This window comes from Heloderma suspectum, chromosome 8 (genome assembly GCF_057233095.1).
Source record: "Heloderma suspectum isolate Gila_16-S chromosome 8, 16-S_ref, whole genome shotgun sequence".
Lineage (NCBI taxonomy): Eukaryota > Metazoa > Chordata > Lepidosauria > Squamata > Helodermatidae > Heloderma > Heloderma suspectum.
Genome location: NC_139465.1, coordinates 25,128,056 through 25,197,766, shown reverse-complemented (window position 1 = coordinate 25,197,766; position 69,711 = coordinate 25,128,056). Strand labels below are relative to the sequence as shown.

General features: G+C 46.8%; 4 protein-coding genes across 13 annotated transcripts in view; 2 read left to right on the top strand and 2 right to left on the bottom strand.

The window, feature by feature from the left end:
• Positions 1-13,901: 13,901 nt before the first annotated feature.
• Positions 13,902-21,522, bottom strand: LOC146338961 (uncharacterized). Its single transcript, XM_084813193.1, has 6 exons — positions 21,307-21,522; positions 20,502-20,553; positions 19,701-19,888; positions 18,175-18,333; positions 15,073-15,177; positions 13,902-14,103 (listed from the first exon to the last, which is right to left on the bottom strand). Exons 1-6 carry the CDS (start codon positions 21,457-21,459, stop codon positions 13,984-13,986), a joined length of 777 nt encoding a protein of 258 aa, XP_084669319.1. The 5' UTR covers positions 21,460-21,522; the 3' UTR covers positions 13,902-13,983.
• Positions 21,523-22,266: 744 nt separating this feature from the next.
• On the bottom strand, positions 22,267-40,403 carry LOC146338960 (uncharacterized). Of its 4 annotated transcripts, none has more exons than XM_084813197.1 (7): positions 39,841-39,938; positions 36,875-37,096; positions 34,991-35,042; positions 33,760-33,938; positions 25,496-25,654; positions 23,434-23,538; positions 22,267-22,466 (listed from the first exon to the last, which is right to left on the bottom strand). In XM_084813197.1, the coding sequence occupies exons 2-7, from the start codon at positions 37,025-37,027 to the stop codon at positions 22,347-22,349; spliced, it is 768 nt and encodes a 255-aa protein (XP_084669323.1). In that variant the 5' UTR covers positions 37,028-37,096; positions 39,841-39,938; the 3' UTR covers positions 22,267-22,346. The 4 variants fall into 4 exon arrangements, with proteins under 4 accessions (XP_084669323.1, XP_084669321.1, XP_084669320.1 ...); XM_084813195.1 differs by lacking the exon at positions 39,841-39,938 and adding an exon at positions 40,301-40,403 and having other exon boundaries at positions 22,268-22,466; positions 33,751-33,938; XM_084813194.1 differs by having other exon boundaries at positions 22,268-22,466; positions 33,751-33,938.
• On the top strand, positions 40,119-64,655 carry LOC146338959 (uncharacterized). Of its 6 annotated transcripts, none has more exons than XM_084813201.1 (7): positions 40,119-40,275; positions 44,085-44,200; positions 58,365-58,416; positions 59,030-59,196; positions 60,445-60,835; positions 62,730-62,834; positions 63,827-64,655. In XM_084813201.1, the coding sequence occupies exons 5-7, from the start codon at positions 60,500-60,502 to the stop codon at positions 63,944-63,946; spliced, it is 561 nt and encodes a 186-aa protein (XP_084669327.1). In that variant the 5' UTR covers positions 40,119-40,275; positions 44,085-44,200; positions 58,365-58,416; positions 59,030-59,196; positions 60,445-60,499; the 3' UTR covers positions 63,947-64,655. The 6 variants fall into 6 exon arrangements, with proteins under 6 accessions (XP_084669327.1, XP_084669330.1, XP_084669326.1 ...); XM_084813204.1 differs by having other exon boundaries at positions 60,677-60,835; positions 63,827-64,028; XM_084813200.1 differs by lacking the exon at positions 44,085-44,200.
• Positions 64,656-69,493: 4,838 nt separating this feature from the next.
• The window catches only part of LOC146338958 (uncharacterized), a 7,250-nt gene continuing 7,032 nt past the window's right edge, over positions 69,494-69,711 (top strand). For both annotated transcript variants that reach the window (XM_084813191.1, XM_084813192.1), the window contains exon 1: positions 69,494-69,646. In XM_084813191.1, coding sequence (XP_084669317.1) covers positions 69,494-69,646 — 153 coding nt within the window. The remainder of the gene's footprint in view (positions 69,647-69,711) is intronic.

Here is a 69,711-nt window from a genome sequence, read left to right as displayed (position 1 = left end):
TATAATGTATCTGTGTAGGTGTAACTCCTATGAACTGGATGATGTAGTACCTTCAGGCTGGAGTCCTCACTCAGAGGAAGAGCTCAGAGAAAAAACAAAAAGAGTCAGCTTGTTATTGGGAAGCTTAAAGCTGGAGAACCGACCCATATTTATAGGCTCTTATCACCTTGTATAAGGTAAACTGAACTGATATTTGGGTATAGCAGGACTGTAAGTGGATAGGAATCATTTTTGTTCTCTGGGATTTGTTATAGTCATATTGTTATTGCAGGGCTGATTCCTTTATAAGCTGCAGATTATAAATTGTCTTGTGGTCTGGATTTAAAGTATGTACAAAGGGAGTACCAAGTGTCATCTTGTGGAACCAGAGACACATTGGGCCTGGCGCGCTGCAAAGTTGCAAGCAGGAATTCCATAATTTTGTTTGGACTCAGAAGGACTAATTGCTGCATTTGTTTGTATTGGCCCATTGTTCTATGTTTGTATCACTTTATTTCTTCAAAAGACATGTCTGTTCAGTTATGGCTTTTGTTTAGAAGTTTTATTCTAATTAAGCCCCATAAAACCCACATAGGTGGAGGCTATAGAGGGCTGAGGCCTAGCGTTGCTACTGTGTTGAAGGCCTGCTTTAGCCGTACTTGCGTAAGGACAGTTCTGAAAGGGAAGAGAGAGACTATTGTTTCTAATAGTTTTGGATGGGGTAAATTCAGAATAAAGTTCAGGTAAATTCAATTTTGATTGGTCTGGGAAACGCCAGGCTGTAATTGGCAGAGGGTTCTAGCTAGGCCGAGTAAGGTAGTTGGGAAATGGCAGGGAAAGAGTAGACAGGGATTCAGTTAGTCAACTGGGAGTGGAGAGGGAGAATCTGTTTGGTGTGATGTGTGAAGCAGGACTAGGAAAGGCTGAGAAGAAGGCAGAAGTGGAGGCCTGAATGCCAAGCAATTCCTTCTCTGTGTGATAACCATGCATAGTTGGTGACGATTAGGAGCAGGTGGCTATGCCGGGAGACTGCCTTAAGATCTTGCCGGAAGACGTTTACACAAGCAGACATTAAAAATCAGATAAACTGTCCAAGCAGCCAGTGGTACAACAGGAGGAGCTCGGGTGTCAGAGGAAAACAGCACCAAGAGCGGGACCTGGTTGTGGGGAGGAGTTTAAGGAACTTGGCCTGAGGTAAAAGAAGCCATTAAGAGGCTTGTTTTAGCAACAGTGTCTCTTGAGTCCTTAGGAAGTGTCAGCCAGTCTTCCTTTGAAACGCCTGTACTAGATGGTAGTTATTCCCGTATGTATAAAATATCCCTTTATTAAACTTGTTTAGTGGTTAATCTTGTCTCTAATGTTGGCGCCCATCTCACACCTAAGCCTCTCACAGCAAGCTACTCAGAGGCTTTTAAATGACTGGTGGCGGCAGAAAAGGGTCAGCTTGTGGAACTCTGACTTATAGAGGCAGAGAGTTCTGCGGCCCTGAAATATAAGCATTGGCCAGAAAATGTAAGAAAACCCATACATGGGATTCCCAGGTGAAAGAGCAATTTCCTCATACCTGAATTTCACAATACGTACCTTACTGCAGCGATACCCAATAACCTTCATCTTATCCCAAAGGAGCACGACTTCCACGGAGCCCCCAGCACTGGATGTATTGATAACGGCTGCCTTGCTGCAGCTCAGGCCCTTCTGGGGACTCCTCCGAGCTGCCATCTTCAACAGGGGCAGAAACGCCTTGGGGAGATACAGGCAGTGTGGTGAGGTCCACGAAATGCTGCTTTGCAACGACAACGACATCAAAGAAGACAGAGCCAGCGCTGGGTGCAGTAAGATGAGGATAGAAGCAAGGCTTGTACTTTCAGCAGCCGTGAAGCCATTACTGTGGGACTGCTGCTTTGAAAGGCTTTCCATGAGGTTTAGCGGCACAACAGTCACTACCTCTCAGACGTGTAGCAGAGCGGCGTTGCTGTGACAGGTAAAGGAATACGTGCATTTTGCTTGCTTGGCCATAAGCCATACCAAAACTAAAGTATCACTACAAAGCAATATTATAAAACAACACTTTTTGATAGAGGTGTACACTGACCGGAAGATTCAACTTGGACTCTGATTTGGTGCTTCAGAAAGTGGCCTGACTTGGCTCAGACTGATTTGGAGGTTGCCCGCTTCAACACGGATGCCAAACTTGACTCATAATTAAGAAATCCAAGGCTCTGTTCCTCCCATTGACTATCATGGAAATTTAAACAATGTCTATGACTTCTTCCTGTTTGTCCGGACTGGATGAAAATTGCAGGCGTAATAGCCCTTTAGGAGAGGATTAAACCTGCCAAAGTTCAGAAAAATATGTGCAGTGGTTTTTGTGTTATGCACGTTTATACTTTTTTAAAAAAATAATGTGATTTTGTTCTATTTCTTGGCAGAATTGGATGAAATTTGCAGGGATAGCTGCACCTTTTGAGGGAATGAGCTGGTCAAGGTTCAGATGAATGGGTGCACGGATCTTTGTGCAACAGCAGCTTTTACATTTTGAGGGTATTCAAAATAGGACATTCTTTTCCCCCTCTTCTGAAAATGCAGACAGCAGAGAGGTGGTCCAAAGTAAATAAAGTGCAAAGTTTCAGAAGGATCGGTGCACTGATTTGCGTGGAATGGCAACCCTAAAAAGATTGGGGTGGGGGGAGAGGGAGTGGTTTTCTTCCGCTTTCCTCCCCTGTATTTTTTGGGGCAATTCATACGAAAATGGTACGCATCATAGAGGTGTCCCCAAGCAAGAAAACTCCAAAGCGTCAGAAAGTTGGTTGCAGAGGCTAGACCGTTATCATGCTAGAAAATCTGTTTAAGGCCATTTTCATAGTGAAGTCTTGTGGCATTGAAAGAAGGGCTATCTCAAGGTCTCATCCTTGCCCTTCTCCAAACCACAATGATTGGAGAGCCCCTGGTGAAATGTGACCTATGATTAGAAGGTGGACATTTCAGAAGGTGGACCCCCTTCCCCACCAGCTCACCAGCTTTTAGAGAAAGAAAGCAAAATATGCTATTTTTGGAGATACACTGTCTGCCTTTCCAAACCGTAATGGTGAACAAAGCCTTGTCCAGGGTCTAGCTTTGGTTCTGCTCACTTCGGGGGGAAATCCACTTCACCTCAAGAAGCACCAGAAATGGAGAAACCTTCTCCATGAGAAGCAAGAGCTTACCTGGGTCACCTGTAGCGGCCCAGTAGCATTGATGGCATATTGAGCTGCCAAGTCCTTTGCGTTTTCTGACTCCAGGTTGTGTAGAATAAGAATGCCAGCACTGTTCATCAGGAGGGTCAGCGCATATTCTCCAACACACTTTTTCACTTCCTCCACAGCTGCCTTGATGCTCTTGAGATCAGTGACATCTGTAGAATGACAACATTCATTTCAAATACTTAGGAGCTTGAGGGGAAATGCCCAAAAAAGTAATGAAGAAAAGGCTCATTTTAAAATGGGCAGGCTGTGATTTCTAGAATTTCAGAAGGCCTGCAAGTCTATCTAGGCAAGAGAAGTTCTTCTTGGAGAACCTGCTTGTCACCTCAACCTGCCAGCTTCATTAGACAGTGTGGCAGCTACCTCCCCAGCTGGAGAAGCAGAACAAGGGCTGCTGAGGGGTGTGTCAGCAGGGAGTACAGAGAGATGGCAAATATTTTAAAATCAGCAACGTATCACTTTGCCAGAGAGTGGGATCAAAAGGAGGGCATTTGAAGTCCAAAAGACTTCGTTCTTTATGGAATCTGAGAGAACACAACACACAAAGCTTAGGCTACCACAACACATAGCCTAGCAGCTCATGGCTTTTGTAAGCCTTTCCATAGAGCTCTGTGCACAGGCACTTTACAGACTGGGTTGCACTGGTTCTTTGCATGGCACCTAGCCAAATATTTGGGGCTATTTCTGCAGTACAAACCTTGAGCCAATTCACCAACAGTCATAGAAGAAAGCTGACAGTAGCAAAGTGCAATGGAATACCTACCTAACTGCAGTACCACCAGATTCTGGTTGGGATGCCAGCTCCATTACCTCCTATTAAAAAGAATATTTTTCTGTTTGGATTAAACTGAAATTATGTTCCAGGAGAGGATACAACATCAAGCTGTACCATTAATGCTCCAACAAGGACTTGCACCCAGAAATTCCACAGGGGACAGACACCAGTTCTAGACTAACCCCCTCTTCTACAATATCAATGGAGTGAGCAGTGAACAATCTGAAAGCCCTCCAGAATTTCTCCCCCGCTGTGCCGTGCCATGTAGCCTCCTGCCTGCCTTGCAGCTGGATGTCCCTGTGCTCCACTCATGTCACTCCCCTCTCACTACAATATCCTTCTCTGCAACCACCAGATGGGTTTCACAGCTATGGTGTCGCTCTCCAGGACACAGGATAAGCCCTGACAGTCTCATTGTGTTTTATGCTCACCAGAGGTACAGTGAAGCAGGAACTAGCAGGTATGGTACCCTGGCAATTTCTCTACAGGTCCTCTAGCCAGAAATCGTGTGCGAATGGGACTGTTGGTCTCTCTCGCACAGTATTCCCTCTGCTCTGGCTAGCAGTGGCTCTCCAGAACCCTGGACAGACGTCTTTCCCAGTCCAGCTACCTACGATCCCTTCAACTGGAAATGGTACCTATTGGACCTGGGACCTTTGGCAGACACAGTGCTACAGACACTCCCCAAGCAAGAACCTGCTCTGTCGGACATGCTGATGTAGTTGCTGCCATAATAGCAGACTAACATGGTGATGCTTTCATGCCACATTACCGATTCTCACCTTGTTTCCTGGGTCATCCATCTGAAGGGCTGTAGCGAAGACCCACTGGGGTGGAGTTGGTAGCATCAGAAACTGCTTCACCAGACCTAGGCCAATTCCTGAATTGGATCCTGTCACCAGGACGCTGCAGATGGTGAAATCTGTCATTGCCATCCTCCTGGCGCTGCAGCTCCTGGCTCCTGCTCCCTGCTGGCTTGCTTGGAAGCATGTTTCAAAAGGCATCTTCTCATCACATGACACTATTATAAGAACTAGGCACCTGACACTAGATCTTCAGATAAGCTTCTGCTAGATATTGCACAACGTTGCCAATTCAAATCCTTACAGGGTGACCTTAAGCCACTCTCAGCTTATCTACTTTACAGGGTTGTTGCAAGGATTTAAAAAGCAAGGGGTGTCGGAGGAAAAACAAAACATGTAGATTGTCCTGAGCTAATTGGAAAAAGGGTGGGATCAAAATGTAATAAGCTAAACATACAGTGCTATTAGGGATTGTATTAATCCAGCCTTTTGAATGAAGTCTGCAAAAGTTACCAGCCTGCAAAAAGAATGTTGTAGCCTGCTGGAAGTTGGAAGAACAGGGATGGGGAGTTCCGCCCCCCTGCAGCACCCTGCTGCATTTCTGTGGGGGCAGGGAGGTGGGGGCAGCCCTCCCCAGGCAGCCCGCTGAGCTTCTAGCCTGGACGTGTTCGCCTGCATGCCATTACTTGTTGCCTCTGGTGACCAGGCAGTGCATACATGCAGGGCTGCACTTATTGGTCTTCAGTGTCCTATCACATTTCTCTCCCCTCCCACGCACGTAAGGGTATTATCAGGCAGTTTCTCTGGAACTTTGTGAAGAACTCAGGCACTTTATTAGTTTATTGGTGGCTATGTAGGCATCATAGGAAGCCCCATGGCATCTGGAGGCAAACCTCTCACCAGGGAACTCTGTGTCCTTCCCAGTCTAGAAAGGTACCATTAACCTCTTCAGAAAGCATGGAGAGCACATTCATGATTCCTCGCGTGCTCTCCTGCACACTCATCGTCTCCATCTGCTGAAAAAGAGCAAAGAACCACCGCTGCCAAGTCAAAGACCCACAAGTAGAAAAACAAGGGATATGTGCTGTCCGGGGGGGAGGGGGAGTACTTTATGACAACGGAATGAGAAGCTCATTGGACGATTACCCAGATTTTCATGGAATAGGTTTGGTCCATCAGGGACACCGAAGCAAGAAAAGCCGAGTGTAGCATTCCTTTAAAATCCATTTGAAAGGAACATACTTCTGGGTGCGGTGGGGGGAGTTGAACTGAACATCATCAGACTGGCAGGGACTGCTCAACCAATGAGAGAGGTTTGTTTCTAACCACTGTCCAGGCTCCCCCCTGCTACTACTACGTTATTATGAATGGAGGGCAACTTATTATCAATCTGAAGGCTCCCCCCAGCAACTACATTATTGCCCCCCTTTACCCCAATGTGCACACTTTTGCCTTGAGAAGCCAAAATCTCCCCTTTCTACCCCCTTCTCCTTCTCCCTGCTGTAAATGAGATGAGAAGCTCTGATGTCGATTACTGTAACTTTACAACAGAGAAATCACAGAACATCAAAGAAGCACAGCATCAAGATAACCATTGCACAAAGAAGCAAAAGAGCACATTAGGGTAAGATACTAAGGTTAACCTTCAACCCTTTAAATGCTTCTTCTTACTTCCAAGGAAACATGCACAGAAGGGGGGGGGTTGCTCTCGTTTGCTTTTCCTAGCAGGATCTTCCTTCACTTACGATGTATGAAATCTCTGCTGTCTGGGAAGAATTGCATGAAAAGTGATGAAGCTCTGTTTGCAGCTTGGGTGTCAGGCTAGGATCTTCCTTCCCCTTCGTAATCAAAACTTCAAAGAGACAAAGCTTCAGGCTAATAGGACTTTATTTTGCTAGAACCAAGCCTCTCTACAAATGCAGATTCAAGGAAGTGCTCCAACTGCCTCAGTCCCAAAACAACTAATCTGCAATCTCTAATCAGGGGACACAAACCAGAGAGTAGAGAAGTTGCTGACAGTTTTGCCTGTGAACCTCATCCCCCAAATCTGCTTTGCAGTGGTGCCCCTCCCGTAGGGTGGCTCCCTCCTACATTGGCTTCTAAGAGTGGCTGTCTTGGTGGAGCATCTGAGCCCCGTCCCTAACCTTTCCCACTTTGCTTTGCGACACACTCTAGCATTTCTCAAGTCATGCCCCTGCTCTTCCTCCTCCTCCTCAGAAACTTGAGTTCTCATGGTGGAGGGAGGGGGCAGCGACTCAGCCTGGACCATTTGCTTGACAAGGCCTCTGGAGGAATCTCTGCCAGCATCTTGGGGCTCTAGGGGAGGTCCTTCCCCCAGGCTCTGATCTAGCTGTTCCAATTCTGATTCAGAATCAGAGCTGTCAGAAATCTCAAAGGGCCTGAACTCATCCTTGATATCATAAGAACATAAGCAGAGTCATTCTAGATCAGACCAAGAGTCCATCTAGTCCAGCATTCTGCTCACACAGTGGTCAACCAGCTGTCAAGCAGGACACAAGCGCAACAGCACCCTCCCACCCATGTTCCCCAGCAACTGGTGTACATAGGCTCACTGCCTCTGGTACTGGAGATATCACATAGCCATCAAGAATAGTAGCCACTGATAGATTTTTCCTCCAGGAATTTGTCTAACACCCCTATAAAGCCATCCAAAATGGTGGCCATCAATACAACCTGTGGTAGTGAATGCCATAATTTATTTATAGTTTCACTATGCACTGTGTGAAGAAGTACTTCCTTGTATGTGTCCTGAATCTCCCACCAATCAGCTTCATGGGATGACCCCACTGGGTTCTAGTATTTTGAGAGAGGGAGAAAAATGTCTCCCTATCCACATTCTCCACACCATGCATAATTTTGTACACCTCTCTCATGTCTCCCCTTACCCTCCTTTTTTCCAAGCTAAACAATCCCAGCTATTGTAACCTTCTCTCATAGGGGAGGTGCTCCAACCCCTTGATCATTTGAGTTGCCCTTTTCTGCACTTTTTCCAGCTCTGCAATATCTTTTTTTTAGGTGTGCTGACCAGAACTGTACACAGTATTCCAAGTGTGGTTGCACACTTCCTTTTCGAATGATGCCTAACATGGAATTTACTTTTTTTACAGCAGCCGGACACTGGGTTGACATGTTCATTGAGCTGTCCACCACAACCCCAAGATCTGTTTCTTGGTCAGTCACTGCTAGCTCAGATCCCATCAGGTTATATTTGAAGTTGGAATTTTTTGCCCCAATGTGCGTCACTTTACCCTTGCTTACATTGAACCCCATTTGCCATTTAGATGCCCATTCTCCCAGTCTGAAGAGATCCTTTTGGAGCTGTTCACAATCCCTTTTTATTTTAACCACCCTAAATCATTTGGTGTCATCTGCAAACTTGGCCACTTCACTGCTCACTCCTAATTCCAGATCATTTATGATCTCCCTGGTCGCAGTCTCTCCACGAAAGGGGCTGCCCCAAAAACCCACCACTGCGTCCATGAACCACTGGTAATTCGCCAGCAAAGGGTCATTTGCAATGAGACAGGCTGAGGCCCATTTAGCCACCACTCCTGAAAGCAAGTTAATTATAAATGCCACATGTATCTGGTCCATCTGGAAATCGTCCAGCCTTAGGCACGTATACATTTCCGACTGGGTCCAGAAAATCAGAAACAGACCCTTGCCTCCATCACAGTTCTCCGGCAGTCCCACTGGGCATTTCCAACAGGTGGAATCAGAGGGGGGGAGCGGAGGGAGTGGCTGCCTGCAACGTGTTGACAGCCCCCGTTGGTTGATTCACCTGGTCGCAGAGCGCCTGGTTCCCTTGCGTCAGGCTGGCAAGTGCTTGTTCCACGATGCTTGCGGAGAGAGCTGTCAGGAAATTGAAGTGGTGAGATGGGGATTGGAGGGGACAAGTGTGGGGGAGAAAACTGTCGGCAAGCTGTCAGATTTTGATAATCCTTCCACTCTGCAGTCAACACCACAAAGACAAAAGGCTTCAGGTGAATAGGACTTTATATTGCTAGTGACTAGCCTCTCCACAAATGCAGATTAAAGGAAGCGCCCAGACTGCCTCAGGCCCTAAGCAACTAATCTGCGATCTGTAATCAGAGGAGACAACCAGATGGTGGAGAAGTGGCCGACAGTTTGCCACATGAACCACATGGCCAAAGTCACTTTGCAGTGATGCCCCTCCCTTTGGTCAGCTTGGCTTTGCGGCTTGCCCTAGTGTTTTTCAAGTCACGCCCCTCTTCCTCTTCGGAAACCTAGGTCATCCATCCAAAGCGCTGTAGCAAAGACCTACTGGGGTGGAGTTGGCAGTGGCAGAAACTGCTTCACCAGACCTAAACCAATTCCTGTATTGAATCCTGTCACCAGGGCCATGTTTTCATGACAACAGAAGGAGGAGCTAATGGAGGAGTACTGGATTTTTTTTAAAAGGAATCAGCTTTGCTGCTGTTTGGTCCATGCAGGGTGCCATGAGCAGGTTCTCTGCATCAGTAAAAATAGCTTACGGAACATATTTCCTGGTGGGGGTGGGGGTTGGAGTGAATGTCATCTGACTGGCAGGGGCTGCTCAACCAATAAGAGAGGCTTCCCTACCTCTCCCTCCCTTTCTCCTTTCCCCTGAAAGTCCAGATGCACCTGCATCTCAGGAGCAGGCCTTATTGAGCACAATGGGAGTTACTTCTGCGTAGACACACGTACACTTGTGCTGGAAAACAGGAGGAGAACACAAAGCCCCCATTTTAACCCGCACAATCTGCATAACGAAGGGTCGAAGTAGTTACTTCTTAAGGCAATAAACCAAACAAAGGAGAATCGGAACCTCGAGATTGTGCTTTACTGCACTTAGGAACTGGGCTTTAAAGTGTGCCATGTCAATTGAGGGGGATCTCTGTAAGTTATGATGTGGGCATTCAGAAGGAAAGCCTCATTGACCACAATGGGAGTTAGTTCTGAGGAGACACTAATGGGTTTGTTGTTGGAAAGAGAGCAGTAAATACAAAGACGGAAACCACCCCCATTTTATCCTGCAGGATCTCTATAACGAAGGGTTGAAGTAGTTTCTTCCTAAGGCAATAAACCAAACAAAGGAGAATCGGAGCCTCAAGATCACGGCTTTACCACACTTAGGGAATTGGGCTTTAAACTGTGCCATGTCAATTGTGGGGGATTTCTGTAAGTTCTGATGTGGGCATTCAGTGGGCATGCCTCATTCAGCACAATGGGAGTTACTTCTGAGGAGACACTAATTGGTTTGTGCAGGGACAGGAAACACACAGGAAACACCCCTTGACCGGGGTCACGGTGAAAGGTACAATCCTGGGCAAGGCTAGCATACCTGAGGTAAATGTGAGGGTGACGGCACACAGCAACTATACCGGGGAGAACCTGACTTAAGGAAAAGAATCAGACTATAAGCAGTCTCAGGAAATCTGCTTTTTCCTGCTATAAGCTCCAGGGTGACTGCTGGATGGCTACAACATCATGTATCCCTAACTAGGGATGTACGAAAGTCACTTACCTTTTTGACGAGGCGATTTGCGGTGGGGGGGAGGCGCACCGCACCTCCCCCTGAAATCCTTCTCCAGCCAGCTCCGCTTGTGGAGATTCCACAGAGGCACCGGCCAGGGCCACCCGTAGCCAGAAATCTGGCCGCTGGGCAGCCTTCCTTCCGGAAAAAAACAAACAAACCGCATATGCAAATGGCGGCGGCTACAGCGGCTGCCATTTGCGTTCCCTTTTTTTCTGCAGTTTTAGCCTACGTAAATATTTACGTAAGCTATTACAGCGGGGAAAAAAAGGGGAACGCAAGTAGCGTAGTGGGCACCATTTACGTTCCTTTTTTTCCCTGCTGTTTTAGCCTACGTAAATATTTACGTAAGATATTACGGCGAAAAAAAAAGGAACGCAAATAGTGCCCACTACGCTATTTGCGTTGCTTTTTTTTTTGCCGTAATAGCTTACGTAAATATTTACATAGGTTAAAACTGCGAAAAAAAGGGAACGCAAATGGCGGCTGTCGTAGCCACCGCCATTTGAGTACACGCGGGTTTTTTTCCCGCTTGCCGTGATACGCTACGTAAATACTTACGTAGCGTATCAGGGCAAAGGGCAGATGGAAATGGCAGCTGCAGCAGCTGGTCAAAAGACCAGCCGCCACTGCCACTGGAGCCGCTGCTGGAGCCGCCGCCAGCAGAACATCCGCACCAGGTAAGCTTCGTCCCGGGGGGGAATCCGTGGGGGGGCGGGGGGGAGGCCATTCCGCCACGAATTTTGGGGGGCCGAATGCCAGTGCATTCAGCCTCCCTGAAATCCGTGATGGAATTCTCCGCCATCCCTATCCCTAACTACTTCCACACGCAGACAGTTTGGAGTAAATCACTCATGGAAACAGGCCCCAGGACACTGCAGACGGTGAAATCTGTCATCGCCATCCTCCTGGCATGGCAGCTCCTGGCTCCTGCTCCCTGCTTGCTTGGAGGTGTGCTTCAAAAGGCACCTTCTCATCACGTGAGACGCTATTATAAGAACTAGGCACCTGACACTAGATCTTCAGAGAAGCCTCTACTAGATATCGCACAACGTTGCCAAGCTGATTGTTGGCATCCATCGGTTTTTTAATCAACCAACCTTCCAGGCCAATGAAAAAAGAAGGAACCTGTAGAGGTGGCAGTGTAGTGTAGTGGACAGAGTGAAGGGAGATGTTCCCATTCAAATCCTTACAGGGTGAACTTGAGCCAGTCTCAGCTTAATCTACTTTACAGGGTTGTCATGAGGATTTAAAAAGAAGAGGTGGTGGAGGACAAAACAACAACCATTTATATTACCCTGAGTTAATTGGAGAAAGGGTGGGGTGAAAATGTAATAAGCTAAACATACAATGCCATTAGGGAATGTATTAATTCAGCCTTTTGAACAAAGTCTGTCAAAGTTACCAGCCTGCAAAAAGAGTTTTGTAGCGTGCTGGAGGTTGGAAGAGTAGGGATGGGGAGTTGTACCCCACCTGCTGCATTTCTATGGTGGGCAAGGGGGAGTGGGCATCCCTCCCTAGGAAGCCTGCTTAGCTTCTAGCCTAGAAGTACTCGACTGCATGCAATTACTTGTTGCCACTGGCTTACATGCAAGGCTGCACTTACCCAGCTGTGAACCCTGCAGGACCTGAACCCTGTTCATCTGCCTGGCTCTTTCCTCCTGGCCTGGGAGGGCAGGGCTCCAACCTGGCTCCAGCTATAAAGGCTGCTCCTGGTCATGGAGGTACCAGAGACCACCTAGCTGTAAGTGCTATAGGACATGGACCTGTTCCTCTGCCTGGCTTTCTGGTGGCTTGAGTATGTGCCCGGGCAGGAGGATATTGGGCCAATTGGGTGGGCCGGGGGGGGTGGGCAATCAGCGTAGTGATGGGTAGAGGGAAATATGGCATTGTGAGGAGGACTTGACAGGTAAGGGGAATGCAGCCCAAACAGATTACGGCTGTGCCGTGTTCCGGTCCTCTCCGCACCTGCAGGTTTGGTGGTTGTCCTATCAGCCTCCCCCGAGTCTCTGGATGCTGCTTTTAAATTCCAGATTGGTTCAGAATAAGCCCTCCCCCCCACCACCACTTGTCCATGACATAATAGTTGATGAGGTGGCTGATCTGGCATGTGTAACTGAGTCTTGGGTGGGTGAGCAGGGAGGAGTCATTCTCTCCCAACTATGCCCACTGGGGTACTTGGTCCAGCATCAGGATCAGGGAAGGTTTGAGGGCCGGGGAGGGGGGTTGCTGTGGTCTATAGGAATTCCATCTCCCTCTGCAGGATCCCTGTCCATGTGACTACTGGTCTGGAGTGTTTGTACCTTGCATTGGGTCAGTGGGACAGATTAGGGATTCTGTTGGTGTACCGCCCACCCCACTGCTCAACAGACTCCCTAGGTGAGCTGACAGAAGTGGCCTTGAATGTGCTGCGGAGGTCTCACAGACTGTTGGTTCTGTGGGATGTCAACATTCAGGCTGAGGGCACCTTGTCTGGGGTGGCTCAGGATTTCATGGTCTCCAGGACAGCCATGGGACTGTTCCAACATGTTATCGGCCCAACTCATGTAGTAGGGCATACTCTAGACCTGATTTTCTCAACTGGACATAGAAATCGTGATCTAAAAGTGGGGGACTTTACATCAGTCCCTTTGTCATGGTCAGGTCACTGCCTGCTGAGGTTTAGACTTACAGCGGCTTTTCCCCTCTGCAAGGGTGGGGGGCCTATTAAGATGGTCCACCCCCAGAGGCTAATGGATCTGGGTGGTTTCCAGAGGGCCCTGGGGGGTTTTCTGGCTGATATGGCTGGCGCTCCTGTCAAAGCCCTGGTCAACCTGTGGAATGCAGAAATGACCCAGGCAGTTGATGTGGTCGCTCCTGAGCACTCTCTCCAGAGTAGAGCTCATACGGCTCCATGGTATACCCCGGAGCTGAGAGTGATGGAACAAAATAGGAGATGGCTTGAGTGCAGATGGAGAAAAACTCCTAGTGGATGAATTGAATCCTGGTGTGTGCCTACGGCCAGGTATATTCAAAGGCAGTGAGAGCGGCAAGGAAAACTATTTCACTGCCTCTATTCAATTGCCCATATGCCACCCAGTGGAGCTTTTTAGGGGGGTTTTACATTCTGGCCCTAAGGACACTAAGGAACCATCTGAAGCCCGCTGTAATGCACTGGCTAGGCACTTCCAGAATAAAATCTCTTGTATCCACCAGGACTTAGACTCTAGTATTACTGTAGGTGAATCTGGTGGGGTATCCAGAGCACAGTCTTGTCCAGTTTTCTTGGATGAGTTTCAGTTGGTACAGCTTGAATACATGGGCAAGGTGCTTGGATAGCTTCATGCAACCACTTCCATACTGGATCCTTGTCCCTCTTGGCTAATAAAAACTAACAGGGAGGGAACAGCCAGTTGGGCTGGGAAGGTGATTAATGCCTCCTTGCAAGAGGGAGTGATCCCAGACTGCCTGAAAGAGGTGGTGGAGGGTGGTGGTCTCCACCTCCCACGCACATAAGGATATTATTAGGCAGTTTCTCTGGAACTTTGAAGAAAAGAAAAAGAAAAAAAGAACAAACAGGAACATTTTTCTTGTAACTCATTCATTAGTTTATTGGTGGTCCTGTGGGCAGTGTAGGAAGCCCCATGGCATCGAGAGGCAAACCTCTCACCAGGGAACTCTGCATCCTTCCCAGTCTAGAAAGGTACCATTATCCTTTTCAGAAAGCATGGAGAGCACATTCATGATTCCTCGCGTGCTCTCTTCCACACTCAGGTCCCCCTTCCACTGAAAAAGAGGAAAGAACCACAGCTGCCTAGTCAAAGACCCACAAGTAGAACAACAAGGGCTATGTGCAGTCGGATGTCCTGGTCATAACATGTCAGTTCCCACATTAGAGGTGGCAGTATACTGAGTCAACAGGATGATAATATTGAAGGGCAACAACTATCTCTGAGGACTCAGGCAGGGCCGGCCCTACCATCGGGGTCTAATAATTAGGCAGAGGGAGGCAACCGCCTCAAGCAGAAGATGCTGAGAGACAAAGGCTGCAGCCCCAGGCTGTTCCTTTTGAGCCCCCCAGGTGTTTTGTCTTTTGGAAGGCAGAGCAGTGTGTGCCACATGGCCTGTTCCAAGGCCCCGAACTAGCCTGCTGCCTCAGATGTGGTGGAGAATGCCATTGCATCAACTGCCAGTCCGGTCAGCCTCTGTATATGGAATGGAGAGGGGGTGCCATCTTGTCTTTTTCCTAGGGCAGCACAATATCCTGGGCTGGCCCTGGCTTGAGGTCTATCCCAGCTCACCGAGATTATTCACAACCCCAGGAAGCAGACTCCTGACTGCCTTGCAGTTCTGCTTGTTTGGGTATCTAATATCTCCAAGCACCACTCTGGGAGTCTTAACCCTGAGCCAATCCTATGTTTATTCTACCTTTCCGCAATTCAAGTGCTCAGGGAATCACCTATTCCCTTCAGTGCGGGCACAGAGATTTAGCTTTCGACCAACCCTGTTCCAACTGCTTTTTCAAGATTGCCGTTCCTCCATTCCCATATTTATGAATTGTCAGAAGACAAAAAAAGGCCAGGTCGTTTCAGGGGATTCGATGTTAGTTCACTTGGCATTCACCCCACCCTGATTGCAAGGCCCATGGGCCGCATGCATCCCACCACCTTGTTTGCAGCCCCCACTCCCCCTCTGCTGAGATTTGAGGGGAAAGTCTCGAAGTCACCCACCCCCTGTAAAGGTTAAAGCTGTTACCTCTGTTAATTTAGTTCTCACATGGCCAGGATGGATGCAAGCACACAGAATCCCATAGTCTGGGTACTGCAGTGACTGACACTTGGTGAGCATGTTTAAAGCAGCCTACAGGGAGAAAAAACAAACAAAGGGAGTGCATTGGGGGGCTCAGATAAATCACCAAAGGAAAAGATATTGGATTCAGTTGTATGACTGGGCTAAGAAAGGAAAGGGAGACACAGAAACTTGTAAGAAGCAGGGAACATCGCTACATAGTTCCTGACACAAGATCTAAGAGCCTGGAAGGAAGTAGGGAAATGTAAGAACCTGAAATTAAACATGAGGGGTGCTATAGCTACATTACCACCATCAGCCCTTGTGATCTTCTTGGGAGTGGCTGGGTGGTGGGGGTGGAAGGTCAGGGAAGTGCCCAGTGCCTGGCTAGGAAAGAAGCTGTGGGACACAGGGTGGGGGGAAGAGAGATGTAAGTGTTCCTGCCATACAGTAGTCCAGTGAGGTAATTGTAGATCCTGGACTTAATGATTTTAATGTATTACATGAGTAATACAGGTATGCTTATTGCACATACGTACGTAATATGGGTACATATTGTTGTTCAGTCGTTCAGTCGTGTCCGACTCTTCGTGACCCCATGGACCATAGCACGCCAGGCCTTCCTGTCCTGCGCTCTCTCCCGGAGCGTGCTCAAGTTCATATTCATTGCATCCGTGATGCTATCTAGCCATCTCATCCTCTGCCGTCCCCTTCTCCTTTTGCCTTCAGTCTTTCCCAGCATCAGGGTCTTTTCCAGGGAGTTTTCTCTTCGCATTAGGTGGCCAAAATATTGGAGCTTCAGCTTCATTATCTGTCCTTCCAATGAGCACTCAGGGTTGATTTCCTTTAGGATGGACTGATTTGACCTCCTTGCAGTCCAGGGGACTCGTAAGAGTCTTCTCCAGCACCACAGTTCGAAAGCATCAATTCTTCTGCGCTCAGCCTTCCTTATAGTCCAGCTCTCACAGCCATACATTACTACTGGGAAAACCATAGCTTTGATTAGACGGACCTTTGTCGGCAAGGTGATGTCTCTGCTTCTTCTTACTATGCTGTCTAGGTTGGCCATAGCTTTCCTCCCAAGGAGCAAGCGTCTTTTAATTTCATGGCTACAGTCACCGTCTGCGATGATCTTGGAGCCCAAGAAAGTAAAATCTGTCACTGCTTCCATTTCTTCCCCTTCTATATGCCAGGAAGTGATGGGGCCAGATGCCATGATCTTAGTTTTTTTAATGTTGAGTTTCAAACCAGCTTTTGCACTCTCCTCTTTCACCCTCAACAACAGGCTCTTTAGATCCTCTTCGCTTTCTGCCATTAGGGTGGTATCGTCTGCATATCGGAGGTTGTTGATAATTCTCCCAGCAATCTTAATTCCGACCTCTGATTCATCCAACCCGGCATTTCTCATGATGTACTCTGCATATAAGTTAAATAAGCAGGGTGACAATATGCAGCCTTGTCGTACTCCTTTCCCAATTTTGAACCAATCGGTTGTTCCATGTCTGGTTCTGACTGTTGCTTCTTGACCCTCGTACAGGTTTCTCAGGAGACAGGTAAGGTGGTCTGGTACTCCCATCACTTTAAGAATTTGCCACAGTTTGTTGTGATCCACACAATCAAAGGCTTTAGCGTAGTCAATGAAGCAGAAATAGACGTTTTTCTGGAATTCTCTTGCTTTCTCCATGATCCAGCGAATGTTGGCGATTTGATCTCTAGTTCCTCTGCCTCTTCTAAACCCAGCTTGTACTTCCGGTAGTTCTTGGTTTGCATACTGCTGAAGCCTAGCTTGTAGGATTTTGAGCATCACCTTGCTGGCATGTGAAATGAGCGCAATTGTGCGGTAGTTTGAACACTCTTTGGCGTTGCCCTTCTTTGGAATTGGAATGTAAACTGACCTTTTCCAGTCTTGTGGCCACTGTTGAGTGTTCCAGATTTGTTGGCATATTGAATGCAGCACTTTAACAGCATCATCTTTTAGGATTTTAAATAGCTCGGCTGGAATACTGTCATCTCCGCTAGCTTTGTTGTTACTAATGCTTCCTAAGGCCCACTTGACTTCACTCTCGAGGATGTCCAGCTCAAGTTCAGTGACCGCACTATCATGGCTATCAGGGACATTCAGATCTTTCCTGTATAGTTCTTCTGTATATTCTTTCCACCTCTTCTTAATCTCATCTGCTTCTGTTAGGTCCCTGCCTTCTTTGTCCTTTATCATGCCCGTCTTTGCACAAAACGTTCCCTTGAGATCTCCGATTTTCTTGACGAGATCTCTAGTCTTTCCCATTCTGTTGTTTTCCTCGATTTCTTTGCATTGTTCATTTAAGAAGGCCTTCTTGTCTCTCCTTGCTATTCTCTGGAACTCTGCATTCAGTTGGGTATATCTTCCCCTTTCTCCCTTGCTTTTCACTTCCCTTCTTTCGTGAGCTACTTGTAAAGCCTCATCAGACAGCCACTTTGCTTTCTTGCATTTCTTTTTCTTTGGGATGGATTGAGTTGCTGCCTCCTGAACAACGTTACGGACCTCCGTCCATAGTTCCTCAGGCACTCTGTCTATCAGGTCTAATCCCTGAAATCTATTCCTCACCTCCACTGTATATTCATCAGGGATATGATTTAATATTATATATGTACAAATGTATGCTTATTATCACAGACTCTTCAACTGGCAATGCAATCATACCAGGATTGGGAAGGATCTATGTGCTGAAGGTAGTTTCACATGGTATGAAGAAATGCCATATAAATAACTAAGGTTCTGTAACATTTAGAAACAGTGTGTGGCCTCTGAGAGGCTATAATCTATCTGTAGGTATAACTCATATGAACTGGATGTTAGTCTCTTAGGGGTGGAGTCCTCACTCAGAGGAAGAGCTCAGAGAAAACACAAAGTGTCAGCTTGTTGTTGGGTAGCTTAAAGCTGTAGAACTGATCCTTATTTATGGGCTGTTATCACCTTGTATAAGGTAAGCTGAACTGATGTTTGGGTTACCAGGACTGTATACAAAACGCTTACGTGGGATTCCCCAGTGAAAGAGCAATTTCCTCATACATGAATTTCACAATATGTACCTTACTGCAGCGATACCCAACAGACTGGTTCACATCCCAAAGGAGCACGACTTCCATGGAGCCCCCAGCACTGGATGTATTGATAACGGCTGCCTTGCTGCAGCTCAGGCCCTTCTGGGGACTCCTCCGAGCTGCCATCTTCAGCAGGGGCAGAAACGCCTTGGGGAGATACAGGCAGTGTGGTGAGGTCCATGAAATGCTGCTTTGCAACGACAACGACATCAAAGACGACAGAGCCAGCACTGGGTGCAGTAAGATGAGGATAGAAGCAAGGCTTGTACTTTCAGCAGCCGTGAAGACATTACTGTGGGACTGCTGCTTTGAAAGGCTTTCCATGAGGTTTAGCGGCACAACAATCACTACCTCTCAGATGTGTAGCGGAGCAGTGTTGCTGTGACAGGTAAAGGAATACATGCATTTTGCTTGCTTGGCCATAAGCCATACCAAAACTAAAGTATCACTACAAAGCAATATTATAAAACAACACTTTTTGGTAGAGGTGTACACCGACCAGAAGATTCAACTTGGACTGTGATTTGGTTCTCTGAAAATGGCCTGACTGCTCAGACTGATTTAGAGGTTGTCCGCTTCGACACGGGTACCAAACCTGACTCATAATTAAGAAATCCAAGGCTGTGTGCCTCCCACTGACTATCATGAAAATTTAAAGAATGTCTTTTACTTTTTTCTGTTTGTCCAGACTGGATGGAATTTGCAGCCATAACAGCCCATTAAGAGGGGATTAAGCCTGCCAAAGTTCAGAAAAAGATATGTGTGCAGTGGTGTTTGTGTTATACACCTTATTTCTTGGCATAATTGGTTGAAATTTGCAGGGATAGTTGCACCTTTTGAGGGAACGAGTCTGCCAAGTTTCAGATGAATAGGTGCACAGATCTTTGTGCAACAGCAGCTTTTACATTTTGGGGGTATTCAAAATAGGTCATGCTTGTCAACCTATGTGCCTTGCAGACCATTCTTCTGAAAGCGCAGTGAGCATAGAGGTGGTCCCGAGTAAACAAACTGCAAAGTTTCAGAAAGATCAGTGCACTGATTTAAGTGGAAGGGCAGTCCGAAAAAGATCGAGGAGGGGGGAGAGGGAGTGGTTTTCTTCCTCTCAGCTCCTCTGTGTTTTGGGGGCAATTTGTATGAAAATGGTACACGTCATAGAGGTGTCCACATGCAAGAAACCTCCAAAGCTTCAGAAGGATAGGTGCAGGGGCTAGGCAGTTGTTATGCAAGAAAATCTGTTTAAGGCCTTTTTCATAGCCCCTGGTAAAATGTGACGTATGATTAGAAGGTGGACGTTTCAGTCACTCAACCTCCTTCCCACCAGCTCACCAGCTGGTACAAAAAGAATACAAAAGTTACCATTTTTGGAGATACACTGCCTGCCTTTCCAAACCACAACGGTGGATAAAGCCTTGTTCAGGGTCTAGCTTTGGTTCTGCTCACTTTAGGGGAAGTCCACTTCACCTTAGGAAGCACCAGAAATGGAGAAACCTTCTCCATGAGAAGCAAGAGCTTACCTGGGTCACCTGTAGCGGCCCGATAGTATTGGTGGCATATACAGCTGCCATGTCCTTTGCGTTTTCTGTCTCCAGGTTATTTGGAGAACTAATGCCAGCATTGTTCATCAGGAGGGTTAGCCCATATTCTCCAACACACTTTTTCACTTCCTCCACAGCTGCCTTGATGCTCTTGAGATCAGTGACATCTGTAGAATGACAACATTTGTTTCAAATACTTAGGAGCTTGAGGGGAAATGCCCAAAAGTGTAATGAAAAAAAGGCTCATTTTAAACTTGGCAGGCTGTGATTTCCAGAATTTCAGAAGGCCTGCGAGTCTACCCAGGCAACAGAAATTCTTCTCGGTGAACCTGTTTGTCACCTCAACATGCCAGCTGCATTAGAGAGTGCAGCAGCTACCTTCCCAGCTGAAGAATCAGAACAAGAGCCTCTGAGGGGTGTGTGTCAGCAGGGAGTACAGAGAGATAGCAAATATTTTAAAATCAGCAACAAATCACTTTGCCAGAGACTGGGCTCAAAAGGAGACTATTTGAAGTCCATAAGATTTTGTCCTTATGGAATCTGAGACAACACAATACACAAAGCTTAGGCTACCACGACAGATAGCCTAGCAGCCCATGGCTTTGGTAGGCCTTTCCATAGAGCTCCTTTGCACAGGCACTTTACAGACCGGGTTGCACTGGTTCTTTGCATGGCACCTAGCCAAATACTTGGGGCTATTTCTGCAGTACAAATCTTGAGCCAATTCATCGACAGTCATAGAAGACAGCTGACAGTAGCACAGGGCGATGGAATACCTACCTAACTGCAGTACCACCAGATTCTGGTATTGGGATGCCAGGTCCATTACCTCCTATTAAAAAGAATATTTTTCTCTTTGGATTAAACTGAAATTATGTTCCAGGAGAGGATACAGCATCAAGCTGTACCCCAAGATGGTCAGAGAAGGACTTGCACCCAGGAATAACACGGGGGACAGATTTCAGCTGCTAAAATAACTCCCTCTTCTACAAATATCAATGGAGTGAGCAGTGAACAATCTGAAAGCCGTCTGGGGTTTCTCCCCTGCTGTGCTATGCCATGTAGCCTCCCGCCTGCCTTGCAGCTGTATGTTCATTTGCTCCACTCATGTCATTCCCCTCTCTCTACAATATCCTTCCCTGCAACCACCACATGGGTTTCACAGCTATGGTGGCCCATTTGCTCTCCGGGACACAGGATAAGCCCTGACAGTCTCATTGTGTTTTATGCTCACCAGGGGTAGGGTGAAGCAGGAACTAGCAGGTATGGTACCCTGGCAATTTCTCTACAGGTCCTCTAGCCAGAAATCATGTGCGAATGGGACTGTTGGTCTCTCTCGCACAGTATTCCCTCTGCTCCGGCTAGCAGTGGCTCTCCAAATCCTTGGGCAGATGTCTTTCCCAGTCCAGCTACCTAAGATCCCTTCAGCTGGAGATGGTACCTATTGGACCTGGGATCTTTGGCAGACCCCGTGCTACAGCCACTCCCCAGGCAAGAACCTGCTCTTGCAGACATGCTGTTGTTGTTGCTGCCTTAACAGCAGACTAACATGGTGATTCTTTCATGCTAAATTACTGATTCTCACCTTGTTTCCTGGGTCATCCATCCGAAGGGCTGTAGCAAAGACCCACTGGGGTGGAGCTAGCAGCGTTAGAAACTGCTTCACCAGACCTAGGCCAATTCCCGAACTGGATCCTGTCACCAGGACGCTGTGGACGGAGAAATCTGTCATCGCCATCGTCCTGGCGCGGCAGCTCCTGGCTCCTGCTCCCTGCTTGCTTAGACGTTTGCTTCAAAAGGCATCTTCTCATCACGTGAGACACTATTATAACAATTAGGCACCTGACACTAGATCTTCAGATAAGTTTCTGCTAGATATTGCACAACGTTGCCAAGTTGATCATTGGCTTCCCTAGGATTCTTAACTAACACACCCTCCAGGCCAATGAGGAAGCAAGACACCTGTAGAGGTGGCAGTGTGGTGTAGTGGACAGAGTGAAGGGAGATTTTCCCATTCAGATCCTTACAGGGTGACCTTGAGCCTGTTTCAGCTTAATCTACTTTACAGGGTTGCTATGAGGATTTAAAAAGCAGGGGTGGTAGAGGAAAAAAACACATGTGGAATGCCCTGAGTTAATAGGAAAAAGGGTGGGGTGAAAATGTAATAAGCTAAACATACAATGCCATTAGGGAATGTATTAATTCAGCCTTTTGGATGAAGTCTCCAAATGTTACCAGCCTGCAAAAAGAATTTTGTAGCCTGTTGGAGGTCAGAAGAGTAGGGATGGAGATTTCTGCCCCACCTGCAGCAGCCTGCTGCATTTCTGTGGTGGCAAGGAGGTGGGGGCATCCCTCCCTGGGCAGCCTGCTGAGCTTCTAGCCTGGACATGTTCGCCTGCGTGCGATTACGTGTTGCCTCTGTTGACCAGGCAGGCTGCACTTGGTCTTCAATGTCCTATCACATTTCTCTCCACTGCAACAGACATAGGGATATTATTAGGCAGTTTCTGAAGAAAAGGAAAAGAACAAACAGAAACATTTTTCTTGTAACTCAGGTACTTTATTAATTTATTGGTGGCTCTGCAAGCAGCATAGGAACTTCTGTGGCATCAGGAGGCAAACCTCTCACCAGGGAACTCTGCGTCCTTTCCAGTCTAGGAAGTTACCATTATCCTTTTCAGAAAGTGTAGAGAGCACATTCATGATTCCTCGCGTGCTCCTCTGCACACTCAGCATCCCTATCCACTGAAAAACAGGAATGAACCATCGTTGCAATCTAAGACCCACAAATAGAAAAACAAGAGCTATGTGCACTCGGTCATGGCTGTATATTCAGTCTTCCAGGTGATCATACTGAAGGGCAACAACCATCTGCAAGGCCTCAAGCAGGGCCGGCCCTACCATTGGGGCCTAATAATTAGCCAGAGTGAGGCAGCCACTTCAGGCAGAAGATGCTGGGAGACAAAGGCAGCAGCCCCCAGGCTGTTCCTCCTGAGCATCCCAGGTGTTTCCTCTGTTGGGAGACAGAGCAGTGTGTGCCACATGGCCTGTTCCGAGGCCCCGAACTAGCCTGCTGCCTGAGGTGTGGTGGAGAATGCCACTGCATCAACTGCCAGTCCGGTCAGCCTCTGTATATGGAATGGAGAGGGGGTGCCATCTTGTCCTTTTCCTAGGGCAGCAAAATATCCTGGGCTGGCCCTGCCCTGAGGCCTATCCCAGTTCATTGAGATTATTCGCAACCCCATAAAGTGGACGCCAGACTGCCTTGCAGTTCTGCTTGTTTGTGTGTCTAATATCTCCAAGCACCACTCTGGGGGTCTTAACCCTGAGCCAACCCTGTGTTTATTCTACCTTTCTGCAATTCAAGTGCTCAGGGAATCACCTATTCCCTTCAGTGGGGGCACAGAGATTTAGCTTTGGACCAAACTTGTTCCAATTGCTTTTTCAAGATCATCGTTCCTCCATTCCCATATTTACCAATTGTCAGAAGACAAAAAAAAGGCCAGGTCATTTTAGGGGACTCAATGTTAGTTCCCTTGGCATTTGCCCCACCCTGATTGCTTAAGCAAAGGTGGGGAACATCAGGCCCATGGGCTGCATGTACACCCCCACCTTGTTTGCAGCCTCCACTTCCCCCCTACCACCACCCCCGCTGATATTTGAGGAGGAAGCCTGGAAGTCTCCCACCCCCCATAAAGGTTAAAGCTGTTACCTTTGTTAGTTTGGTTCTCACAAAGCCAGGATGGATGCAAGCACACAGAATCCCATAGTCTGGGTACTGCAGTGACTGACACTTGGTGAGCATGTTTAAAGCAGCCTACAGGGAGAAAAAAGACAAAGGGAGTGCATTTGGGGGCTCAGATAAATCACTAAGGGAAATGATACTGGGTTCAGTTGTATGACTGGGCTAAGAAAAGAAAGGGTGACACAGAAATTTGTAAGAATCAGGAACATACACTAGTTCCTGACACAAGATCTAACAGCCTGGAAGGAAGTAGGGAAATGCAAGAACCTGGAACTAAACATGAGGGGCACTATAGGTACATTAGCACCATCAACTCTTGTGATCTTCTTGGGAGTGGCTGGAGGGGGTGCGGGTGGAAGGCCAGGGAAGTTCCTAGCTGCCTGGCTGGTAACAAAACTACAGGGGATGGGGTGGGGGGAAGAGAGATCGAAGTGTTCCACGTGTTGCAGCTAGGTGATTCTAGATCCTGGACTTAAATGATCTTAAAGGGCCCATTTTAGACAGTCATGAAGCACACTATTCCCATTTCTTTCCTCTTCCCCCACCCTGCCATTCCATGATTTACAACTGCTTCTAGATTCCTGATACATTGGAGCAAAAAGACAAAATAGAAATACTCTTGAGCATATGCCATTTCCCATTTTAAACTAACTTAAATCATGGCACCTTCATGACTATGGGAATAACATGGAATTTGCTTCTGCTGCCCTGATGCTAAACCTGATGCTAAATGTACTTGGAAATAAGCTCCACTTGGTTGTAGAATGGCCAAATACTTTTTAAAAGTAAAAATAATAAAATGAGCATCTGAAACCATGTACATGTCTGGGTGTCCACCCATTGACTTTTTTTTTTTTTTTAAGAGAAAGGAACATACCGGTCTCTGGGTGGTCATTTGCAGCCTCTGCACTGCAGGGCCCTTGACTTCAGCCCCAAGGTTCAAACCTATCTACTATACACTCCATGACATGGGAGTTGTTGGAGGCTGAAATACCCAGCAAGGATGGAAAATGCTGAAACAATGCTTCCAGTCCTCAGTGTTAGAGTGATGCAGAAGACATGCCCCAAGTCAAACACAATAGGCCCTATTGTATCTGACCTGGGACACGGCTTCTGCACAGCTATTACACTGAGGGCTAGGAGCATTGTTTCAGCGTTTGCTATTCCTGCTGGATACTTCAGTCTGCCACAGTAAGTGGCTACCCATACAGCTTGCAGTAATCAGAAATGATAAGGTCTAATTTTATGTCTTCACAATATTGGGTTGGAGCTAAAGACTCCAACCTCAAAGTGTTGTAGCGTTTTATTTTCTTGTTCAGTTCTGTTTTCTTGTTCTGCAATAAACTATTTATATTTAGGGCTTCCCAACAGGGAGTAGATTCCTTTTTTTGATGGGAGGAACATCACACAGCTGATAGTGACTAGGTCTGGGACCACAGCCTTTGCAATCTGCCTGGATAGTTCAGCATAGGGAGAATTATCCCAGCGGACGTATGTACCTGTCTTTCCTTGCAGTCTGGGTTTGTCTCCATGCCTTTAAAAACCAGGATTTTGCAGAAATGGTGAGGATCACAAACTAAGCAATAATTTGTACCCAAGAAACTGCGATTATTCCCCCATTGCTGTTGTGAGCAGTGTTGCTTCCCTGATGATTATGGATCTCAGACCTTAATTTCAGACCTTAATTTCTCAGACCTTAATTTCTGCCAAACATCAACAGTAATTAGTACCTCCTGCATGGCCCCATCGTTATGGAAAACTAGCAAAGAATAGCAAGACAAGCCTGTCCACTCGCTGCTGTGCATCATTTCAGAAAATGTGACATCCCTGCAATAGAAGGGCAGCTACAAGGGAAGAGGCGTGTTATGACCCACAAATGAGTCATAAGCGGATCCTTATTGCACACATGGGCATGCATGTGCACACAATCACGTGCACAGGCCATCACAGAAACCCTCAGGAACACAGCCCAGAGCAGGACAGGCTCCACCTGTTTCAGAGTCTTTCATTTGAATTTCACATTAAGTACCTTGCTGCAGCGGTAGCCAACATTCTGAGTCTTATCAAACTTGGGCATGAGTTCGATGGAGCCTCCAGAGCTGGATGTATTGATAACGGCTGCCTTGCTGCAGCTCAGCCCCTCCTGGGGACTTCTCTCAGCTGCCATCTTCAGCAGGGGCAGAAACGCCTTGGGAGACACAGACAGTGGCTGTTGTTACATCCATGAAATACAGCTTTGCAATGGCAAGCATGTCAAAGAGGAAAGAGTCAAGGTTGGTTGCATAAAGGTGAAAAAATAGCAAGGCTTGTGCTTTCAGCACCTTTGAGAACGAATTGTGGGCTTTCTCTTTCCACAAAAGGTTTCTGTGAGCTTCTTCTGTACAAAAGGTCCAAGCAAGACCTACAAAATGTGTGGGCCTCCAGAGGAGGTTGGCCTGCAACTCCCATCATCCCTAGCCACCATGGCCAATAGTGAGTGATGATGGGAGTTGTAATCCCCCAACTTCCTCTGGATGCCCTTACATACACCATCCCTGACCTACCACATTCGCTCTGAGGACAGGAGTTACTTCTTTTTAATCAAAGGACTCAGAGTTCAAAGAGTAAATTTAAATAGAAGCAGGATCATCTCTATCTTGTCAGGATAAAGTTTTAATTTGATCATCTTCATCCCATCCATTACCAACATCAAACACTGGTTTAGAACTGGAACAGCTTTCATGGATGTAATTTGCTAAATTAAAGTTGTTGTTGTTCAGTCGTTCAATCGTGTCTGACTCTTCGTGACCCCATGGACCATAGCACGCCAGGCCTTCCTGTCCTGCGCTCTCTCCCGGAGCGTGCTCAAGTTCATATTCATTGCATCCGTGATGCTATCTAGCCATCTCATCCTCTGCCGTCCCCTTCTCCTTTTGCCTTCAGTCTTTCCCAGCATCAGGGTCTTTTCCAGGGAGTTTTCTCTTCGCATTAGGTGGCCAAAATATTGGAGCTTCAGCTTCATTATCTGTCCTTCCAATGAGCACTCAGGGTTGATTTCCTTTAGGATGGACTGATTTGACCTCCTTGCAGTCCAGAACAGCTATTAAACTATGTATTTAACTTGTTAAACTAGAACAGCTTCCTTGGTTTTAATTTGTTCATCCTCAGCCAGTCCATTCCCAGCATCAGACACTGATTTAGAACCAGAACAGCTTCCTTGGATTGAGATGGAAAGGAGAGATGCAGGCCATCTCTACACCTCCAGTTTATTGCCCATTCATGATTGGCCACTCACTGAATTGTGCGGGCCCATTACATGACGTCATCATTGTCCAGTCATTATCCCACCATTTCCACCCACCTATCCTGTGTTTTCCTCAAACAGAAAAAAAATGTGTTATTTTTCCAAATATAAGCAAATGGCACGCCATGATCTCCCCATGTATTTCTCCCCGAGCATGAATGAACCACTGTGCGTTGGTGGCTGTGGGTGGTTGTTTTGGGTTGTTGGGGGTGCGGTCATGATGGAGAAGGCAGCGAGAATGAGCTATGTGACATGTCGCCTTCCCACACCTGCGCCATTTTGGGTCCTCACCATTTTCAGCCTGCAGCATCCTGAACAAGGTGGCAGAGCAGCAGGTCAGCAGAGTGGCGTGCCAGCCTTCTGGCCTGCCAGGATCCCTCCCTGCTGTGCATTGCCAGTGAGTAAATGGCTGAGTAAACCACAGAGATGTTCAAAAACACTGAACAGGGAGGCGGGGGGGCAGGGAGATCGATGGGGGGGCTGTCTGCATGTCAGTCCTCATCCACAAGTAACAGGGGCAGGAACCAGGGAGGAATTATTACTACACGCTGAGCAGATGTAATGTTTCTTTGCAGAAACATGGCGATGCCTCTGAGCAGCATCACCACCCCCATGAGAAAGAAATGAAAAATAACACGGCAGGGATAGCCATCTAAAGAGAATGACCCAGTCCTGCAGTGATACCAGATGGGGAAAGAACCAGCATTGATGTGGAATTCTCTGCCCATGTGATGGAGCCTAAGTTGGGTGTCATCAGCATATTGGTGTCATCAAACCCCCAAACTCTGGACAGTCTCTCCCAGTGGTTTCATGTATATATATTAAATACAAGATGGAATCCTGAGGGACACCATAGGCCAAAGCCCAGGTGTTGAACAGGAGACCCGCAGCACCACCTTCTGAAAATGTCTCTCCAAGGAGGATCAAAACCACTGTAGAACAGTGCCTCCAAGTCCCATCCCAAAGAGACGTCTCAGAAAGATAATATGGTCAATGGTTTTGAAATTCCCAAGATTTTCTGCAAGGAGATTTCTGTTGGGCTTCATTCCCCCCTCCCCACACTGGCTGAATAGATTCCACTTCTAGGGGAAGAGCATGACGGCAGATGTGACTGGTTGTGTCCTCTTCAACTGACTGTAGGTTTCTGAACCAAGCTATTTGGAATTTATGAATCAGAAGTAAAAGAAACAACCCAGCTCTTCAAAGCTGGATCACTCCCTCCAGTGGCTAAAAGACAGCACAGCTAAAATAAGTGGGATTTTGTTAGAATGAATAAACCAGGGTTCAGCTCAGAAGACCGCTTTAGGGAATTTGTTCCAGCTATGCAAATGCGCAGTCCGCAAAGACCATTTGTCCAGTTCAAGTTATGATGTCGTATTATGTTAGCTGATATAAAAAATGACGGATAACGTGCGAACATAAGTGAGCAGTTCAGGCTCCTCTGCAACCCCAAACCTGATCAACCCATTTCTGCCCCATCTGCCAAAGACACTCCTAGCAGACTCCACTGTTACTGTGCACAAAAGGCTCACCAGTGTTTTCAAGATGAAGGAGGTCATTCTAAGAAAATGGGGACCATTTTCCTGACAAATAATGTGAAGTTGTCAGTTTTTTATTTATTGAAATTGTTTTAGCTGTTTAAGTTGTTTTAAATGTTGTATGTTAAAAATGTTATACTATGTTTTATTATCTTGTATTTGTGGTTTGTCATTTTTGTGAACTGCCCAGAGAGCTTTGGCTATTAGGAGGTATAGAAATGAAATAAATGATAATATTTATTTTTAAAAATTATGAACACAATCATAAAGTTTTTGAAAATCATCCCTAGAAGGATTTCAGGGCAGTGTACATAAAACAACTTAAAAACGTACAAAATAATACAATTAAAACAATCTTTAAAAGTTGACAAGCATACTGCTATTTCAACCAGCTGAAGATACAAGCTTAAATCTAAAAATATCAAAAATTTTGTAAGTTTGTTTTAAAATGTTTGTGCAAATAAAAAAAAAGTTTTGGCACCCCCCAGAAAGTACAGTTGGCATCAGACAGATGCCCCATGAGAGGGCATTCCAAAGCTGGACTCACCACAGAGAAGGCCCTCTCTTTTGAAGATGCTAAGTATATTTCTCTTATGGAAGCAGAACAGAGAAAGACCCCCTCTGATTACCTTAATGCATGGGCAGGTTGGTATGGGAAAAGGTGCTCCTTCAGATATTTGGATCCCAAGCCATTGAGGGTTTTAATGGTAAAGACTAGCACCTTGAATTGGCTATAGTGAAAAAGCAGCCAATGTAGCTCCTTCAGAACTGATGTAATACAGGGCTCCACTGAGGCCAACTAGCCAGAATTCTAACAGCTGAATTCTGTACTAGTTGAAGCTCCCATATTACAATAATCCAACCTGGAGATTACTAGAGCATGGATCCCTGTAGCCAGACTATTCCTATGTAGGAAAGGCTGCAGGATGATGAAGCAGACAAAGCTGGTAAAAGGTGCTCAAAGCCACTCAAGCCACTCAGGCCACTAGAGACAATGTTGGATCCAAGCTGCACACCTGCGTCGTCGGGGGGATTACAACTGCAGTTGGAACAAGCTGTACACCAACTTCCTGGACCTGAGAACCCCCTGTTGAGATGAAGGAGAATCGAGTTGCATTCCCCCTGTCTCTTTCCCAACAGTGCCTCCATCTTGTCAGGATCCAGCTTCAATTTATTGACCCTCAGCTATCTCATTGCTGAGTCCAGACAACAGTTTTGCACCTCCACAGCCTCACATGAATCTGATGACAGCCAGAGCTGGGTATCTTCTGCATAGGGATGACACATCTCTCCAAATCCCTGGATAAACTCACCCAGTGGCTTCATATAGATGTTAAAGAGCACAAGGGATAAGATGGAACCTTGTGGGACTCCACAGCTCGAATGCCATGGAGCTGAGCAACAGTCCCCCAGTCCTGCCTTCTGAAACTGACCCTGCCAGTATGAGTGGAACCACTGCAATACTGTTGGTCTAATAAGATATCATGATCGACAGTATCAAAAGCTGCTGAGAGATTAAAGAGAATCAACAGAGTTGCATTCTTCCTGACTCTCTCCTGACAGAGGAGAGATCAGGATGATCAAGGTTGTCTCAGTCCCAAATCGTGGCCTAAACTCAGATTGAAATGGGTCCAGATAATTCGTTTCATCCAATAGTGCTTGGAGTTAGACCACCACCTCCTCTCGGACACCTTGCACCAAAAGGGGATTATTTGCAACTGGGCGATATGTATTGCCATCTTCTGGGTCCAGTGAAGATTTCTTCAAAAGTAGCTTTGCAACTGCCGGGACTACTCCCTCCCTCAACAAGGTAATGATAACCTCCTGGACCCACCCAGTCAATCCCCTTTGACTTGATGTAACTAGCCAAAATGGGCAAGTGTCAGGAATAAAGGTTGGACAAACCACTCCGAGCACCTTGTCTACATCTTCAGGCTGCATCAATTGAAACTGATCCCATAAAAATGGGTCAGTTGGTGCTCAAGACACCTGCACAGGAACTGTGTCAATAATGGCATTGAAGTCAGAGCAAATACAAGCAACGTTATCTTTGAAGTGTCTAGCTAACATGTCACAGCAGGCCACTGAGCATAACCTTCCCAGAGTTCAGATGTAATAATCCCATTACCGCTTGAAAAAGCTCTTCCGGGACTTCCGGTCGGAGCCAATGTCGCCCTTGCAGCACCCTGCGGAGTCTCCATGGGAGGCTATCTCAAACAGCTTTTTAAAAGGTTGAAAAACCTTTTCATCTCTCCTCTGGAATGAAAAGGGGAGTCAAGGCAGCATCTGGATTAAGTCTTGGTAAATTAGTCACCTCGGCGAAGCAGTAGGGGGGCTGGATTCCAAGACTACCCTCCCAGAGCTTAATCATCGCCAAAAGTTGTTTTGAAACTCCTATTTAAATAGGAGAAATTAGGGCTGACGTGCTCCATTTAATTTATGGATTAAGAAATATGAACAACATCTGAGGAATGGTTTAAGAAATATTAACAATATTTGAGGATATCTGAGGACCTGCAAGATCTGTTTGAAGAGAAACATGGCTACAGCAAGGAGAAAAAAAAGAAACGCGTCTCCGCCCACTCCCCCCGTACCTCCTTTGGCAAAGGCGCCGAGAACTGAAAATATAGGGGAGTTATTTACTCTGATAAAAACTTTGTCTTCGCTGTTTAGCCTGCTGAACAGGCTAAAAGGTTGGATGTAATTTAAAATTCCATCACCACCCTGCAAGGGGCTGTAGATTTAATTAACAATTCTTGGCAAAAAAAATGGAGGTGAAGGTTAACAAGCTGGAAGATAGGGTGGCAGCCAACGAAACTGCGTCACAAGTTTTTAAAACTCGCTTGTTGGAATTTCTCAGCTGGAGGCTTTTAGTTGTAGAACTAATGTATGTATAATCGGCATTAAGGATGTGCCTAGTGATGTAAATTTGTCTACTTTTGTAGATAAGCTTTTGCATGAGATACTCCCCGTGCCATCTGATTATTTACTTGATATTGAGCAGGCACTCCGTGTGCCAAATGCTAAAGGGACTGCCTATACAATTATAGTCCAATTTGCAAGAATCTCCACAAAAAATTATATCCTGTTTTTGGAAACAAGATGAAGTTATGTTATTTCTGGATTATATTAACGAAATTGCTGAGAAAAGAAGGCAATTCATCAAGGTGAAAAAATCTGGCAAAACAATTGAACTTACAATATTACTTAAAATATCCTGCTACATTATGCATTGTTTCTGAAGGTCAGATGAAGAAGTTCCCGAATCATGAAATGGTGGAGGCGTGGCTAAACGCAAAAATGAGTGAGATCTCTGTTACAGCCCCATGAACTGGAATCCATAAACAGTTTTTGTTAACTGGTTATGTCCAGTCTGAGTGACTCAGATTAGGCCAGAGTTAATTGCATATATATATATATATATATATCCAACTGCTTTCTCTTATTTTCCTTTCTTTTCTTTTTTAAAATCCTTCTTCTTTAAAATGGATATGACATACTGTTCTTAAATATATGGTTTGAGGGTTCATAGAAATATGCACACTCATTGACATATCTAGTATAAAATATATTACTGATTATTGTAAGGTTGTTTTGAAACTTTATTATCATATAACATTATAAAACTTATTAGTGATTTGTTATCATTATTTATCCTTTTTAATTTCTCTCCATGATGATGAGGAGGAGGAGGAGGAGGAGACTGGCTATATGGTCACTGGAAATGAATTGTAGTCCTGCTTCCTTGTTATAAGACTGATGACATAAGATTAATCATGCTGTATTGAATTGCAATTTTATCAATGTTATAGGTATAATTTTTAAGTGAATGGAATTTGAAGCCCGTGTGTACTGGAGTTTAAATTTAATCCTTTTAAATAATTTCTTTCTTTCTTTCTTTCTTTTGCTCCTTTCTGTTATTGTTGTGTCCTCTTAAGAATATTGTATTGTTGGGAAACTGTAGCTACTGATTAGGTTGTTGGTATTGTTTATTTCATTTATAAAGACAAAAAAAAAAGAAAAAAGTATTTTTTTAAAAAGAAGAAGCTCTTCCGGGCAGCTCCCCAAGCATGCAATGAAAGTGGAGAAGTAAAATCACTACGCTGCCCTCACCACCACAAAGTAGGCATGATAAAGTGCCCGGTCATGCTCACTCTGAGACTTGTGCCATTTGTGTGCTAATCATCACCCTGCTCGTTGCATCACCCCAGCTCATTAGTAAACCAGGGAGCCAGCCAGGCTCTGCAGTGCCAGAGAGGACACTTCGGAGCGAGCAATTGTGTCAACAGCCCTAGACATCTCACCATTCCATAGTGAGACCGTAGTGAGTGCCAGCCATGTAAATTCCGTAATTCTCCAGGCGGGACCAACTTAATGAGCCCACCACCCCTGGGGGAAAGCCACCAGTACTATGAACTTCACCAGGAAGTGGGATGACCACGACAACAGGTTTAAAGAGACTCCCCCCTCCCCGGCCCACAATTCCAGACTACCAGCATTCTGCTTGGTTGAAAACACCAGGGCCAGATCTACACCTCACGTCATATCCATACAATTCCATCATGGTGACGCTATACTCCTCTTGCACATTTATATCTCATAGCACACACGATGACATCTGTTGTAATGTTTTGGATAATATGGAATAAAAAGCAGGAAATAATGCTAGAAAAGCTTATATGGAATGCCTAATGTTCCCCAACAGTTATCAGTGCACTTCAATACCGATAAAAAGCACTGGTGTAGATCTAGCCCAGGTCAAGAGTGTGTCATGCAATATGTGTTGAGTCAATGGCATATTGAGACAGCCCTCTAGTTGTCATGGCAGCCATGAAATCCTGATCAGGACCTCCTAAGGCTACCCCACCCAACATGGATATTGAAATATGATAAGAGGGGTACTACTAAGTTCATGATGCCTCTTGTGTGAAGCTTGAATATAACACCCTTCAGGATTTGTGCTGTTAAATTCCGTCTTCTAAGGATCTCCTGTCACTCTGTGTAGGCTTCTAAATGTCATGCATGTGACTCTAAGCAACAAAGCACATGCATGCACACACAAGGAAAACACACAGGTGTGTTGTAACAGCGAACTTATCACCACACTATGAAGTTCAAACATTTCCTTTAAAAGAGCCGTGCTGTATAGCAAGGAGATTGGTTGGCACTGTACATTCACTGTGAAAGGCCTTGGGGGCATAAAGCTCCGCCCTGACCCCTTAGACCTCAACCTTAGATATCATCCAAGCAAACAAACACATTAGGCCTACTGGAGTGCATATGGACATGTGCACATTTTATCCAACAGCAATGTGCCCCCAGCAGAATAGACCCCTGCCATGAGAAATTTCTGGATAGACCCCGATGCTTCTTCTGTCCAAGTGCCAGGCCATCACAACTCTTACTAGAGGAATCACTGCAAGTAAAAGGGGCTTTCCAACAGCATGAGAAGAAACAGCTTACCTGGCTCACCTGTAGTGGCCCGATAGTATTGGTGGCATATTCAACCGCCATGTCCGTTGCATTTTCTTTCGCTAGGGTGCTGCAAAGCATAACGCCAGCATTGTTCATCAGGAGGGTCAGCCCACTTTCTCCAACGTGCCGTTGTACTTCCTCCACGGCTGCCTTGATGCTGTTGAGGTCAGTTACATCTGTAGAAGTATAACATCATTTTAAAATACTTGTGTGTGGGGTGGGGAAGGCAGAATGGCCTAATTTTGGGGGGGAGGCCCATATTAAACTAGGCAGGCTGTGGTTTCTGAACCCTCTGAAGACCTGTTTGTCACCTTCACTTACCAGCTTTAAGTGCAGCAGCTACCACACCCAAGCTGGTGAGGAGGAACAAGGGCTTCCCTGAAGCAAGGAGTCCACCAACCGTGAGTGTCAGCAGGGAACACAGAGAACTGCCCGTAAACAAGAATTTTGAAATGAAAAACACGACACAATCACAGTGCCAGAGACTGGGCTCAAAAGGAGGCCATTTGAAGTCCAAAGTACTTTGTTCTTTGTGGAAGCTGAGACAACACAACACAGCACAACACAACACACAAAGGTATGGCTTCCATGATAAGATACCATAGCAGCCCAAAGTTGTTGTAGGCCTTTCTTGAAAGTTCCTTTGCACAGGGACTTTGTGAAAAACAGGACTTCATAATAAAATAAAAACAGGACTTCATAACAACACATTTGTTGTTTAGTTCATTGGCACCAGTATTAAATAATGATCCATTAGCTTTCTAATAACAATTTGACACTTCCCTTGCTGTTCTAATTTATATGCTAACGATTTCCCTGCCTTTTCTCCTGATACAAAATATCTTTGTCTAGTGCATATTTTTATGAACTTCAGAGGCTTCTAGCATTTCCAGGCATGTGCATGTTGTCTTGCTATATTCAGTTGTGTGTTAATGCATCTTTATTTGCTTTGTTCTTACACAGCATTTCTAAATCAATAAATTTTTATGTTTTATATATTTTATATTGTTTTATTGTGTGCTCTTTGGTTTTAATTTTTGTGAACTGCCCAGAGAGCTTCAGCTATTGGATGGTAAAGAAATGAAATGAACTAACTAACTAACTAAATAAAATCCGTTGCATTGGTTCTGGCTACAGCTCCCACACTTGGGGGCATTTCTACACGACTCACAAGAACTGCTGACAATCACAGGAAGAAAGCTGAGAATACACAGAGCTTGATACCCACCTAACTGCAAAAACACCAGATTTGGGTATTTGGAAACCAACTTTTTTATCTCCTGTAAAAAACAAACATATATTTTTCTTTGATCAAACTGGAATTAGGCACCAGTGGTGAGCTATACATCGAGGCAGATTCTAAAATGCTCAGAGGAAGATGGCAACCAGGACACATACAGGTGCAGCCTCTGGCTAGAACAGTGTTCTTCACTGCAGGGCCTGAGGGCCAGTGGCGGCTGCCAGTCACTCAACAGCTCTGCCTCTCTTCCTCTGTCGTTATCACCTCTATCGCTGCCACCTCTCCCTCTCACTTTGTGTGGCTGCTCACTCTCAGCAGGGGCTCTCTACCCTGGCCTTCCCGTCTGCGTTAGCAGTGGGCTGGCTGCTGTGACCTGGGCCGCCAGAGGAGGCTTCAGGGGTGGGGACCCAGGAGACCTGTTGCTCACCAGCTGTACGGTGGTGGTGGGGACAGCAGTCAGCCCATCAGCTATGGCGGGAGGGGAGCCCGAGAGGCAAAGAGCGATGTGGCTGGCCAGCTGCAGCGATGCATCAGGGAGGCGTGAATGCATGGGTGAGAGAGGGCAACGCGGACCTGCACCGGGAGATTTTGCCACCCTGAGCAGAGCAGAGCACTCTGTCAGAAACGACTCCCTCTTAGGAGTGTGGGGCGGTGCCCCCCAGAGAGATCTCCCCAAGAACGGACACACTCTGTGTGTGTTTTATTTCTGATAGGCTCACTTGTCAGAATATTTAATTCTGACAAGTGAGCCTGTCAGAATTTGCCTGCCTGGTGACTGCCTGATGAGTCTTTGCTTGGACAACATGGAGTGGGATGGGGAGTAGAGGCCTGAAAAGGCCTTCTGCTTGACCAGGGCTGTGGGGAAGAAAGAAGAGCCCCCCCACTGTCTGGGAGAGGCCCCCCAAGTGGCCTTGGCGGTGGCATCTAGAGCAGCTCCTGCTTCAACAATAGTGAAGTCCCTGAGCTGGAGGAACTCCCTCTGCTGCGGTATCAATGGAGTAGGGCAACATCAGAAATGAACGGAAAGCTTTGTTCAAGGGGAAGTGGATAAGGAGTCTGAAAGCTCTCCATTTCTTCCCCAGCTGCGCTGTGCCATTTCATCCCCTGCCTGCCTTGCCGCTGCATGTCCCTTTCCTCCAGTCACACATCTCCCTGTTACAACCTCCCGTTTTGCAACCCCCCATAAGGGGTTTACAGCTGTGCTGGTCCATTTGCTCTGCAGGACACAGTATGAGGCCTAATGATCTCACTAGGTGCTATGCCCATCAGAGATACAGTGTTGAGGAAATAGCAGGTATGGTACTCTGGCAATTTCTCTGCTACTAAGAGCTCTCTAGCCAGAATCTTTGTGAAAGGCCTAAGAGTACATTGTAAGCCAGCCACAGCAAAAATCTAAATACAGATACTCTTAACTTTCCTTGTGATTATCATGTTGAGCATTAGCAGTTCCTGCACCCATGCAGAACTTCACCACACCCACATGGTGCCAGGATCTGAAGTTCAGCATTACATCAAACAGACCTATTACTTGGCATACATTTTTGAAGGTCCGTGTATTGCCACCGGGTACTGAATCACACCACTGGTCTTTCTCACTCAGTACTGCGGTGGTCCAGAACCTCTTTCAGCCAGAGAGCCAAATTCCATTTCTGAGATGCTCTCAGGGGCCAAAACTGAGCACTGGGAAAGGCAGAAGGCAAAACCATAGGCAAAGGAGATGTTTAGGATTAGAGCTTCTGCAGCTGCTGTACTGCAGCAACACCTCCTTCCCTCCCCACACAAGAATCTCCTGTATCATACATGCATCTGTAGCTGTTGCTGTTGCAACTGACTAACATGGCGATTCTTTCATGCTACATTACTGATTCTCACCTTGGTTTTTGGTCCATCTATCTCACGGCTCGTAGCAAAGACCCACTGCGGTGGAGTTGGCAGCAACAGAAACTGCTTCACCAGACCTAGACCAATTCCCATATTGGATCCTGTGACCAGGACGCTGTGAATGATGAAATCTGTCAGCACCATCCTCCTAAAGCTACAGCTTTTGGCTCCTGCTTCTTCCTTGCTTGGGATGTTACTCCAAATGAGAGTTTCCTGAATAGATGAGATACTTGCGTGGAAGTGCAACATCTAATTGCACTTCCTGCAATTAAGCTGTACATTACAAAATAAATATTGCTTCCTTTGCTTTTTAACCAGCTCTCAGGACCAGTGCAAAAAGAAAAGAAAAAAGGAAGCTGCAGAGATCTTACCTTGGTATAGTTGACAGAGTGGGTAGAGAGAATGAGTGGAGAATTCCAGATTCAAGTCCCCAGTGGATGGTCCTAAACCAGTCACTTTCTGAGCTTAATCAACCTCACCATGTTGTGAAGATAAAAAGATATACACTTGTGTACTCCAAATTTAGCTTTCTTGGGGAAAGGCATGAGAGAAGTATGATGCGTGTTATTAAATAGATGTCAAGTCCCCTCACCCCGCGTCCGGCTTGCCTGGCCGTGGGGGGGATGTTGCGGGGGGGGGAGGGTGGGACAAGATCGAAGGCCATTTGCCCTCGCTCCCCACGTCCAGGTAGGGTGGGGGCTGAGCCGGCAGATATTTAGGCCTCCCCGCCCCCTTTCCTCATTCATTCTGGCTTTTCTGGCTGGCGCAGCAGCAGCGTCGAGGAGGAAGCAACGCTCCAGCGAGCCACAGGAGGGTGCCAGCCACTCTTAGGGTGGGCTGGTTTTTTGTTTGTTTGTTTTGTGTCCCCCCCCCACCTCGTGGGGCCATCACTCTCGAGTGGGGGGAGGGAGTAGTTCCCTGCATCCCCCCCCCCCGCTGACTGCAGCGGCTGACCCTGCAGGCCCTCGCTGTGCCTATCGGGGGGGGGGAGTTTCCCATGCCCTGTATGGCCCGGATTCTGCTGCGCTTTGCAGTGGGCGGCTGCAGCGCTGCCTTGCCATTCCCTGAGGGTTCTTCCCATTTTGCGGGTAGTGTGGCCTGTTTGGCCAATATAGCAGATCGGCCTACCAGCTAGCAATCACCCCTGAGTAGCTTGGCCTTGCTGCGCTAGGGGTGCTTCCTGCACCTCCAGTGAGGCCCTTCAGCCGGGGATTTCAGTGGGCAGCGGCTAAGTGGCCTTGCCGCCCCTGCAGAGGGAAGGGGAGTTTTCAGTGCTACGAAGCAGCCTGAATTGCCTTTGCTGTGGGTGGCAGCAGAGCGGCCTTGCCAGCCCAGAGAGGGGTGGGGTGGGTTCGCCCATGCCTCCTGAACGGCCTGCAGTGCAGTAATAATAATAATAATAAGCGTGTGGCGGAGTTCTTTCCCCACACCTCCAAGCAATCAGTCAAAGGACTGGATGTGCCCGATCTTGCCTGATCTCAGAAGCTAAGCGGGGTCAGCCCTGGTTTGTACTTGGCTGGGTGACCGCCTGGGAATCAGGCTTCCCGCATTTAGCAGGGGGCTGGTCCCAATGGTCTTGTAGGCCCCTTCCAACCCTATGATTCTATGATCTTTGGTGGCCTTGCCTGCCCTGTGTCTTTTGTATTTAGATGGGAAGAGGAGGAGGAGGAGACCAAAAAAAAAAAGAAAAGGAAAAAAGTGCCAAGTTGTATCTAGGATATTCAGCTATCATTTTCTGCATGGGAAGTGCATGTATTTTGTTTGTTATTAGTCTCTCCCTCTCTTCCAGAGAGATCTTTTAGATGATCTCTGGAAGAAGAGACAAGGGCTTTCTTTTATTTGGCCAAATGAATACATAGCATCAGGGCTATGCACTGTGAGCAGATTCTTCCTTTCTCACCCTCATAGGAAGGAATGGGGACATGTGCATGTGGCCCCATTGCTGCAGGGGAAGTTGTGTTTGGGTGGGGAGGTGAAGACATAGATCCCCCTCTACAATTCAAAGGGTTGTTTCCATCCATTCCCACCCCACATAGAAGGTCTCCTTTCCGTGGGGAGGCAACTTCGAATTGTGGTCTTAATTTTTCAGGTCAGAGTGCAAGGTCCATAGATGGGGAGGAAAAGGGACAAAAGGAAATGAGAAGAAAAGAAAAGTGAGCAGGGGGGAAGGCCCTCCACCTTGCCTAAGTTTCAGACTCAGGCCTTTGAGCATCTCACAGAGCCCCCTTATTGTTAACAAAGTCTGGGGCTTGATACCCAGCTTCCCTGGGTAGGGCGTGGTGAGAATCTTGACTCACGCCCCTGGTAGAGCCATTGTCAACCCCCGTGAGGGGAGACCGGTAGCTATGTGGGTTTGGGGTTCTCCTGTTTTCACACCTCCCTGGCAGCTTAGAGTACCAGCTTGGTGCAGTGGTTAAAGTGCCATAATGGGACTTGGAGTTATGGGTTCTAGTCCCCACTTGGCCGTAAAGCTCACTGTGTGACTTTAGGCCAATCCCTGGCTCTCTGTGTAACCCGCCTCAATGGGTTGATGATTGTAAGGGTTGTTCTTTGTTCATATTCCGAGGCAGCGGCTTTAGCATTCTCTCCAAGGGCATGCTCGGGAGGAACAGATAGCTTCTGCTTTGCTGAAGCTAAACAAGGTTGCCCCCCCCCACCTTTTTTGTTTACTCCACAGTCAGTGGCAGGAGTCTGTGCCAATTCAGCTAACTGGTTAAATTTATTAAGGTTACAACTGTGCAGTAACACGGGAGGTATGAAACACTACCCTGTTAGGGTCAATGTATAGGATCATCTGGTGCGTAGTGCCACGCCCAAGGGCTGCCCTCTGATTAGGGATGGTGGAGAATTTCTCCCCGAAACTTCGGGGGGCCGAGCGCCAACGTGTTCGGCCCCCCGAACACGTTTCGGGGAGAAATCCTCCGCCCCCCCACCCCACCCCCCGGGACGGGACTTACCTTCGCCGAATGTCCCTCCCGGCGGCGGGTCCGGCCGGCGGTTCGGCGGGTGTTCGAGCGGGGCGGGAGCAGCAGCCGGTCTTTCGACCATTGCAATCAAAGAAAAAAAAACACCGCCCCCGTGATAGGCTACGTGACAATTAACGTAGCCTATCACGGCTAGATCTGCAAAGTCAGCCGTGATAGGCTACGTTAATCGTCACGTAGCCTATCACGGGGGCGGTTTTTTTTAAAAAAAAAAACAATGGAGTTCGCGGCCGGGCGAGGCGGGAAGCCTCCTCCCCGGCCTGAATTTCGGCCGGGTGAGGCGGGAAGCCTCCCCCCCCGGCCTGAATTTTGGCCGGGGCGAGGCGGGAAGCCTCCCCCCCCGGCCTGAACTTCGCGGGGGGAGCCGCAAAGCGCCTCCCCCCCACCGCGAACAAGCTTCGACGAAAGGTAAGTGCCTTTCGTCCACCCCTACCTATGATCTCTTGAAATCCCGTTTTCCAAAATTCTCTTATACGCAGCATTGCTCATGCAGGCTGATTCAAGCCTTTACATCCATTCTTAAATTCCTTGTGTGTGAGGGGCAGGCCTCCATTCAGGTTATTAAACCACAGTCCTCCCGCAATCCGATCCTTATGGATCGGGTAGTAGTATTGAATTTGCAACACCTCCTGCGTAACGCCTGTTTTTCTCATGAGGCATACAAACGGCAGGTTGAGCACCAGTGCCAATGTTTCATCTAATACCCGGACGCTGGAAATTCCAGAAACCACGCTAAGAGGCTCTTGTTGAGTGTTGTGTATTTAAGGAGTGTAAGCCATGCTGCACTTCATGTCTCACATGACAAGGGCCTTCTATACCTGGGTTGATAGGGAGCCCTGGGGTGTTGCTCTCTCATTCAGCTGCAACAGTTGTAGCCCTCCCGGTAGTTTACAGTTATGGTCTTGTGTCCATTCCTAAAGTGTGGACTTTACTGCTCAGCATCTTTTCTTGTCCTTACAGTTATTTATTTATTTATTTATTTATTTTTCTTTGATCAATGTATTGGACATCAACCCGTGCGCACGCGTTCTCATGTCCGGACACAGCTTGTTGTTTCGAGCTGGTCGTAGCGCATATACATCAGGCTGCAGCTCCCGGAGCAGCCTGTTCCACGGTGCATGTGTTCGCGGATTGACCAGCGCAGCTTGTAGCGAGAGTGCTTTCTTCCCACTCCGTTCCATTATGGGTTGGTGCGTGTTCCCCTGCAGGTTCCAGTGCTGCATCTAAGAGGGAACAACCTGTGTGGGTGGGAAAGGCAAGGACCTTTCCCAGATCATGCGGCACAATTTGCCAGCTATAATGATCATCGGTCCAGCTTGCTTCCTCAACTTTACTGGAGGAAAGCGCTTGGTTAGATGGCCGGAGTGTGTGCGAACCAGTGCGGGTGTTCATCTCTGAGCGCAGCATGGTTTTCTGTGCCCGTTGGAGGGCCTCCTCAAGCAGTGGATCCCAGCTTGGCCTTAGCTGGTATGCCACCATTCAGTGGTTGGCAGATGCGGCATGCGTTTGGAGCACCTCCTAGAAGGTAATGGGCTGCTAACCCAACTTATATCATTGCCAGCTTCGGAGGGTGTGGTTAGCAGAATTTGCCTCACTGGTTGCTGACCAGGGGCAATGGGTTGGAACAATCACAGGCCCCTCAGTCCACCTTCAAGTGGACAGGCCAGGGAAAGCTCAGAACACCAACTTGGTGTGCCAGTGTTTGAAGCCAGGGTGGCAACACCTTGAGGGTGGCAAAAGCTGATGTCTTCCAGTTTTAGCTGTACCCAGCAGCTAATTCCTGTTGTTAATTTTTTCCCCTGATCTTTGAATTGGATATTTATAAGCCCGTGTGTTAATCAGAAAATAAAAGTCAACCAGCTTCTTTTAAAAAAACTTAGAGGTTTGCTGTGCTATGCTTCAGCATTAAGTAGCAGAATGGTTAACAAACATTTAGAGTGCTACACGCAGGTCCTAATATTCATTTTGTGTTTCATTGTGCGGCTTCTAACTTACCTCACGTTGCTCCCCCAGGTGACTTTTGAATGGAGACAGTCTTGGAGAGTAGATGACAAATTGTTAAGATTTTCTCTGTGGCAGTTGATGGGAGCTGTTTGGGCCTATATGTATAGCAGGAGTTTTCTTATTATTCAGCTTCCTTTACTATGCCCACTGCTATGGCAGTACAGGAGATGTGTCCAATCCTGGCCTTTAAGTAAGATGTAGTCTAGGCTCTTTTGCTCTTCTCTTACCCTACCCATAGGGTATCCTGCTAGAGTAACTATAGTTTTGGCTTCAGCTTCTTCCCAAGCAAAGGCCTCAGCATCCTGTTCAGCTGGAATTGATTCAGGACTATGGTCAATTTTCAAAAGCCCATGAAAGGGACTGCCCAGACTATTGGGGCAGGCTTGCTGCACTGGGCTAAAGATGAAGGGTGTGGCCGACAACACTGCTGACTTCCTGGTCAGGCAGGTGCTACAGGGTTGGTCTCGGGGATCCCTGGCGCCTCCAGACTCCAGAGCCCTTCTGCTGCCAGACATTTGGCTGGGTTTACGGGCTTTGCGGCCTTTGGTTACCTCACCACATGAGGCTTGGCAGTTTAGTGATGTGCAATTTCCCCAGCAGGTGGTCTTTATTCTGCTGAGGAAGTCCAAAACCGACCAGGTCGGGAGTGGGGTTAGTGCGTCGCTGTTCCCAGCCATGGTGCTGGACCTTCCTCCAGTCACCACCCTGGGGGCCTTTTCTCTAGGTCTGAAGGAGTCTCCCCGGCCCTTTCTTCTGCCTTAGTGACTCCTCTCCCCTGACCAAACATCAATTCTGGGTAGTCACTCTGTGGTGAAGGTTCCCCCGCAGATTCTGGTTCTGCACATGGGGGGAATAATTTATGCCTGCTGAAGGGCAAGGCCCTGATTCTTCAAGTCTGAGATTTACAGCTGATTCGGTGTCGCTGGCCCAGAATTGCCATCATTGGGTCCATCCTGCTGCCGAGAGGGGCATGTAATGACGGTCGGGATCCCTGAAGATGGTGGTCATCTCTGACCTAGGAAATGTTTTCTTGTTGGAGTATCTGCGAAGGGGCATCATGGAATGTTTTGCTGCGTAGGTTGGGGGGAGGGTGACTAAGCAGAGGCTTGTCACCCTCCTATGGTGGTTCCGGGTGGGCACTCCACTGGGGGAGAGGACAGGTGAGCATTCGTGGGCACCGTTTCAGGTGACTGGTAAGGCCCGAGGCTCTCGGCTCTGGGTTTTGTGGCCCCAAGTTGGGAGATAAGGCTTACCTCTGAGGCTGACCCTCCTCACCCACTCGGGTTCCGTGGCTCGAGGGGTGGTGACAGGGGAAGGTCTCCCAGCCCAGAATTGGGTGGATCGATCTGCAGGGTGGCTACAGTAGACGCCATGCCTCAGATGACGAATGCCTCACTCTATACCTGTCATGATTACTTGCTTTCTATGTGCCCGCCGGTGCTTCCTTCGCAGATTGTAATATGTCAATAAATGTGGCCCAGTTTTATCCCAACTCTATTTGTGTTGTCTCGTCATTTCTCCCCCCTATGCACCCGCAATAATTCAGTTCTTCAAAATTTAGAAATGCAAGACAGAAAGACCTTGGCCTACAACAGCTGTGACTGCTGTTTATGGCCAGCTTAACAATACTAGGTTCCATTTTAAAAGAGCAAAATTCTGTTTTGGCAACCAGCAAAGTTAGTTTTGTCTTGTATGATATGTGGATGGGTTGTATCTATTACTCAGACAATACACCCCCAACCCTCCCCTCCTTTTCACCCATTGCCCAGTTACCTTTTACTCATAAATACCCTGGAGAGAACAAGTCAGACTGTTCTGTGTAGGTGTAAATGAGCTGTATTTCCTGGATTTAGCATCCTTAATTTGACTCAAATTTATATTGCCTTTTTAACAGTCAGAATGAAAACATTGGGTGCTTCCATACAAGGCTTTTATAGTGCCATCGCCCAGCCTCATTCATGGAATGGTGGGCGGGGGCACACCAGACAATATTGGTTTTCACTCATAACCCCACCTGTGTTTTCCCACTGCTTCTTCTGCCTTTTTCCTTACTGAGCAAAAAAATCCAGTAAGGAGAAAGAGACAGAATTGCTGCATAATGCTTTCTGATGGGTAGCACCTGGAATCCTCCATCTGGAAGCACCCGGGGCCCAGGCATCTTCAATTTGTAATCTTCCTGTGTTTTCCCATTTCTTCTTTTTTTTTCTTAACAGGAACAAAATGTGTTAAGGAGGGAAAAGACTGAATAGCTGTGCAGTGCCTTTTGATTGGCAGTGCTACGAACCTTTCATCCGGAAACACCCAACATCTCTGAATTAGTTTCCCTGATGTAGGTAGCATTACACCCAAACTCAAATTAAAAGAATGTTTCCCCTTCCTGCTGCACAATGTTGGAGATAAAAAGCAGTATTGTAGATTAAGGTTGTTATCAGAAGTTTGGGTTTCAGAAGTTCAACTTACTCCTGAAATGGTTTCATTATTGGATTTGAGAAGCATAAAAAAAGAGAGAAAGAAAAGAAACTTGATATGACATGGTTTTATACTAAAGAATGCTTAAGGATGCTTTTAAGAAAGCTATAAGAATGCTTATAGCACAGAACTGGAAATCAAAACCTTTTATATGACTGGCTTCATAAAATCTGTAACATTGTTATAAATGAGATCACTGCTATCATATGTAGCAGAGCTGGAAATTTACAGTGCCTTGCATAGGTATTCACCCTGTTTTGACTTTTCCACATTTTGTTGTGTTACAACCTGGAATTAAAATGGATTTAATTAGGATTTCTTGTCACTGATCTACACAAAATAGTCCATAATGTCAAAATGGGGAAAAATCTATATATATTACAGAATGGTTTACAAATAAAAAACTGAAAAGTCTGGATTGCCTAAGTATTCACCCCCTTTGCTGTGACACCCCTAAATAAGCTCCAACTTGTGCAACCAACTGCCTTCAGAAGTCACATAATTAGTTGAATGGAGTCCACCTGTGTGCAATTCAAATGTCACATGGTCTCAGATTAAAGACACCTGTTTCTGGAAGGCCCCAGAGTTTGTGGGAGAGCATACCTAAATAAACAGCATCATGAAGACCAAGGAGCTACCAAACAAGTCTGGGATAAAGTTCTGGAGAACCACCAATCAGGGTTGGGTTATAAAAAAAAATCCCCAAACTATGAACATCCCACATAGCACAGCTAAATCCATTATTACAAACTGGAAGGAATATGGTACAACCACATATCTGCCTAGAGAAGGCCATCCACCAAAACTCAGTGACCAGGTAAGGAGGACATTGATCAGAGAAGTGACCAAGAGGCCAATGGTAACTCTGAAGGAGCTGGAGGGAATAACAGCTGAGATGGGAGAAACTGTCCAAGGGATGACTATCACCCAAACGCTCCACAAAGCTTTATGGAAGAGTGGTGAGAAGAAAGCCATTGCTGGGGGAAAAAAAAATCAAATCCTGTTTGAATTTTGCCAAAAGACATGTGGGAGACACAGCAAATGTGGGGAAAGGTCCTCTGGTCTGAAAAAGCTGAACTTTTATCCTTACCACAAAATGCTATACGTGGTGCAAAGCCATGAGAACACCATCCCCATGGTGAAGCATGGTGGTGGTAGCATCATGTTGTTAGATAAAAAGTTCTTGCTTCTGGTTGAAAGAAAGGATGCCAGGCAGGCAGCAGTGGATCTAACACTATTTTATTAGTCGTTTTGCAAAACGGGTGCAGAGCAGTCTGGACCCTGAGTTAAGCATGCACAAATCTTTTATACCCTCCCCCTTTATAATTTTTTGTTAGCCACAAGTCATGTCAACTGAGTGAGCCGTTAGCTGACTCATTAGAGCACGACTGTGTCAACATGTTTATTTCTGATTATGCTTATGTGACTGTCTCGCTAGACTTCCCCTTTTTCTAACAATTCCCTCCTTTAAGTCTTTACTCATGTCTTAAAGCGGAGTTTCTTTGTCTGTGCAGTAAAGCAAAAGCATTTGTTTTCACACGGCAGTTTCCATTAACTGCTGGGATTTATAAACAAGAGGCGATTGCGGCTCCTGGATGGCTTCTTCGCCTGTGTCCCTGGCAGCTTCCGGGGGGGTGCCAGGGAGCAGAGGACTGTTGCCCATGTCCTCCTGTTCTTTCCGGGTGGCAGGAGGAGGCAGGGGTTATCTAAATGGCTTTAACCGGCTGCAATGTGTCCATTTGCTAGAACCTACAAGTTTCACACATGAATGGCTGGTTGGTCCCACCAGGTAGGCCCTTCTCACCCTTCTTTTAGAGCTTCTTTATTCTACTTTTTCAGCAACACTTTGTCTCTTGGCTGGAAGAGATGGATGGGAGCATCTAGCGGCAACCTCTGGAATGGGACGGAATAAGCTCGTAGCTGTGAAAGAACGGACTGTAGAGAAGTCAACTGGCCCCTCAACATCTGATCCCCCATTTCCCATTTGACTTCTTCTCTCCTTCTGCAGTGTACCCGGGGCGGGAATCTAAACATTAGCTCAAAGGGGGACAACTTTATGTCTTTTCTTGGCATTCTTTGAAGCTTTGTTAGAGCTATTGGCAAAGCCTTAATCTAAGTAAGCTTTACCCCTTGCTGGAGCTTGGTTAGGGTCTCCTTGAGACTCCGATTAGTTATTTTAACCTGTCCACTCGCCTGGGGTTTCCAGGGGCAATGTAAGTGCCACTTTACCCCCAGAGCTCGTGCCAGTCCTTGCATAACAGCTGAGGTGAAATGTGAGCCCTGGGCGGACTCTACAACCTCAGGCAGGGAGAACCGGGGCATCACCTCCTGTAACAACTTAGCAACTACAGTTTTTGCTTGACAGTTTCTGCATGGGAATGCTTCTACCCACCCCATCATTTGACACACTATTACAAGCAGATATCTGTAACCCCTACATGGTGGCATTTCAGCAAAATCAATCTGCACCCTCTGGAAGGGATAATACGCCCATGGTTGCCCTCCTTTTGGTGGGGGGGGTGCCCTGGGGGAGTTAGTTTTCTGGCAAACCTCGCAGGTTGCTGCTAATCGATGGGCGCGTACAGTTAGGCCAGGAGAGACGAACAGCCTCTTGCAATAGTCAATCATGGCTGATGCCCCAGGGTGTCCAAGAGAATGATGCACTTGCTCTAAGATAGCTCCGTGCAGGGTCTGTGGTAGGAGCAGCCTCCCATCTGTCATCTGGATCCATCTGTCGGCCACGGGGACTTACTCTGTGTTCTTGCGCCATCTGTAACTTGGAAGGGGAGTATGTGGGGGGCTCCTCTCTTCTGGGTAAGACGAGAAATGTCCCTTGGATTCTTTCCTTGGCTGCCCTCTTTGCGGCCTTATTTGCCCTTAAGCAACTCAGCCAGCCTCTTGCCACGACATCAAGGACCTTGGAGTAATATCCCACCGGCCTCCGGGAGGGGCCCTTTTGCTGGCAAATTACTCCCGAGGCTACGGCTTTATTCTCATGCACCTAGAGTCTAAATGGTCGACTGGGATTTGGTATGGCTAGGGCAGGTGGCGACACAAGGGCAGCTTTGAGACTGAGGAAAGACTTATTCATTTTTTTTTGGTCTATTTCCATTTATCTAATTTATCTTTTTGCAGCGCCTCATACAGCGGTCGCGCCGTTTCCCCATCCATGTAGACAAGAGGGTGGGCAGCTGGCTGGGGTTGAGGCACATGGAGATCCACCCAGGAGGAGATTTTACATCCCACAGAGTTGCGTCACGGCAGGGCCCTTAGAGGTCTTCATCACCAATGCCCTCAAAGGCGTAGTTGCCATGGAAGTTGTTGGCCCCAATGTCAGCAGAAGAGCTGGAATGGCTGATGGCACGCAGACGGACGGAGCCCAGTTTGCTCGAGACCTTTGCAATAGACTCCCTGCTTGCATCAGGAGAATCCAAAAGAGGGGGAGCCGTACTTCTATCCTTCCGTCAGAAGTGAAAGCATCTCAATTTGGAGCTTAGTCAATAAGTCCCTTCTTAACAATGCCACCGGACAGGAGGGGGTACAGACAAACACGTGTTCTAGGTGTGTTTTCCCAACCTTACACAGATACATTATAGCCTCTCTATGGATGCAAGCACACAGAATCCCATAGTTTTTGTACTGCAGTGACTGGCACTTGGTGAGCATGTTTAAAGCAGCCGGAATTGATGCTTTCGAACTGTGGTGCTGGAGAAGACTCTTACGAGTCCCCTGGACTGCAAGGAGGTCAAATCAGTCCATCCTAAAGGAAATCTACCCTGAGTGCTCATTGGAAGGACAGATACTGAAGCTGAAGCTCAAATATTTTGGCCACCTAATGCAAAGAGAAAACTCCCTGGAAAAGACCCTGATGCTGGGAAAGATTGAAGGTAAAAGGAGAAGGGGATGGCAGAGGATGAGTTGGCTAGATAGCATCACCAATGCAATGAATATGAACTTGAGCACACTCTGGGAGAGAGCGGAGGACAGGCAGGCCTGCCATGCTATGGTCCATGGGGTCATGAAGAGTTGGACACGACTTAAGGACTGAACAACAACAACAACAACAACAACAAGGGCGAGTTGCAAAGCAAAGCAGGAAATGTTAGGGATGGGGCTCTGATGGTCTGCCGGGATAGCCACTCTTAGAGGCCAACTTAGGAGGGAGCCACCCTAAGGGACGGGCACCACTGCAAAGCAAATTTGGGGCATGAAGTCCATGGGCAAAACTGTCGGCATCTTCTCTACTCTCTGGTTTGTCTCCTCTGATTAGAGATCGCGGATTAGTTGTTTAGGGCCTGACACAGTCTGAGTGCTTTCTTAAATCTGCATTTGTAGAGAGGCTCAGTCTCTAACAAAATAAAATCTTATTAGCCTGGAGCTTTGTCTCTTTGTGGTGTTGATTGCAAAGGGGAAGGACAATCCAGACCTCATACCTAAGCTGCAAACAGGGCTTCACCACCTTTCATGCAACACTTCCCACAAAGCAGAGGTTTCAGGTATCATAAACGAAGGGAGATCCTACAAGGGCAAAGCAAATGACAGCAACCCCCCCCCCTTCTGTGCATGTTTACTTAGAAGTAGAAGCATGTAAAGGGTTAAAGGCTAACTTTAGTAACTTGCCCTAAAGCGCTCTTTCGCCTTCTGTGCAATCATAACTTCCCCTAAAGCGCTCTTTCGCTTTCTGTGCAAAATCCAAGTGGATTTTAAAGGTACGCTGCACTCAGCTTTTCTTGCTTCATGTGTCCCTGACAGACCAAACCGATTCCATGAGAATCTGGGTAATATTCTAATGCGCTTGTTATTCCGTTGTCGTGAAGATTCCCGCCCCCCGCCCCCCCCCCCGGACATCCAACTGCACATATCCTTTTTTTTCCTACTTGTGGGCCTTTGACTTTGCAGCAATGGTTGTTTCCTCTTTTTCAGCAGATGGGGATGATGAGTGTGCAGGAGAGCATGTGAGGAATCATGAATGTGCTCTCCTTGCTTTCTGAAGAGGATAATGGTACTTTTCTAAACTTGAAAGGACACAGAGGTCCCTGGGGGGTGTCTCCATGAGTGATTTACTCTGAGCGGGCTGCATTTGGAGGTCTTTTGGGATATATGACGTCATGGCCATCCAGCAGCCACCCCAGAGCATATAAGAGAAAACCCGGATTTCCTGAGATTGCATGAAGTCCATTTCTTTTCCTTAAGTCAGGTTCTCCGCAGTATAGTTGCTGTGTGCCCCAACCCCCGCATTTACCTCTGGTATGCTAGCCCTGCCTGGGGGTGTGCCTTTCACCATGACCTCGGTCAAGTGGTGTTTCCTGTGTGTTTCCCATCCCTACACAAACTAATTAGGGCTTACTCAGAAGTAACTCCTGTTGTGGTCAATGAGGCTTGTCCCCTGAATGTCCACATCAGAATTTACAGAGATCCCCCTCAACCAAAATGGCACAGTTTAAAGCACAAATTCCCTAAAGGCTGTAAAGCGGGATCTCGGCTCCGATTCACCATTGTTTGGTTTATTGCCTTAGAAAGTAACTACTTCACACCTTCGTTATAGAGATCCTGCATAGCATCGGGTTAAAAAGGGGGCTGGTTTCCCATCCCTTTGTTCTCCCCCCTCCCCCATGTTTCCCAGCACATTCTGGTGTAACAAGAATGCTTCAATAACATGAAAAAGATAGCAATTAGTAATATAGATTAATTAAATAAGAATAAGAAAGGCAGTAAAAGAATGAGGGCTATCAATGAAAGTGGAGAACCGCTGGGCAATCTGTTCTATCATACATGAGGAGGTACTACTTTACGGTGTTTCTACATTAATCAGAAAACCTGCAGAAATCCACATCCTTTCTGGAGCTTCCTGCTTTCGGTTTCTTTGTGGGATTAGGAAGGGCTCCTTTACACGGCAGACACATGGTTTGAACTGAGGGAGTGCCTTCCTCCCTCCCTGGCATGTGTGCAAAGGGGGGTCTTGTTTTTGTAGCTTAACTTCTGCTGTACTCTTTTCTTGCAGCCCCCAGGAAACCTCTGCCTTACTTCTGAGTAGACATAAGTAGACCCATTGAACTTAATGGGGTGCTCTGAATCAACAGAGGATGTTGCTTCTGAGCTTGGTGGGGTGGGGGATCTGATGTGTCTCCCTTGGTTTCAGGGAGGCATTTTACCCTCTTCTCCCTCCAGCTGAGAAATGTGCTCAAGCATCTACATGGCAGACACCTGGGGATCGAGGAACGTCCTTCCTCAGCAAGACTTGAGCAGAGGCAGGGGTTGCAACTGGCAGGCGATTCTTGCCCTCGCGCCTGTCAAATCTACTCCTGCACACCCTGCTCCCATCCTCAATGCCTTCGTCATCCTGACCACGCGCACCCCCACAACTGAAAACAAACACCCACAGCAGGCAGACACAGCGGTTTCTTCTGCTATTGGAGAATTTCACGGGGGAAATCCGTGGTGCTCCTGTTCCGTGGGCTGGAAAAAATACCACATTTTTTTCACGTTTGGGGAAAACACGAGATAGGATGGAGGAAATGGCGGGAGACTCCCTGGAGGGTAACGGCGTCATTTAAAGAGCCGCAAACGTCCGTGACAGAGCCATCTCAGTAGCAGGATAAAAGCTATGTGTGATGAACCCCTTAGAGTTATATAGGCTGAATACTGCGTTCAGGGCAATAAGATTAGATTGCGCAGCTGCAGTTTACAGAAAGCAGAAACATAAGAAGCTCAGTCTGAATCAAACCTTTCACAGGCGCTAGAACTGACGGGTTTCAACAGAGACAGTAGCAGGCTCGTCTAAGGGGTAAATTGTGTTTTGGGATTTAGGGATGATACAGCAAAATAGGGGTTAAGATTGTTTTGCCTGCTAAGCATTTTAGAAGCTAAAGGTTTACTCTATAGGTGGTTTAATATACAACAATGGAGTTATCGGCTACAGTTTGTTGGCAGTAGCGGCATTGCTACAGCTATCTGAGATTGTGAGATTGGTGAAATTGTGGTTGGGTGGAGAAACTCTCTCTCATTGCTGATGCTCAAGGTATTAGCAGAGGGAGTGGGGCAAATCTACAGGGCCATGTAAGACACAATGTTCAAGTTGTCCCCTAAAAAAGAAAAGAAGACATTTACAATTTCAAACTTAATCAAAGATGTTAAACTATTTGTATTCAGCTGTTTGTCATTTTGCATTGACAGTAATATTAGGTCTTTCCCAACTGCACACAATTTCTGGCTAGCAGACCTGTAGGGAAATTGCCAGGGTACCATACCTGCTAATTCCTGCTTCACTCTACCCTTGGTGAGCATAAAGCACAATGAGACCATCAGGACTTATCCTGTGTCCCAGAGCGCAAATGGGCCACCATAGCTGAAAAACCCACGTGGTCAGTGGCGTCATTTAAAAGAGGACCATCTGGGCATGGGCCCTGGATCTTTCTGAGCTGTGCCCTGGAACTTTTGAGCTGCCCTAATTGCCATTTTATTACGTTTTCCCATTGACTTGCATTGGAAAATTGAAACGACCATAACTTTTTTTAGTTTATATGATAAATACATGAAACTTGGAGACCTGGTAGCCCCCATGGAGCTGATTCCCAATTTCAGGCAGTTAGGACCAGTGGCTTTTGTGCTAGCCTTGCATAAAGTTTCCTTTTCTCAAAGACTAACACAAAAAGTCAACGCTCAAGCCCCACAGGTGATTAGAGATCCTAATCAGAAGGCATTTAAGGTGACAATTAAGAGGTCACGATCCCTAATCTCAGGGGGGGGGTAGGGCTTTTTGGGGCAAAAAACCTCTCTCCCCCTAATTTGCTGCTCTTACATGTCCACTGTTGGGAGCTTCCTTGCAATGATATTTTGAAGCAGGAGAAGAAGGGAGGAAAGAGCTCCATGTGAAATACTCGTATTTCATGCAGCATCTGATTTTACTGCCCCAAACTGGAACCTTTAGCTTCTGCAGAAGTTTAGTAGCTTCACTACAGCAAAGGATCCAATCAGCCTCCACAAACTTCTTTCTCCCCCTCCACTTTAATTTCTCCTAAACAGCTGTAGGACTCCAATTATTCCAAAAGGAGGGTTAGGACTATGTGGCATCATGATCAAGGAGGCTTTTAAATAGCTGAAGCTATTTAACAGGCACTGTATTAAACTGTAGAAATAGATTCTACAGTTTTAAAAAAGCTAGAAAAAGCCCTCAGCCACCTCACCTTATAAAGTTAAGTATGTGCAGTCCTTACAAACCGCGCACAGTCTCCTAAATTCCTGCGAAGTACTACCTCTCTGAAAGGAGCCACTTGGCTTAGGGAATGCTCTCTATCTGCCCCCACCCCCACCTTTCCAATCACCATTCTTCTTTTCTCCTTCCTTCCCCTATCCTGTTCTTTCTTTCTCTTCTTTATTCTACTCAGAGCATATCTTGGGGAATTCTTAAAGAGAATTCTCTCTGGTGGGCAAGAGAAGTACTGAACTGTATTTCACTTTACAAACAGGCAAGTAGGGATGTCAGAGAATTCTGCCACGGATTCCAGGGAGGCCAGATTCTTTAGAATCCGGCCCCCCGGAATCCGTGGCGGAACGGCCTCCTGCCTCCCGCTCCCCTGCGAAATCCCCAGTGACAGAACTTACCTGGGGCAGATGCGGCAGCGGCGGCGGTGGCGGCGGCTGGTCTCCTGGCTGGCCCCGGTCAGGCTGCTGCGGCCGCCATTTGCATCCCTGCTCTTTGCCGTGATAGGCTACGTAAATACTTACGTAGCCGATCATGGCTGCTTGCAAGGACACAAATCGTGGCCGCAGCAGCCCGGCCACGGCCAGAACTCCGGCTGCGGATGGCCCCGGCCGGCGGCTCCGCAGAGCTGCCACGGAGCACAGCCAGCCAGGGAGGATTCCGGGGGGAGGGACGGAGCGCCTCCCCCCCACCTCGGATGCCCTTGCGCTGACCCAGGTCAGGGATTCGTCCATCCCTACAGGCAGGAGGGTTGTTTTTTCTCCTCCTCACTCAAGTCTTTGAGAAAATTGGGTTAACATGGTTCCAGAGAAACAAATCTGGGGCTGTTTTGTTTGTCAGTTGCCATTATCCAGCAATAGGAAAGGCTGTAGCTCAGTGGTAGAGCACATGCTTGGCTTGCAGAAGGTCCCACATTCAATCCCCAGCATCTCCAGGTAGGGCTAGGAAAGAATCTGGCCTGCAACCCTGGAAAGCCACTGCTGCCAGTCAGTGTCAACAATACCGGGCTAGATGGACCCAGGGTCTGACTCAGTATAAGGCAGCTTCCTCTGTTCCTATGAACAGAAAGCTTCAATAAAAATAGGAGTTTGGGCTTTGTTTTTAAGTGGAGGGGAGATAAATACTGCTTATTTATACAAGCCTATGTATGCCTACTCAGAAGCCCCATCATGTTTAATGAGGCTTACCCTCAGGAAAGTGTGCATAGGTTTCCAGCCAAAGTTACTTTGGCAGGGAGGTTTGCACCCTAATGTGCTGCATGTTTACTCAGAAACAAGTCCTGAGTTGTCAACATGGTACTGCAGGCTTTTAATACAGTATCTACTCAATTCCATCTAATGAATTGACCTTAAAAGCCTTTCAGCTCAGTCCTAAGCATGTTTTGCCATTTGTGCTTTTAGATGTTTGTGCATAAACTCCAGGTTCAGTGGTGAGGGAAAGGCACTTAGTACATGCTGAAAGTTTCTCCGTAACTTAGCCCTAGTTTTGAAACTCAGACTTATTGGCTGAATCCTGGTGAAGTCTTGATACAAATGAAGTTATGGGGAGGAAGATATAATGCGAGCTTGTGCATAACAAGGAGGAGGTAGAGGAGAGTTGCACAAAACATGACATCTGTTTTTATGAAGAGTTGTTGGAGGATGGTAGGATGAGGAGAGATGGTTGCATGGAGGGGAATAGAATTGGTAGGGGGAGAATGTAAATGCTCAGTGGTGAAAGAAAAGCATTTTGCATATGCTCAGAGGCACTCTGTATTTAAGAACATAAGAAGAGTCATGCTGCATCAGACCAAGGTCCACCTAGTCCAGCATTCTGTTCACCAGATGCCGACAGGAAACCCACAAGCAGGACATGAGTGCAACAGCACCTTCCCACCCATGTTCCCCTGTTGCTAACATTGGTGAAGTGTAAATGTTGTTGTTGTTGTTGTTCAGTCGTTCAGTCGTGTCTGACTCTTCGTGACCCCATGGACCATAGCACGCCAGGCCTTCCTGTCCTGCGCTCTCTCCCGGAGCGTGCTCAAGTTCATATTCATTGCATCGGTGATGCTATCTAGACAACCCATCCTCTGCCGTCCCCTTCTCCTTTTGCCTTCAGTCTTTCCCAGCATCAGGGTCTTTTCCAGAGAGTTTTCTCTTCGCATTAGGTGGCCAAAATATTTGAGCTTCAGCTTCAGTATCTGTCCTTCCAATGAGCACTCAGGGTTGATTTCCTTTAGGATGGACTGATTTGACCTCCTTGCAGTCCAGGGGACTCGTAAGAGTCTTCTCCAGCACCACAGTTCGAAAGCATCAATTCTTCGGCGCTCAGCCTTCCTTATAGTCCAGCTCTCACAGCCATACATTACTACTGGGAAAACCATAGCTTTGATTAGACGGACCTTTGTCGGCAAGGTGATGTCTCTGCTTCTTCTTACTACGCTGTCTAGGTTTGCCATAGCTTTCCTCCCAAGGAGCAAGCGTCCTTTAATTTCATGGCTACAGTCACCGTCTGCGGTGATCTTGGAGCCCAAGAAAGTAAAATCTGTCACTGCTTCCATTTCTTCCCCTTCTATATGCCAGGAAGTGATAGGGCCAGATGCCATGATCTTCGTTTTTTTAATGTTGAGTTTCAAACCAGCTTTTGCACTCTCCTCTTTCACCCTCAACAAGAGGCTCTTGAGATCCCCTTCGCTTTCTGCTATTAGGATGGTATCGTCTGCATATCGGAGGTTGTTGATAATTCTCCCAGCAATCTTAATTCCGACCTCTGATTCATCCAACCCGGCATTTCTCATGATGTACTCTGCGTATAAGTTAAATAAGCAGGGTGATAATATGCAGCCTTGTCGTACTGCTTTCCCAATTTTGAACCACTCGGTTGTTCCATGTCCGGTTCTTACTATTGCTTCTTGACCCTCGTACAGGTTTCTCAGGAGACAGGTAAGGTGGTCTGGTACTCCCATCACTTTAAGAATTTGCCACAGTTTGTTGTGATCCACACAATCAAAGGCTTTAGCGTAGTCAATGAAGCAGAAATAGACGTTTTTCTGGAATTCTCTTGCTTTCTCCATGATCCAGCGAATGTTGGCGATTTGATCTCTAGTTCCTCTGCCTCTTCGAAACCCAGCTTGTACTTCCGGTAGTTCTCGGTTCGCATACTGCTGAAGCCTAGCTTGTAGGATTTTGAGCATCACCTTGTAAATACATTCTAGTAATTCTAAATTTGCATGCATGTATATCCTTCAGAAACTTTGCAGGTTTCTTGCCTGGGGGACTGTCTGTAATTTTCAGAACAATGGTCCACAAGGAAAATAAGGAGATAAGTATGTCCTCTTTTGGAGACCTCAAAATGTCAAGGCCACCCTTGCACAAAACCCCTTGTGTCTATCATTCTGAAATTTGGCAGACATTATCTCCTCCAATGGGACAATGAATCCTGATTTTTTTATCCAATTCTTCCAAGTAATAAAAATGTTATTGGCAGTTCCCTTTAAAAGAAAATCAAAATATAAACCCTGCACCTATTTTTCTGACATTGGGCAGGTGTAATCCCCTTCTAGGAGGCTGCTATGCCTGAAATTATCCAGTTCTGACCAAGAGAAAAAAGTTACAGTTTTTTCCTAATTTCCCATGGTAGTCAACAGGAAGCATAAAGTCTCATTTTTCCAAACTTCGACTCAGGTTTGGTGGTGAGCTGAAGTGGTCCGATTACAAATTGGCCTGAGCAGAAGCAGGACGTTTTCCAAAACGCAGAATCAGGGTCTGGGTTGAAGTGGAGTGGGGGGGGGTCAGTGCACACTTTGTATGTATGTATGTAATCTATACACACATGCAAGAATGCGCGCGCGTGCGCACACACACAAATACATATTAGAGGTGTGCTTAGACCCGGATATATTATACATATATATGTGTGTGTGTGTACACGGAAATTTGTGTTATGGGCCTGTGCCCTGCATCTTTTAAGAACCTAGCAACGTCCCTGCATGTGGTAGTTGCTGAGAAGGAGACTATAGTAAGGAGTGAGTGACATGAGTGGAGCAAAGGGACATAAAGCTGCAAGGCAGCCGGGAGGCTACATGGCACAGCACAAGGGGGGGGGGATTCCAGTGGGCTTTCAGATCCTTTACTGCTCGCTCCATTGATATTTGTAGAAGAGGGGGCTATTCTAGAGCTGGAGTCTATCCCCCATGTACTGCCTGGGTGCAAGCCCTTCTTGGAGCACCTTAGGGTACAGCGTGACTTTCCATCGTCTTCAGGTGTGTAATTTCAGTTCAATATTCTTTTTTTATAGGAGGTAATGGTGGTCCTGCAGTTAGGTAGGTGTTCCATTGCCCACCACAGAAATGCAGCAGGGTGCTGCAGGTGGGGCAGAACTCCCCATTCCTCCTCTGCCAATATCCAACAGGCTACAAAACTCTTTTTGCAGGCTGGTAACTTTTGGATACTTCATCCAAAAGGCTGAATTAATACATTCCCTAATGCCACTGTATGTTTAGCTTATTATGTTTTCACCCCAACTTTTTTCCAATTAACTCATTAACTTTCCAATTAACTACATGTGTTTTTTTTCCTCCGCCACCCCTGCTTTTTAAATCCTCGCAACAACCCTGTAAAGTAGATTAAGGTGAGACTGGCTCAAGGTCACCCTATAAGAATTTGAATGGGAAAATCTCCCTCCACTCTGTCCACTACACCACACTGCCACCTCTACAGGTGTCTTGCTTCCTCATTGGCCCGGAGGGTTCGTTAGTTAAGAACCCTAGGGAAGCTAACGATCAACTTGGCAACGTTCTGTTCTAGCAGAAGCTTATCTGAAGATCTAGTGTCAGGTGCCTAATTGTTATAATAGCGTCTAACGTGATGAGAAGATGCCTTTTGAAGCAAACGTCTAAGCAAGCAGGGAGCAGGAGCCAGGAGCTGCCGCGCCAGGACGATGGCGATGACAGATTTCTCTGTCTGCAGCGTCCTGGTGACAGGATCCAGTTCGGGAATTGGTCTAGGTCTGGTGAAGCAGTTTCTGACGCTGCCAACTCCACCCCAGTGGGTCTTCGCTACAGCCCTTTGGATGGATGACCCAAGAAACAAGGTGAGAATCGGTAATTTGGCGTGAAAGAATCACCACGTTAGTCTGTCGTAACAGCAGCAACAACAGCAGCGTGTCTGCAAGTGCAGGTTCTTGCCTGGGGAGTGGCTGTAGCACGTTGTCTGCCAAAGGTCCCAGGTCCAATAGGTACCATCTCCAGCTGAAGGGATCTTAGGTAGCTGGACTGGGAAAGACATCTGCCCAAGGATTTGGAGAGCCACTGCTAGCCAGAGCAGAGGGAATACTGTGCGAGAGAGACCAACAGTCCCATTCGCACAAGATTTCTGGCTAGAGGACCTGTAGAGAAATTGCCAGGGTACCATACCTGCTAGTTCCTGCTTCACCCTACCCCTGGTGAGCATAAAACACAATGAGACTGTCAGGGCTTATCCTGTGTCCCGGAGAGCGAATGGGCCACCATAGCTGTGAAACCCATGTGGTGGTTGCAGGGAAGGATATTGTAGTGAGAGGGGAGTGACATGAGTGGAGCAAATGAACATACAGCTGCAAGGCAGGCGGGAGGCTACATGGCATAGCACAGCAGGGGAGAAATCCCAGACGGCTTTCAGATTGTTCACTGCTCACTCCATTGATATTTGTAGAAGAGGGGGTTATTCTAGCAGCTGAAATCTGTCCCCCGTGTTATTCCTGGGTGCAAGTCCTTCTCTGACCATCTTGGGGTACAGCTTCATGTTATATCCTCTCCTGGAACATAATTTCAGTTTAATCCAAAGAGAAAAATATCATTTTTTTATAGGAGGTAATGGACCTGGCATCCCAATACCAGAATCTGGTGGTACTGCAGTTAGGTAGGTATTCCATCGCCCTGTGCTACCGTCAGCTGTCTTCTATGACTGTCGGTAACTTGGCTCAAGGTTTGTACTGCAAAAATAGCCCCAGGGTTTTGGTTAGGTGCCATCCAAAGAACCAGTGCAACCCGGTCTGTAAAGTGCTTGTGCAAAGGAGCTCTATGGAAAGGCCTACCAAAGCCATGGGCTGCTAGGCTATCTGTCATGGTAGCCTAAGCTTTGTGTGTTGTGCTCAGTTGTGTTGTCTTAGATTTCACAAAGAACAAACTACTTTGGACTTCAAATGCCCTCCTTTGAGCCCAGTCTCTGCCAAACTGATTTGTTGCTACTTTTAAAATAATTGCCATCTCTCTGTACTCCCTGCTGACACACAGGCCCTTGTTCTGCTTCTCCGGCTGGGAAGGTGGATGCCACACTCTCTAATGCAGCTGACAAGCTGAGGTGACAGACAGGTTCACGGAGAAGAACTTCTCTTACCTGGATAGATTTGCCGGCCTTCTGAAATTCTGGAAATCACAGCCTTCCCAGTTTAAATGAACCTTTTCTTAATTACACTCTTGGGCCTTTCCCCTCAAGTTCCTAAGTATTTGAAATGAATGTTGTCATTCTACAGACGTCACTGATCTCAAGAGCATCAACGCAGCTGTGGAGGAAGTGACAAAGTATGTTGGAGAATATGGGCTGACGCTCCTGATGAACAACGACCTGGAGACATAAAACGCAAAGGACATGGCAGCTGTATATGCCACCAATACTATCGGGCCGCTACAGGTGACCCAGGTAAGCTCTTGCTTCTCATGGAGAAGGTTTCTCCATTTCTGGTGCTTCCTAAGGTGAAGTGGACTTCCCCTAAAGTGAGCAGAACCAAAGCTAGACCCTGAACAAGGCTTTATCCACCACTGTGGTTTGGAAAGGCAGACAGTGTATCTCCAAAAATTGTATCTTTTGTATTCTTTTTGTACCAGCTGGTGAGCTGGTGGGAAGGAGGTTGAGTGACTGAACGTCCATTTTCTAATCATAGGCCACGTTTCACCAGGGGCTCTCCAATCGTTGTCCTTTGAGAAGGGCAAGGATGAGACCTTGAAATGGCCCTTCTTTCAACGCTACCAGACTTCACTATGAAAAAGGCCTTAAACAGATTTCCTAGCACGACAACTGCCTAGCCCCTGCACCTATCCTTCTGAAGCTTTGGAGGTATCTTGCTTGGGGACACCCCTATGACATCTACCATTTTCGTACAAATTGCCCCCCAGAAAAAAACACAGGGGAGAGAAGAAGAAAACCCCCCACTGCCTCTCCCCACGCCCCAGTCTTTTTCGGACTGCCCTGCCACACAAATCAGTGCACCGATCCTTCTGAAACTTTGCACTTTATTTACTTTGGACCACATCTCTGCTGTCTGCATTTTCAGAAGAATGGTCTGCAAGGCACCTAGGATGAAAAGCATGTCCTATTTTGAATACCCCCCAAATGTAAAAGCTACTGTTGCACAAAGATCCGTGCACCCATTCATCTGAAACATGGCAGGCCCGTTCCCTCCAAAGGTGCAACTATCCCTGCAAATTTCGTCCAATTCTGCCAAGAAAAAGAAAAGTCCAATTACTTTTCTAAAACTATGAAGGTGCATAACAGAAAAACCAGTGCATGTATTCTTCTGAACATTGGCAGGTTTAATCCTCTCCTAAAGGGCTATTACGCCTGCAATTTTCATCCAGTCCGGACAAACAAGAAGAAGTCATAGACATTGTTTAAATTTCCATGATAGTCAATGGGAGGAACAGAGCCTTGGATTTCTTAATTATGAGTCAAGTTTGGCATCCGTGTTGAAGCGGACAACCTCCAAATCAGTCTGAGCCAAGTCAGGCCACTTTCTGAAGCACCAAATCAGAGTCCAAGTTGAATCTTCCAGTCGGTGTACACCTCTATCAAAAAGTGTTGTTTTATAATATTGCTTTGTAGTGATACTTTAGTTTTGGTATGGCTTATGGCCAAGCAAGCAAAATGCACGTATTCCTTTACCTGTCACAGCAACACCGCTCCGCTACACGTCTGAGAGGTAGTGACTGTTGTGCCGCTAAACCTCATGGAAAGCCTTTCAAAGCAGCAGTCCCACAGTAATGGCTTCACGGCTGCTGAAAGTACAAGCCTTGCTTCTATCCTCATCTTACTGCACCCAGCGCTGGCTCTGTCTTCTTTGATGTCGTTGTCGTTGCAAAGCAGCATTTCGTGGACCTCACCACACTGCCTGTATCTCCCCAAGGCGTTTCTGCCCCTGCTGAAGTTGGCAGCTCGGAGGAGTCCCCAGAAGGGCCTGAGCTGCAGCAAGGCAGCCGTTATCAATACATCCAGTTCTGGGGGCTCCGTGGAAGTCGTGCTCCTTTGGGATAAGATGAAGGTTATTGGGTATCGCTGCAGTAAGGTACGTATTGTGAAATTCAGGTATGAGGAAATTGCTCTTTCACTGGGGAATCCCATGTATGGGTTTTCTTACATTTTCTGGCCAATGCTTATATTTCAGGGCCACAGGAACTCTCTGCCTCTATAAGTCAGAGTTCCACAAGCTGACCCTTTTCGGCCGCCACCAGTCATTTAAAAGCCTCTGAGTAGCTTGCTGTGAGAGGCTTACGTGTGAGATGGGTGCCAACGTTAGAGACAGGATTAACCAATAAAGGGATATTTTATACATACGGGAATACTACCGTATAGTACAGGCGTTTCAAAGGAAGACTGGCTGACACTTCCTAAGGACTCAAGAGACACTGTTGCTAAAACAAGCCTCTTAATGGCTTCTTTTACCTCAGGCCAAGTTCCTTAAACTCCTCCCCACAACCAGGTCCCGCTCTTGGTGCTGTCTTCCTCTGACACCCGAGCTCCTCCGGTTGTACCACTGGCTGCTTGGACAGTTTATCTGATTTTTAATGTCTGCTTGTGTAAACGTCTTCCGGCAAGATCTTAAGGCAGTCTCCCGGCATAGCCACCTGCTCCTAATCGACACCAACTATGCATGGTTATCACACAGAGAAGGAATTGCTTGGCATTCAGGCCTCCACTTCTGCCTTCTTCTCAGCCTTTCCTAGTCCTGCTTCACACATCACACCAAACAGATTCTCCCTCTCCACTCCCAGTTGACTAACTGAATCCCTGTCTACTCTTTCCCTGCCATTTCCCAACTACCTTACTCGGCCTAGCTAGAACCCTCTGCCAATTAGAGCCTGGCGTTTCCTAGACCAATCAAAATTGAATTTACCTGAACCAGGCCCCATCCAAAACTATTAGAAACAATAGTCTCTCTCTTCCCTTTCAGAACTGTCCTTACGCAAGTACGGCTAAAGCAGGCCTTCAACACAGTAGCAACGCTAGGCCTCAGCCCTCTATAGCCTCCACCTATGTGGGTTCTGTGGGGCTGAATTAGAATAAACTTGCAAAGCTATAACTGAACAGACCTGTCTTTTGGAAGAAATAATGTGATACAAACATAGAACAATGGGCCAGTACAAACAAATGCAACAATTAGTCCTTCTGAGTCCAAACAAAATTATGGAATTCCTGCTTGCAACTTTGCAGCGCGCCAGGCCCAATGTGTCTCTGGTTCCACAAGATGACACTTGGTACTCCCTTTGGACATAACAAATCCCAGAGAACAAAAATGATTCCCATCCACTTACAGTCCTGCTACACCCAAATATCAGTTCAGTTTACCTTATACAAGGGGATAAGAGCCTATAAACATGGATCAGTTCTCCAGCTTTAAGCTTCCCAACAAAAAGCTGACTATATTTGTTTTTTCTCTTCACTCTTCATCTGAGTGAGGACTCCAACCCTAAGGGACTAAAACATCCAGTTCACAGACACAGATACATTATAGCCTCTCAGAGGCCACACACAGTATTTAAACATTAAAGAATTGCAGTTATTCATACGATTACCTAGCTGCGCCACTATTTAGCAGGAACACTTGTATCTCACTTCCCCATGCCCCATGTCCCCCAGTTTCTTTACTAGACAGATAGCTGGGCACTTCCCTGATCTCCCCACTCCAGGCACTCCGAAGAAGATTAGAAGTCAAGAGTTGATGGTGCTAATGTAGTTATAGCACCCCTCATGTTTATTTCCAGGTTCTTGCATTTCCCAACTTCCTTCCAGGCTGTTAGATCTTGTGTCAGGAACCATGTAGTGATGTTTCCTGCTTCTTCAAGACTTCTGTGCCTCCCTTTCCTTTCTTAGCTCAGTCATACAACTGAATCCAGTATCTTTTCCTTTGGTGATTTATCTGAGCCCAAATGCACTCCTTTTGTTTTGTTTTCTCCCTGTAGGCTGCTTTAAACTTGCTCACCAAGTGCCAATCACTGCAGTACAAAAACTATGGGATTATGTGTGCTTGCATCCATCCTGGCTATGTGAGAACTGAAATGGCACAGGTAACAGCTTTAACCTTTACTGGGGGTGGGCGACTTCCAGACTTCCCCCTCAAATCTCAGCAGGGGTGGAGTGGGGGCTGCAAACAAGATGGGGGGATGCGTGCGGCCCATGGGCCTTGGGTTGCCCACCCTTGCTTAAGCAATCAGGGTGGGGTGAATGCCAAGGGAACGAACATTGAGTCCCCGAAAATGACCTGGCCTTTTTTTGTCTTCTGACAATCCGTAAATATGGAGACGGAGGAATGGCAATCTTGAAAAAGGAATTGGAACAGGGTTGGTCCAAAGCTAAATCTCCATATGTCAGTGAAGGGAATATGTGATTCCCTGAGCACTTGATTGCAGAAAGGTAGCATAAACGCAGGGTTGGCTCAGTGTTAAGACCCCCAGAGTGGTGCTTGGAGATATTAGACACCCAAACAAGCAGAATTTCAAGACAGTCAGGTGCCTTCTTCCTGGGGTTGCGAATAATCTCAATGAACCGGGATAGGCCTCAGGCCAGGGCCAGCCCAGGATATTGTGCTGCCCTAGGAAAAGGACAAGATGGCACCCCCTCTCCATTCCATATACTGAAGCTGCCTGGACTGGCAGTTGATGCAATGGCATTCTCCACCACACCTCAGGCAGTAGGCTAGTTCGGCCCGGGCCTCGGAACAGGCCATGTGGCACACACTGCTCTGCCTTCCAAAGGACAAAACACCTGGGGGGCTCAAGAGGAACAGCCTGGGGCTGCAGCCTTTGTCTCTCAGCATCTTCTGCTTGAGGCGGTTGCCTCCCTCTGCCTAATTATTAGACCCCGATGGTAGGGCCGGCCCTGCCTGAGTCCTCAGAGATAGTTGTTGCCCTTCAATATTATCATCCTGTTGACTCAGTATACTGCCGCCTCTAATGTGGGAACTGACATGTTATGACCAGGACATCCAACTGCACATAGCCCTTGTTGTTCTACTTGTGGGTCTTTGACTAGGCAGCTGTGGTTCTTTCCTCTTTTTCAGTGGACGGGGGACCTGAGTGTGGAAGAGAGCACACGAGGAATCATGAATGTGCTCTCCATGCTTTCTGAAAAAGATAATGGTACCTTTCTAGACTGGGAAGGACGCAGAGTTCCCTGGTGAGAGGTTGGCCTCCTGATGCCACAGGGCTTCCTACACTCCCTACAGAGCCACCAATAAACTAATAAAGTGCCTGAGTTACAAGAAAAATGTTCTGGTTTGTTCTTTTTACTGTTTCTTTTCTTCACAAAGTTCTGAAACTGCCTAATGATATCCCTATGTCCGTGGGAGAGGAGAGAAATGTGACAGGGCATTGAAGACCAAGAAGTGCAGCCTTGCATGTAAGCACTAGCCTGGTCACCAGAGGAAATAAGTAATTGCAAGCAGGTGACTACGTCCAGGCTAGAAACTAAGCAGCTTTCCTGAGAAGAGATGCCCCCTCCTCCTTCCCTGCCATAGAAATGCAGCAGACTTCATTCAAAGGCTGGATTACTACATTTCCTAATGGCATTGTATGTTTAACTTACTACATTTATTTTTCACCCCACCCTTTTTTCAATTAACTCTAAAAGGGCAATATACAGGGTTTTTTTTCCTCCACCACCCCTTGAATTTGAATACGGTGAACTAATGAAATAAAAGTATACTCTCTGTCAGCAGGATGTACAATTCTCCAAGCATCAACCATATTCCATCATGTAAGCCTGGAGTGCCAGTATCACGGCAGACTGGGTCTTCGGAGAAAGTGTTCTCCTATCTAACAAAGGATCTGAAACCTTGTTGAAGTCCCCACCCACAATCAAATAAGCATAAGCGATATCAATCAGTTTTTAAAAAGACAAAAACAAATAAAAATCAAATAATCCAATTTGTGTCCACATCTTTTATCTAAAACCAAAAAAAGTTGCAACCCCCACCAACAAACCAAAACAAAAATCCCACGACAAAAACAAAAAACAAAAACTTCTGCCTTCCCTTTGGACCAATGTGCAGCCGCAGTACTCAGCTAGGCCCCTCCCACATATTGAATACATACACAGAGCAAATTACAAACAAGCAAATTTAACCAGCAAGAAATAATAATGATAATGATAAAAAGAATTTAAAAAGCAGGTATTTTAAGTAATATTTTATCTGGAGATATATACAGATAGATAGATGATACATAGATGATAGATAGATAGATAGATAGATAGAACCTTATTCAACTAAGTTTAATGTGATAGTTACATATAACCTATGTTTAATCAAAATGTGTAAATAATCACACTCAGGAGACAAATTATACATACATGGTTATAGACAGGCAAAAAGAAAAAAAGGAGGGGGAAGAATAGAAAAGAAAAAGAAGAAAAGAAAAAAAGGAAGAAGCAATAGAATGCGATGCAATTAGGTCTGGCATGTTGCCCAGAGATTATATGAAAAAAAGCCAGTGCAACACTAAAACAAGATGGGAAAATACTGACTAGCAACTAGAAAAAAGAAAAAGAAAAAGTTGCTGAAGTCCAAATTCAGGGAGCTGGGGATAACAGATCCTTAGTTTTAATTTTAATGCCAGTAAGAAATGATTCTGCAAAACAGCAAAAGTGCGCTTTTGATTTGACAGACTTTGGACTACCTGGGTTATAAGATTTCAGTGGAAGGCATCAAAATGGATCCTGTTAAAGTACAAGCTGTGCTATCTTGGCAAGCTCCGTCAGCCAAAGAAGACCTACAAAGGTTCCTGGGCTTAGCTAACTCCAATTCTGAATCAGAGCTAAAACTAGGGATGTCAGAGAATTCCGCGACGGATCTCGGTGAGGCCGAATGCCAGTGCATTCGGCCCCCCGAAATCCATCGCAGAATGAAGCCCCCACCCCCCCACCCCATGAAAGGCGCGTGGGACGAAGTCCCCGCCGCCCCAACCCCACGAAAGGCACGTGAAATGGAGCACTTACCTGCTCCCGTCCGCGCTGCTTTGCAAATGGCGGCCGTCCTGCAGCTGCCATTCGCTTCCTCTGCTCAATAGCCGTGATAGGCTACGTAAATACTTACATAGCCTATCACGGCTAACGCAAGGACGCCATTTCCGTCCCTACGGAGCCCATGATAGACTACGTAAGTATTTACGTAGCCTATCACGGCGGAGGGTGGTGGAAAACCCCAGCATACGCAAATGGCAGCGGCTACCGCCATTTGCGTACGCTGGGGTTTTTTTCCCCGTGCCGTGATAGGCTACATAAATACTTACGTAGCCTACGACGGCTCACTACAGAGACGCAATGGTGGCGGCTACGACAGCCGCCATTTGTGTCCCTGCAGGGCTGCCCAGCGGCCGGATGTCCGGCTGCGGGCGGCCAGAGCCGGCTGGGCAGGATTCCGGGGGGAGGGGCGGAGCGCCTCCCGCCCGTTGAGGATTCCGGGGGGAGGGATGGAGCGCTTCCCCCCTACCGTGGATTGGTAGGGGTTTTGTACATCCCTAGTTAAAACAGCTAGATCAAAGCCCAGGGGAGAGAACTCCCCAAGACGCTGGGAGAGATTCTTCAGAAGGCCTTGACAAACAGATTGTCCGGGGTGAGTCACTGCCCCCTCCCTCCACTGAAGGAACTCAAGTTTCCCAGGAGGAGGAGGAGGCGAAGGAGGAGGAAGGGGGGCGAGATTAAAATCGCCAACATTCACTGGATCATGGAGAAAGCAAGAGAAAAACGTCTTCATTGACTACGCTTGTTTGTAATTTGCTCTGTGTATGTACTCAATATGTGGGGGGGGGGGCTAGCTGAGTACTGCGGCTGCACATTGGTCCAAAGGGAAGGCAGAAGTTTTTATTTTTTGTTTTTGTCGTAGGATTTTTGTTTTGGTTTGTTGGGGGGGTCGCAAGTTTTTTTGGTATTAGATAAATGATGTGGACACAAATTGGATTATTAGTTTTTTATTTGTTTTATTCATTGATCATGGAGAAAGCAAGAGAAAAACGTCTTCATTGACTTCATTGACTTCCAGAAAAACGTCTTCATTGACTACGCTAAAGCCTTTGATTGTGTGGATCACAACAAACTGTGGCAAATTCCTAAAGAGATGGGAGTACCAGACCACCTTACCTCTCTCCTGAGAAACCTGTACGAGGGTCAAGAAGCAATAATAAGAACCGGACATGGAACAACCGATTGGTTCAAAATTGGGACAGGAGTACCACAAGGCTGTATATTGTCGCCCTGCTTATTTAACATATATGCAGAGTGCATCATGAGAAACGACAGGTTGGATGAATCACAGGTCGGAATTAAGATTGCCGGGAGAATTATCCACAACCTCAGATACGCAGACGATACCACCCTAATGGCGGAAAGCGAAGAGGATCTAAAGAGCCTCTTGTTGAGGGTGAAAGTGGAGAGTGCAAAAGCTGGTTTGAAGCTCAACATTAAAAAAACTAAGATCATGGCATCTGGCCCCATCACTTCCTGGCATATAGAAGGGGAAGAAATGGAAGCAGTGACAGATTTTATGTTCTTGGGCTCCAAGATCACCGCAGACGGTGACTGTAGCCATGAAATTAAAGGATGCTTGCTCCTTGGGAGGAAAGCTATGGCAAACCTAGACAGCATAGTAAGAAGCAGAGACATCACCTTGCCGACAAAGGTCCATATAATCAAAGCTATGGTTTTCCTAGTAGTAATGTATGGCTGTGAGAGCTGGACTATAAGGAAGGCTGAGCCACAATTTGCCACAGTTTGTTGTGATCCACACAATCAAAGGCTTTAGCGTAGTCAATGAAGCAGAAATAGACATTTTTCTGGAATTCTCTTGCTTTCTCCATGATCCAGCGAATGTTGGCGATTTGATCTCTAGTTCCTCTGCCTCTTCAAAACCCAGCTTGTACTTCCGGTAGTTCTCGGTTCGCATACTGCTGAAGCCTAGCTTGTAGGATTCTGAGCATCACCTTGTAAATACATTCTAGTAATTCTAAATTTGCATGCATGTATATCCTTCAGAAACTTTGCAGGTTTCTTGCCTGGGGGACTGTCTGTAATTTTCAGAACAATGGTCCACAAGGAAAATAAGGAGATAAGTATGTCCTCTTTTGGAGACCTCAAAATGTCAAGGCCACCCTTGCACAAAACCCCTTGTGTCTATCATTCTGAAATTTGGCAGACATTATCTCCTCCAATGGGACAATGAATCCTGATTTTTTTATCCAATTCTTCCAAGTAATAAAAATGTTATTGGCAGTTCCCTTTAAAAGAAAATCAAAATATAAACCCTGCACCTATTTTTCTGACATTGGGCAGGTGTAATCCCCTTCTAGGAGGCTACTATGCCTGAAATTATCCAGTTCTGACCAAGAGAAAAAAGTTACAGTTTTTTCCTAATTTCCCATGGTAGTCAACAGGAAGCATAAAGTCTCATTTTTCCAAACTTCGACTCAGGTTTGGTGGTGAGCTGAAGTGGTCCGATTACAAATTGGCCTGAGCAGAAGCAGGACGTTTTCCAAAACGCAGAATCAGGGTCTGGGTTGAAGTGGAGTGGGGGGGGGGTCAGTGCACACTTCTTATGTATGTATGTATGTATGTAATCTATACACACATGCAAGAATGCGCGCGCGTGCGCACACACACAAATACATATTAGAGGTGTGCTTAGAGCCGGATATATTATGTGTGTGTGTGTGTGTGTGTGTGTACACACAAATTTGTGTTATGGGCCTGTGCCCTGCATCTTTTAAGAACCTAGCATGTCCCTGCATGTGGTAGTTGCAGAGAAGGAGACTGTAGTAAGGAGTGAGTGACATGAGTGGAGCAAAGGGACATAAAGCTGCAAGGCGGCCGGGAGGCTACATGGCACAGCACAAGGGGGGGGGATTCCAGAGGGCTTTCAGATCCTTTACTGCTCGCTCCATTGATATTTGTAGAAGAGGGGGCTATTCTAGAGCTGGAGTCTGTCCCCCATGTACTGCCTGGGTGCAAGCCCTTCTTGGAGCACCTTAGGGTACAGCGTGACTTTCCATCGTCTTCAGTTGTGTAATTTCAGTTCAATATTCTTTTTTTATAGGAGGTAATGGAGGTCCTGCAGTTAGGTAGGTGTTCCATTGCCCACCACAGAAATGCAGCAGGGTGCTGCAGGTGGGGCAGAACTCCCCATTCCTCCTCTGCCAATATCCAACAGGCTACAAAGCTCTTTTTGCAGGCTGGTAACTTTTGGAGACTTCATCCTAAAGGCTGAATTAATACATTCCCTAATGCCACTGTATGTTTAGCTTATTATGTTTTCACCCCAACTTTTTTCCAATTAACTCATTAACTTTCCAATTAACTACATGTGTTTTTTTCCTCCGCCACCCCTGCTTTTTAAATCCTCGCAACAACCCTGTAAAGTAGATTAAGCTGAGACTGGCTCAAGGTCACCCTATAAGAATTTGAATGGGAAAATCTCCCTCCACTCTGTCCACTACACCACACTGCCACCTCTACAGGTGTCTTGCTTCCTCATTGGCCCGGAGGGTTCGTTAGTTAAGAACCCTAGGGAAGCCAACGATCAACTTGGCAATGTTGTGCAATATCTAGCAGAAGCTTATCTGAAGATCTAGTGTCAGGTGCCTAATTGTTATAATAGCGTCTAACGTGATGAGAAGATGCCTTTTGAAGCAAACGTCTAAGCAAGCAGGGAGCAGGAGCCAGGAGCTGCCGCGCCAGGACGATGGCGATGACAGATTTCTCTGTCTGCAGCGTCCTGGTGACAGGATCCAGTTCGGGAATTGGTCTAGGTCTGGTGAAGCAGTTTCTGACGCTGCCAACTCCACCCCAGTGGGTCTTCGCTACAGCCCTTTGGATGGATGACCCAAGAAACAAGGTGAGAATCGGTAATTTGGCGTGAAAGAATCACCACGTTAGTCTGTCGTAACAGCAGCAACAACA

What these genes read in the sequence shown, in the direction of transcription:
- LOC146338961 (XM_084813193.1), bottom strand. Translation starts at nt 21,459, where the DNA reads ATGGCGATGACAGATTTCTCCGTCCACAGCGTCCTGGTGACAGGATCC. An exon ending in GGCCGCTACAGGTGACCCAG is followed by an intron (nt 18,334 to 19,700) that starts GTAAGCTCTTGC and finishes TATCTCCCCAAG; the next exon opens with GCGTTTCTGCCCCTGCTGAA. An exon ending in TGAGAACTAAATTAACAGAG is followed by an intron (nt 14,104 to 15,072) that starts GTAACAGCTTTA and finishes CCTCTTTTTCAG; the next exon opens with TGGAAGGGGGACCTGAGTGT.
- LOC146338960 (XM_084813195.1), bottom strand. Translation starts at nt 37,027, where the DNA reads ATGGTGCTGACAGATTTCATCATTCACAGCGTCCTGGTCACAGGATCC. An exon ending in GGCCACTACAGGTGAGCCAG is followed by an intron (nt 25,655 to 33,750) that starts GTAAGCTGTTTC and finishes GTGTCTCCCAAG; the next exon opens with GCGTTTCTGCCCCTGCTGAA. An exon ending in TGAGAACCAAACTAACAAAG is followed by an intron (nt 22,467 to 23,433) that starts GTAACAGCTTTA and finishes CCTGTTTTTCAG; the next exon opens with TGGATAGGGATGCTGAGTGT.
- LOC146338959 (XM_084813199.1), top strand. Translation starts at nt 60,500, where the DNA reads ATGGAAAGCCTTTCAAAGCAGCAGTCCCACAGTAATGGCTTCACGGCT. An exon ending in TTGGGTATCGCTGCAGTAAG is followed by an intron (nt 60,836 to 62,729) that starts GTACGTATTGTG and finishes TTCTCCCTGTAG; the next exon opens with GCTGCTTTAAACTTGCTCAC. An exon ending in TGAGAACTGAAATGGCACAG is followed by an intron (nt 62,835 to 63,826) that starts GTAACAGCTTTA and finishes CCTCTTTTTCAG; the next exon opens with TGGACGGGGGACCTGAGTGT.